The 72,089-nt window shown below is 37.9% G+C and overlaps 2 protein-coding genes across 2 annotated transcripts; both read left to right on the top strand.

The window, feature by feature from the left end:
* Positions 1-28,605: 28,605 nt before the first annotated feature.
* Positions 28,606-28,959, top strand: LOC132357583 (protein S100-A11). The gene has a single exon (XM_059911169.1). The coding sequence runs from the start codon at positions 28,648-28,650 to the stop codon at positions 28,957-28,959; it is 312 nt and encodes a 103-aa protein (XP_059767152.1). The 5' UTR covers positions 28,606-28,647.
* Positions 28,960-33,423: 4,464 nt separating this feature from the next.
* On the top strand, positions 33,424-35,159 carry SPIN3 (spindlin family member 3). Its single transcript, XM_059910562.1, has 2 exons — positions 33,424-33,630; positions 33,986-35,159. The coding sequence occupies exon 2, from the start codon at positions 33,988-33,990 to the stop codon at positions 34,762-34,764; it is 777 nt and encodes a 258-aa protein (XP_059766545.1). The 5' UTR covers positions 33,424-33,630; positions 33,986-33,987; the 3' UTR covers positions 34,765-35,159.
* Positions 35,160-72,089: the final 36,930 nt, after the last annotated feature.

Here is a 72,089-nt window from a genome sequence, read left to right as displayed (position 1 = left end):
TCCCAAATTGAGGAGGTAGACTTTGGGAACAATGATATATTTATATTTTTTCCCTTTTTCTCTTTTTGTGAGTGTGTATGTGTATGCTTCTCTGTGTCATTTTGTCTGCAGAGCTTTGCTTTACCATTTGTCTTAAGGCTCTGTCTCTCCGTTTTTGTTTGTTTGTTTGTTTGTTTTTTAAGTATAGCTTTTAGCACTTGTTATGATTGGTGGATTTGTTTTTTTGGTTTGGTTGTTCTCTTTTTTGTTTCTCTTTTTTATTACTTAAAATAATTTTTAATAATTATGTTTTATTTTAATAGCATTATCTTATTTTATTTTCTTCTTTCTTTCTTTCTTTTTTTCTCCCTTTTATTCTGAACCGTGTGGATGACAGGCTATTGGTGCTCAAGCCAGGCGTCAGGGCTGTGCCTCTGAGGTGGGAGAGCCAAGTTAAGGACATTGGTCCAGAAGAGACATCCCAGCTCCACGTAATATCAAACGGCAAAAATCTCCCAGAGATCTCCATCTTAACGCCAAGACTCAACTCCACTCAATGACTGGACACGCTATGCCAAGCAACTAGCAAGACAGGAACACAACCCCACCCATTAGCAGAGAGGCTGCCTAAAATGATAATGAGGCCACAGACACCCAACAACACACCACCAGACGTTGACCTGCAAAACAGAAAGAAAAGATCCAGCCTCATCCACCAGAACACAGGCACTAGTCCCCTCCACTAGGAAGCCTACACAATTCACTGAATCAACCTTAACCACTGGAGGCAGACAACAAAAACAACGGGAAATACGAACCACCAGCCTGCAAAAAGGAGACACCAAACACAGTATGTTAACAAAATGAGAAGACAGAGAAACACACAGCAGATGAAGGAGCAAGGTAAAAACCCAGCAGACCTAACAAATGAGGAGAAAATAGGAAGTGTACCTGAAAAAGAATTCAGAATAATGATAGTAAAGATGGTCCAAAATCTTGGAAATAGAATGGAGAAAATACAAGAAACATTTAACAAGGACCTAGAAGAACTAAAGGGCAAACAAACAGTGATGAACAACACAATAAATGAAATTAAAAATTCTCTAGAAGGGACCAATAGCAGAATCTTTGAGGCAGAAGAACGGATAAGTGACCTGGAAGATAAAATAGTGGAAATAAGTACTGCAGAGCACAATAAAGAAAAAAATAAGAAAACAATTAAGGACAGTCTCAGAGACCTCTGGGACAACATTAAACACACCAACATTCGCATTATAGGTCCCAGAAGAAGAGAAAAGGAAAGCGACTGAGAAAATATTTGAAGAGATTATAGTTGAAACCTTCCCTAATATGGTAAAGGAAATAGGTAATCAAGTCCAGGAAGCACAGAGAGTACCATACAGGAAAACAAAACAAAAACAAAAATAAAGAAATGGGACCTAATGAAACTTAAAAGCTTTTGCAAAGCAAAGGAAACCATAAACAAGACCAAAAGACAACCCTCAGAATGGGAGAAAACATTTGCAAATGAAGCAACTGACAAAGGATTAATCTCCAAAATTTACAAGCAGCACATGCAGCTCAATAACATAAAAACAAACAATCCAATCCAAAAATGGGCAGAACACCTAAATAGACATTTCTCCAAAGAAGATATACAGATTGCCAAAAAACACATGAAAGAATGCTCAACATCATTAATCATTAGAGAAATGCAAATCAAAACTACAATGAGATATCATCTCACACCGGTCAGAATGGCCATCATCAAAAAATCTAGAAACAGTAAATGCTGGAGAGGGTGTGGAGAAAAGGGAACACTCTTGCACTGTTGGTGGGAATGTAATTTGATACAGCCACTAGGGAGAACAGTATGGAGGTTCCTTAAAAAACTAAAAATAGAATTACCATATGACCCAGCAAACCCACTACTGAGCATATACCCTGAGAAAACCATAATTCAAAAAGAATCATGTACCAAAATGTTCATTGCAGCTCTATTTATAATAGCCAGGACATGGAAACAACCTAAGTGTCCATCCACAGATGAAAGGATAAAGAAGATGTGGTACATATATACAATGGAATATTACTCAGCCATTAAAAAAGAATGAAATAATGCCATTTGCAGCAACATGGATAGACCTAGAGATTGTCATACTGAGTGAAATAAGTCAGACAGGGAAAGACAAATATCATATGATATCGCTTATATGTGGAATCTAAAAAAAGGGTACAAATGAACGTATTTACAAAACAAAAATGGAGTCACAGATGTAGAAAACAAACTTATAGTTACCAGGTGGAAAGCAGGGGGGAGGGGAGGGATAAAATGGAAGATTGGGACTGACATATAAACTACTATATATAAAATAGACAACTAATAAGGACCTACTGTATAGCACAGGGAACTCTTCTCAAGACTCTGTAATGACCTATATGGGAAAAGAATCTTAAAAAGAGTGGATATATGTATACGTATATTGATTCATTTGCTGTATAGCAGAAACGAACACAATATTGTAAATCAACTATACTCCAATAAAAAAAAATTAAAAATAAAAAAAAGATGTGGCACATATATACAATGGAGTATTACTCAGCCATAAAAAGAAAAGAAATGGAGTTATTTGTAGTGAGGTGGATAGACCTAGAATCTGTCATGCAGAGTGAAGTAAGTCAGAAAGAGAAAAACAAATACAGTATGCTAACACATATATATGGAATCTAAGAAAAAAAAAAGGTCATGAAGAACCTAGGGGTAAGAAGGGAATAAAGACACAGACCTACTAGAGCACGGACTTGAGGATATGGGGAGGGTGAAGGGTAAGCTGTGACAAAGTGAGAGAGTGGCATGGACGTATATACACTACCAAACGTAAAAGAGATAGCTATTGGGAAGTAGCCGCATAGCACAGGGAGATCAGCTCGGTGGTTTCTGACCACATAGAGGGGTGGGATAGGGAGGGTAGGAGGGAGATAGACACAAGAGGGAAGAAATATGGGAACATATGTATATGTATAACTGATTCACTTTGTTATAAAGCAGAAACTAGCACATCATTGTAAAGAAATTATACTCCAATAAAGATGTTTAAAAAAATAATAAAAAAATTTAAAAAAGAAGCCCAGATTTAAACCCATGCACATATGGTCACCTTATCTTTGAAAAAGGTGGTAAGAATATACAGTGGAGAAAAGACAGCCTCTTCAATAGGTGGTGCTGGGAAAACTGGACAGGTACATGTAAAAGTATGAAATTAGAACACTCCCTAACACCATATACAAAAATAAACTCAAAATGGCTTAAAGACCTAAATATAAGGCCAGACACAATTAAACTCTTAGCAGAAAATATAGGCAGAACACTCCATGACATAAATCACCGCAAGATCCTTTTTGACTCACCTCCTAAAGAAATGGAAATAAAACAAAAATTTACAAATGGGACCTTATGAGACTTAAAAGCTTTTGCACAAAGGAAAGGAAACCATAAGGAAGACGAAAAGACAACCCTCAGAATTGGAGAGAATATTTGCAAATGAAGCAACTGACAAAGGATTAATCTCAAAAACTTACTAGCAGCTCATGCAGCTCAATATCAAAAAACCAAACAACCCAATCCAAAAATGGGCAGAAGACCTAAACAGACATTTCTCCAATGAAGATATACAGATTGCCAACAGACACATGAAACAATGCTCAACATCATTAATCATTAGAGAAAAGCAAATCAAAAATACAATGAGATATCATCTCACACCATTCAGAATGGCCATCATCAAAAAATCTACAAACAATAAATGCTGGATAGGGTGTGGAGAGAAGGTAACCCTCTTGCACTGTGGGTAAGAATGTAAATTGATACAGCCACTATAGAGAATAGTATGGAAGTTCCTTTAAAAACTAAAAATAGAACTACAATACGACCCAGCAATCCTGCTACTGGGCATATACCGTGAGAAAACCATAATTCAGAAAGAGTCATGTATCAAAATGTTCATTGTAGCACAATTTACAATAGCCAGGACAAGCACACAACCTAAGTGTTCATCAACAGATGAATGGATAAAGAAGATGTGGTACGTATATACAATGGAATATTACTCAGCCATAAAAGAAATGAAATTGAGTTATTTGTAGTGAGGTGGATGGAGGTAGAGTTTGTCATAGAGAGTGAAGTAAGTCAGAAAGAGAAAACAAATTCCGTATGCTAATACATATATATGGAATCTGAAAAAAAAAAAAAAGTCATGAAGATCCTAGGAGCAAGACAGGAATACAGATACAGACCTACTGGAGAATTGAGTTGAGGATACGGGAAGGGGGAAGGGTAAGCTTGGACAAAGTGAGAGAGTGGCATGGACATATATACACTACCAAACGTAAAATAGATAGCTAGTGGGAAGCAGCCGCATAGCACAGGGAGATCAACTCTGTGGTATGTGACCACATAGAGGGGTTGGATAGGGAGGATGTGAGGGAGGGAGATGCAAGAGGGAAGAGATATGGGGTTATATGTGTATGTATAACTGATTCACTTTGTTATAAAGCTGAAACTAACACACCATTGTAAAGCAATTATACTCCAATAAAGATGTTTTTTAAAAAAGAAGAAAAAACAAAGCCCAAAGTCAGCAGAAGAAAGGAAATAATAAAAATCAGAGAGGATGGGCACTGGCTTGAGAAGCAGTGATGAGAGCATCAAGACTAGGGTGGTGCGAAAGCCGTGTGGAGGACAGGTTCTTAGTGCTCCAGCCAGGCATCAGGGCTGTGCCACTGAGGTGGGAGAGCCACCTTCAGGACACTTGTCCACAAGAGACCTCCCAGCTCCACATAATATCAATCGCTGAAAATCTCCCAGAGATCTCCATCTAAACGTCCAGACCAGCTCCACTCAATGACCAGCAAGCTACAGTGCAGGACACCCTATGCCAAACAACTAGCAAGACAGGAACACAACCATATCCATGAGCACAGAGGCTGCCTAAAATAATAATGAGGCCAGAGACACCCCAAAACACACCACCAGATGTGGTCCTGCCCACAAGAAAGACAAGATGCAGCCTCATCCACCAGAACACAGGCACTAGTTCCCTCCACCCGGAAGCCTACACATCCCACTGAACCAAACATAGCCACTGGGAACAGACACCAAAAACAACCAAAACTACAAACCTGCAGCCTGTGAAAAAGAGACCCCAAACACAGTAGAGTTAAGGAAAATAAGAAGACAGAGAAACACACAGCAGATGAAGGAGCAAGGCAAAAACCCACCAGACCTAACAAATGAAGAGGAAATAGGCAGTCTACCTGAAAAAGAATTCAGAATAATGATAGTAAAGATGATCCAAAATCTTGGAAATAGAATGGAGAAAATAAAAGAAACGTTTAACAAGGACCTAGAAGACGTAAGAGCAAACAAACAGAGATGAACAACACAATAAATGAAATTAAAAACTCTCTAGTGAAGAGAGAGGAACCAAGATGGTGGAGTAGAAGGACATGCTGTCACTCCCTCTTGCGAGTACACCAGAATCACAACTAACTGCTGGACAATCATTGACAGGAAGACACTGGAACTTACCAAAAAACATGCCCCACATTCAAAGACAAAGGAGAAGCTACAATGAGATGCTACAAGGGGCACAATCAAAGTAAAATCAAATCCCATAACTGCTGAGTGGGTGACTCACAGACTGGAGAACACTTATACCACAGAAGTCTCCCCACTGGAGTGAAGGTTCTGAGCCTCATGTCAGGCTTCCCAACCTGGGGGCCCAGCAATGGGAGGAGGAATTCCTAGAGAATCAGACTTTGAAGCCTAGTGGGAATTGATTGCAGGACTTTGACAGGACTGGGGGAAACAGAGACTCCACTCTTGGAGGGCACACAGAAAGTAGTGTGTGCATCGGGACCCAGGGGAAGGAGCAGTGATCCCAGGGGAGGCTGAACCAGACCTACCTGCTAGTGTTGGAGGGTCTCCTGCAGAGGCAGGGAGGGCCTGTGGCTCACCATGGGGACAAGGACACTGGCAGCAGAAGTTCTGGGAAGTACTCCTGGGCGTGAGCTCTCCCAGAATCTGTCATTAGCCCCAACAAAGAGCCTAGGTAGGCTCCAGTGTTGTGTTGCCTCAGGCCAAACAACCAACAGGGACAGAACCCAACCCCACCCATCAACAGTCAAGTGGATTAAAGTTTTACTGAGCTCTGCCCACCAGAGCAACAGTCAGCTCTACAAACCACCAGTCCCTCCCATCAAGCCTCTTAGATAGCATCATCCACCAGAGGGCAGACAGCAGACGGAAGAAGAACTACAATCCCGCAGCCTGTGGAACAAAAATCACATTCACAGAAAGATAGACAAGACGAAAAGGCAGAGGGCTATGTACCAGATGAAGGAACAAGATAAAACCCCAGAAAAACAACTAAATGAAGTGGAGATAGGCAACCTTCCAGAAAGAGAATTCAGAATAATGATAGTGAAGATGATCCAGGACCTCGGAAAATGAATGGAGGCAAAGATGAAGAAGATGCAAAAAATGTTTAACAAAGACCTAGAAGAATTAAAGAACAAGCAAACAGAGATGAACAATACAATAAATGAAATGAAAACTACACTAGAAGGAATCAATAGCAGAATAACTGAGCAGAAGAAAGGAGAAGTGACCTGGAAGACAGAATGGAGGAATTCACTGCTGCAGAACAGAATAAAGATAAAAGAATGTAAAGAAATGAAGACAGCCTAAGAGACCTCTGGGACAACATTAAACGCAACAACATTTGCATTATAGGGGTCCCAGAAGGAGAAAAGAGAGAAAAAGTACCTGAGAAAATATTTGAAGAGATTATAGTTGAAAACTTCCCTAACCTGGGAAAGGAAATAGCCACCCAAGTCCAGGAAGCGCAGCGAGTCTCATACAGGATAAACCCAAGGAGAAACACGCCGAGACACAAAGTAATCAAATAGGCAAAAATTAAAGACAAAGAAAAATTACTGAAAGCAGCAAGGGAAAAATGACAAATAACATACAAGGGAACTCCCATAAGGTTAACAGCTGATTTCTCAGCAGAAACTGTACAAGCCAGAAGGGAGTGGCATAATCTACTTAAAGTGATGAAAGGGAAGAACCTACAACGAAGATTACGCTACCCGGCAAGGATCTCATTCAGATTCGATGGGGAAATCAAAAGCTTTACAGACAAGAAAAAGCTAAGAGACTTCAGCACCACCAAAACAGCTCTACAACAAATGATAAAGGAACTTCTATAAGTGGGAAACACAAAAGAAGTAAAGGACCTACAAACACAAACCCAAAACAATTAAGAAAATGGTCACAGGAACATACATATCAATAATTACCTTAAACGTGAATGGATTAAGTGCTCCAATCAAAAGGCACCAGCTTGCTGAATGGATACAAAAACAAGACCCATAAATATGCTGTCTACAAGAGATCCACTTCAGACATAGAGAAACATACAGACTGAAAGTGAGGGGATGGAAAAAGATATTTCATGCAAACGGAAATCAAAAGAAAGCAGGAGTAGCTATACTCATTTCAGATAATATAGAATTTAACATAAAGAATGTTACAAGAGACAAGGAAGGACACTACATAATGATCAAGGGATCAATCCAAGGAGAAGGTATAACAATTATAAATATATATGCACCCTACATAGGAGCACCACAATACATAAGGCAACTGCTAACAGCTATAAAAGAGGAAATCGACAGTAACACAACAATAGTGGAGGACTTTAACACCTCACTTACACCAATGGACAGATCATCCAAAATGAAAATAAATAAGGAAACAGAAGCTTTAAATGACACAATAGACCAGATAGATTTAATTGATATTTATAGGACATTCCATGCAAAAACAGCAGATTACACTTTCTTCTCAAGTGCGCACAGAACATTCTTCAGGATAGATCACATCTTGGGTCACAAATTAAGCCTCAGTAAAGGTAAGAAAATTGAAATGATATCAAGCATCTTTTCTGACCACAACGCTATGAGATTAGAAATGAATTATAGGGGAAAAAAAAGTAAAAAAATGTAAACACATGGAGGCTAAACAATACGTTAATAAATAACCAAGAGATAACTGAAGAAATCAAAGAGGAAATAAAAGAATAACTTGAGACAAATGACAATGAAAACACGATGATCTAAAACCTATGGAATGCAGCAAAAGCAGTGCTAAGAGGGAAGTTTATAGCTATACAAGCCTACCTCAAGAAACAAGAAAAATCTCAAATAAACAATCTAACCTTACACCTAAAGGAACTAGAGAAAGAACAGCAAACAAAACCCAAAGTTAGCAGAAGGAAAGAAATCATAAATATCAGAGCAGAAATAAATGAAATAGAAACAAAGAAAACGATAGCAAAGATCAATAAAACTAAAAGCTGGTTCTTTGAGAAGATAAACAGAACTGATAAACCATTAGCCAGACTCACCAAGAAAAAGAGGGAGAGGACGCAAATCAATAAAATTAGAAATGAAAAAGGAGAAGTTACAACAGACACTGAAGAAATACAATGTATCCTAAGATACTACTACAAACAACTCTATGCCTGTAAAATGGACAACCTGGAAGAAATGGACAAATTCTCAGAAAGGTATAACCTTCCAAGACTGAACCAGGAAGAAACAGAAAATATGAACAGAACAATCACAAGTAATGAAATTGAAACTGTGATTAAAACTCTTCCAACGAGCAAAAGTCCAGGACCAGATGGCTTCACAGGTGAATTCTATCAAACATTTAGAGAAGAGCTAACACCCATCCTTCTCAAACTCTTCCAAAAAATTGCAGAGGAAGGAACACTCCAAAACTCATTCTATGAGGCAGCCATCACCCTGATACCAAAACCAGACAAAGATACTACAAGATAAGAAAATTACAGACCAATATCACTGATGAATATAGATGCAAATATCCTCAACAAAATACTAGCAAACAGAATCCAACAACACATTAAAAGGATCATACACCATAATCAAGTGGGATTTATCCCACGGAAGCAAGGATTATTCGATATACGCAAATCAATCAATGTGATACACCATATTAACAAATTGAAGAAGAAAAAGCATAAGATCATCTCAATAGATGCAGAAAAAGCTTTTGACAAAATTCAACACTCATTTATGATAAAAAAAAAAAAAAACTCTCCAGAAAGTGGACATAGAGGGAACCTACCTCAACATAATAAAGGCAATATACGACAAACCCACAGCAAACATCATTCTCAATGGTGAAAAACGGAAACCATTTCCTCTAAGATTAGGAATGACACAAGGATGTCCACTCTCACCACAATTATTCAACATAGTTTTGGAAGTCCTAGCCACGGCAAACAGAGAAAAAAAAGAAATAAAAGGAATACAAATTAGAAAAGAGGCAGTAAAAGTGTCTCTGTTTGCAGATGACATGATTCTATACATAGAGAATCCTAAAAATGCCACCAGAAAACTACTAGAGGTAATCAATGATTTTGGTAGAGTTGCAGGATACAAAATTAATGCAAAGAATTCTGTTGCATTCCTATACACTAATGATGAAAAATCTGAAGGTGAAGTTATGGAAACACTCCCATTTACCATTGCAACAAAAAGAATAAAATACCTAGGAATAAACCTACCTAGGGAGACAAAAGAACTGTATGCAGAAAACTATATGACACTGATGAAAGAAATTAAAGATAATACCAACAGATAGAGAGATATAGCATGTTCTTGGATTGGAAGAATCAATATTTTGAAAATGATTATACTACCCAAAGCAATCTACAGATTCAATGCAATCCCTATCAAATTACCAATGGCATTTTCTACGGAACTAGAACAAATCATCTTAAAATTTGTATGGAGACAAAAAAGACCCCGAATAGCCAAAGCAGTCTTGAAGGAAAAACACGGAGCTGGAGGAATCAGACTCCCTGATTTCAAACTAAACTACAAAGCTACAGTAATCAAGAAAATATGGTACTGGCACAAAAACAGAAACATAGATCAATGGAACAAGATAGAAAGCCCAGAGATAAACTGACGCACCTATGGTCAACTAATCTATGACAAAGGAGGCAAAGATATTCAATGGAGAAAAGACAGTCTGTTCAATAAGTGGTGCTGAGAAAACTGGAGAGCTACATGTAAAAGAATGAAATTAGAACACTCCCTAACACCATACACAAAAATAAACTCAAAATGGATTCGAGACCTAAATGTAAGACCGGACACTATAAAACTCTTCGAGGAAAACATAGGAAAAGCACTCTTTGACATAAATCACAGCAAGATCTTTTTTGATCCACCTCCTAGAGTAATGGAAATAAAAACAAAAATAAACAAATGGGACCTAATGAAACTTCAAAGCTTTTGTACCACAAAGGAAACCATAAACAAGACGAAAAGACAACCCACAGAATGGGAGAAAGTATTTGCAAACGAATCAATGGACAAAGGATTAATCGCCAAAATATATAACCAGCTCATGCAGCTCAATATTAAAGAAACAAACAACCCAATCCAAAACTGGGCAGAAGACCTAAATAGACATTTCTCCCAAGAAGACATACAGATCGGCAAGAAGCACATGAAAAGCTGCTGAACATCACTAATTATTAGAGAAATGCAAATCAAAGCTACAATGAGGTATCACCTCACACCAGTTAGAATGGGCATCATCAGAAAATCTACAAACAACAGATGCTGGAGAGGGTGTGGAGAAGAGGGAACCCTCTTGCACTGTTGGTGGGAATGTAAATTGATGCATCCACTATTGAGAACAGTATGGAGGTTCCTTAAAAAGCTAAAAATAGAACTACAGTACGACCTGGCAATCCCACTACTGGGCATATACCCAGAGAAAACCATAATTCAAAAAGTCACATGCACCCCAATGTTCACTGCAGCACTATTCACCATAGGCAGGTTATGGAAGCAACCTAAATGCCCACCAACAGACGAATTGATAAAGAAGTTTTGGTACATATATACAATGGAATATTACTCAGCCATAAAAAGGAACGAAATTGAGTCATTTGTTGAGATGTGGGTGGACCTAAATACTGTCATACAGAGTGAAGTAAGTCAGAAAGAGAAAAACAAATATCGTATATTAATGTGTGTATGTGGAACCTATAAAAATGGTACAGATGAACCGTTTTGCAGGGCATAAATTGAGATACAGATGTAGAGAACAAACGAGTGGACACCAAGGGCGGAAACCGCGTTGGGGTGGGGATGGTGGTGTGCTGAATTGGGTGACTGGGATTGACATGTATACACTGATGTGTATGAAATTGATGACAAATAAGATCCTGCAGTATAAACAAACAAACAAACAAACAAAAAACAACTAATACTAAACTTTTTGGGTTATTTGTAGGGACATATGTTAATATAAATATCTCAGACATTACATGAAATTTCTAAAAATCTTATATGTTCTGCTATAATGTTATAAGTCATAATTCTAATTATTACTTTAAAATGTATATCTCAGAAATAACTAAATTTCCTTGTCAATTGCATTTTTGCAAACTTTCATCAAATCTTTAACCATAGTCATTTTTAAGCCTTTTGTCATTTACAGACAGTTCTGGGTGTACTCTGATACTTTTGCAAAAATGTTCCTCTAAAAGGGTTTCATCTTCATGGAATTCATGGAAAAGACTCTGACAAGTACAGGCTTCTGGTACCTGACTATACTGCTGAACTGCATGAATAAGCATTTGTAGCACTCTAATGGAAAACTGATGAATTCATAAAAGTGCTAACAAAGATCAAGATAAAAAAATTAATTACATGGGACTGAGTGAACTGATGAGGATAATTATAATTATTGTAACTTTCTGTTTAAATAAAAAAAAGAAATCCCACAAGGACTCAGAGGCAAAAAGTGTACAAATCAATTTTCACTGCAATGTAAAGGAGCTTAACAGCTTAACAGTGGAGGATTACTGGACTGAATGTCAATATTATGACATAGTATGAGTGTGTTTCATGTTTGGTAATGGCAATCATTGTTGCTTTTGTTGTGGTCAACCATTTCCAATGCTTGGTGTCAGTTTATTTATCTCTTATAAAAATAAAATACAGTGTGTGTGTAAATAAAAGAAAAAAAATGTTAATAAAACAAGAACACTGGGATTTAAAAAAAAATCTTTAGAAGGGATCAGTAGCAGTTAACTGAGGCAGAAGAACTGATAAGTGACCTGGAAGATAAAATAGTGGAAATAACTACTGCAGAGCAGAATAAAGAAAACAAATGAAAAGAATTGAGGACAGGCTCAGAGACTTCTGGGACAACATTAAACGCACCAACATTCGAAGTATAGGGGTCCCAGAAGAAGAAAAGAAAAAGAAAGGCATTGAAAAAATGTTTGAAGAGATTGTAGTTGAAAATTTCCCTAATATGTGAAAGGAAACAGTTAATTAAGTCCAAGAAGCACAGACAGTCGCATACAGGATAAATCCAAAGAGAAACACGCCAAGACACATATTAATCAAACTATCAAAAATTAAATACAAAGAAAATATATTAAAAGCAGCAAGGGTAAAACAACAAATAACACACAATGAATCCCCATAAGGTTAACGGCTAATCTTTCAGCAGAAACTATGCAAGACAGAAGGGAGTGGCGAGACATATTTACAGTGAAGAAAGATAAAAATCTACAACCAACATTACTCTACCCAGCAAGGATTTCATTCAGATTTGACGGAGAAACTAAAAGCTTTACAGGAAAGCAAAAGATAAGAGAATTCAGCACCACCAAACCAGCTTTACAGCAAATACTAAAGGAACTTCTCTAGGCAAGAAACACAAGAGAAGAGAAAGGCCTACAATAATAAACCCAAAATAATTAAGAAAATGGTAATATGAACATACATATCGATAATTACCTAAAATGTAAATGGATTAAATGCTCCAACCAAAAGACATAGATTGGCTAAATGGATACAAAAACAAGACTGGTATATATGCTGCCTACAAGAGACCCACTTCAGACATAGGGACACATACAGACTGAAAGTGACAGGTTGGAAAAAGATATTGAATGCAAGTGGAAATCAAAACAAAGCTGGAGTAGCAATTCTAATATCAGACAAAACAGACTGTAAAACAAAGACTATTACAAGAGACAAAGAAGGACACTACCTAATGATCAAGGCATCAATCCAAGAAGAAGACACAACAATTGTAAATATTTATGCACCCAATATAGGAGCACCTCAATACATAAGGCAAATACTATCAGCCATAATAGGGGAAATGGAGAGTAACTCAATCATAGTAGGGGACTTTAACAACCCACTTTCACCAATGGACAGATCATCCAAAATGAAAATAAATAAGGAAACACAAGCTTTAAATGATACATTAAACAAGATCGACTTAATTGATATTTACAGAACATTCCACTCAAAAATTACAGAATAGATATTTTCCTCAAGTGCTCATGCAAGCTTCTCCAGGATACATCACATCTTGGGTCACAAAAGAAGCCTTGGTAAATTTCAGAGCATTGAAATCGTATCAAGTATCTTTTCCAACCACAACGGTATGAGACTAGATATCAATTACAGGAAAACACCGGTAAAAAATACAAACACATGGAGGCTAAAGAATACACTACTTAATAACCAAGTGATCACAGAAGAAATCAAAGGGGAAATCAAAAAATACCTAGAAACAAATGACAATGGAGACACGACGACCCAAAACCTATGGGATGCAGCAAAAGCAGTTCTAAGAGGGAAGTTTAAAGCAATAGAATCCCACCTTAAGAAACAGGAAACATCTCAAATAAACAACCAAACCTGGCACCTAAAGCAATTAGAGAAATAAGAACAAAAAAACCCCAAAGTTAGCAGAAGGAAAGAAATCATAAAGATCAGATCAGAAATAAATGAAAATGAAATGAATGAAACGAAACCAAAGATCAATAAAACTAAAAGCAGGTTCTTTGAGAAGATAAACAAAATTGATAAATCATTAGCCAAACTTATCAAGAAAAAAAGGGAGAAGACTCAAATCAATAGAATTAGAAATGAAAAAGGAGAAGTAACCACTGACACTGCAGAAATACAAACGACCATGAGAGATTACTACAAGCAACTCTATGCCAATAAAATGGACAACCTGGAAGAAATGGACAAATTCTTAAAAATGCACAACCTACCAAGAATGAACCAAGAAGAAATAGAAAATATGAATAGACCAATCACAAGCACTGAAATTGAAACTGTGATTAAAAATCTTCCAAAAAACAAAAGCCTAGGACCAGATGGCTTCACAGGCGAATCCTCTCCAACACTTAGAAAAGAGCTAGCACCTATACTTCTCAAACTCTTCCAAAATATTGGAGAGGTAGGAACACTCCCCAACTCATTCTACGACGCCACCATCGCCCTGATACCAAAACCAGACAAAGATGTCACAAAGAAAGAAAACTACAGGCCAATATCAATGATGAACATATATGCAAAACTCCTCAACAAAATACTAGCAAACAAAATCCAACAGCACATTACAAGGATCATACACCATAATCAAGTGGGGTTTATTCCAGGAATGCAAGGATTCTTCAATATATGCAAATCAATCAACATGATACACCATTTTAACAAATTGAAGGAGAAAAATCACATGATAATCTCAGTAGATGCAGACAAAGTTTTCAACAAAATTCAACACCCATTTGTGATAAAAACCCTGCAGAATGTAGGCATAGAGGAAAGTTTCATCAACATAATAAAGGCCATATATGACAAACCCTAAGCCAACATCGTCCTCAATGGTGAAAAACTGAAACCATTTCCACTAAGATCAAGAACAAGACAAGGTTGCCCACTCTCATCACTATTATTCAGCATAGATTTGTTAGTTTTACCCACAGCAATTACAGAAGAAAAAGAAATAAAAGGAATCCATATCGGAAAAGAAAAAATATAGCTGTCACTGTTTGGAGTGACATGATACTATATATAGAGAATCCTAAAGATGCTACCAGAAAACTACTAGAGCTAATCAATGAATTTGGTAAAGTAGCAGGTTACAAAATTAATGCACAAAAATCTCTTGCATTCCTATACACTAATGATGAAAAATCTGAAAGTGAAATTAAGAAAACACTCCCATTTACCATTGCAACAAAAAGAATAAAACATGTAGGAATAAACCTACCTAAGGAGACAAAAGACCTGTATGCAGAAAATTATAATACACTGATGAAAGAAATTAAAGCTGATACACAAAGATGGACAGATATACCGTGTTCTTGGATTGGAAGAATCAACATTGTGAAAATGACTCTACTACCCAAAGCAATCTACAGATTCAATGCAATCCCTATCAAACTACCACTGGCATGTTTCACAGAACTAGAACAAAAAATTTCACAATTTGTATGGAAACAAAAAAGACCCCGAATAGCCTAAGCAATCTTGAGAAAGAAAAACAGAGCTGGATGAATCAGGCTCTGTGACTTCAGACTATACTACAAAGCTACAGTAATCAAGATAGTATGGTACTGGTACAAAAACAGAAATATAGATCAATGGAACAAGATAGAAGGCCCAGAGATAAACCCACGCACATATGGTCACCTTATCTTTGATAAAGGAGGCAAGAATATACAGTGGAGAAAAGACAGCTTCTTCAATAAGTGGTGCTGGGAAAACTGGACAGGTACATGCAAAAGCATGAAATTAGAACACTCTTTAACACCATACACAGAAATAAACATAAAATGGATTAAAAACCTAAATGTAAGGCCAGATACTCTCAAATTCTTAGAGGAAAACATAGGCAGAACACTATATGACATAAATCACAGGAAGATCCTTTTTGACCCTCCTCCTAGAGAAATGGAAATAAAAACAATAATAAACAAATGAGACCTAATGAAACTTAAAAGCTCTTGCACAGCAAACGAAACCATAAACAAGACCAAAAGACAACCTGCAGAATGGGAGATAATATTTGCAAAGACAGGAACTGACAAAGGATTAATCTCCAAAATTTACATGCAGCACATACAGCTCAAAAACAAAAAAACAAACAACCCAATCCAAAAATGGGCAGAAGACCTAAATAGACATTTCTCCAAAGAAGATATACAGATTGCCAACAAACACATGAAAGTATGCCCAACATCATTAATCATTAGAGAAATGCAAATCAAAACTACAACGAGGTATCATCTCACACTGTTCATAATGGCCATCATCAAAAAATCTAGAAACAATAAATGCTGGAGAGGGTGTGGAGGAAAGGGAACCCTCTTGCACTGTTGGTCAGAATGTAAATTGATACAGCCACTATGGAGAACAGTATGGAGGTTCCTTAAAATCTAAAAATAGAACTACCATACGACCCAGCAATCCCACTACTGTGCAAATAACCTGAGAAAACTATAATTCAAAAAGAGTCATGTACCAAAATGTTCATTGCAGCTCTATTTACAATAGCCAGGACATGGAAGCAACCTAAGTGTCCATCATTGGATGAATGGATAAAGAAGATGTGGCACATATATACCATGGAATATTACTCAGCCATAAAAGGAAACGAAATGGAGGTATTTGCAGTGAGGTGGATGGAGTTAGAGTCTGTCATACAGAGTGAAGTAAGTTAGAAAGAGAAAAACAAATAGAGTATGCTAACACATATATATGGAATCTAAGGGGAAAAAAAGGTCATGAAGAAACTACTGGAAAGAAGGGAATAAAGAAACAGACCTACTAGAGAATGGACTTCAGGATATGGGGAGGGGAAAGGGTAAACTGTGACAAAGGGAGAGAGTGGCATGGACATATATACACTACCAAACGTAAAATAGATAGCTAGTGGGAAGCAACCACATAGCACAGGGAGATAAGCTTGGTGTTTTGTGACCGCCTAGAAGGGTGGGATATGGAGGGTGGGAAGGACGGAGATGCAAGAGTGTAGGCATATAGGAACATATGTACACGTATAACTGATTTACTTTTTTTATAAAGCAGAAACTAACACACCATTGTAAAGCAATTATACTCCAATTAAGACGTTAAAAAAAAAAAGAAAATTGAAATCGTATCAAGTAACTGTTCCTAGCACAATGCTATGAGACAAGATATTAATTACAGGAAAAAGTCTGTAAGAAACACAAAAACACGGAGGCTAAACAACACACTACTTAACAACCAAGAGATCACTAAAGAAATCAAAGAGGAAATCAAAGAATACCTAGACACAAATGACAATGAAAACACAGCGACCCAAAACCTATGGGATGCAGCAGAAGCAGTTCTAAGAGGGAAGATTAAAACTATACAAGCCTAGCTTAAGAAACAAGAAACATCTCAAATAAAAAACCTAACCTTGAGGCTTCCCTTGTGGCGCAGTGGTTGAGAAACTGCCTGCCAATGCAGGGGGCACGGGTTCGAGCCGTGGTCTGGGAAGATCCCAAATGCCATGGAGCGACTAGGCCCAGGAGCCACAATTGCTGAGCCTGCGCGTCTGGAGCTTGTGCTCCACAACAAGAGAAGCCGCGATAGTGAGAGGCCCGTGCACCACGATGAAGAGTGGCCCCCACTTGCCACAACTAGAGAAAGCCCTCACAAAGAAATGAAGACCCCACACAGCCAAAAATAAATAAGTAAATAAATAAGTAAATAAATAAAAATTTTTTAAAAATCAAAAGAGAGTTTTAAAGAAAAAAAAAACTAACCGTACAACCACAACTATTAGAGGAAGAAGAACAAAAGTACCCCCAAGTTAATAGAATGAAGAAATCATACATATCAGATGAGAAATAAATGAAAAAGAAATGAAGGAAGTGATACCAAACATCAATAAAACTAAAAGCTGGTTCTTTGAGAACATAGACAAAATTGATAAACCATTAGCCACACTTAGCAAGAAAGAAAGAGAGAAGATTCAAATCTATAAAATTAGAAATGAAAAAGGAGAAGTAACAACTGACACTGCATAAATACAAACGATCATGAGAGATTACTACAAGCAACTCTATGCCAATAAAATGGACAACTTGGAAAAAATGGACAAATTCTTAAAAATGCACAACCTTCTGAGACTGATACAGGAAGAAATAGAAAATATGAACAGGCCAATCAAAAACATTGAAATTGAAACTGTGATTAAAAATCTTCCAACAATCAAAAGCCCAGGACCATATGGCTTCACAGGCGAATTTTCTCCAACATCTAGAGAAGAGCTAACACCTATCCTTCTCAAACTCTTCCAAAATATTGGAGAGGTAGGAACACTCCCCAACTAATTCTACAAGGCCATCATCACCCTGATACCAAAACCAGACAAAGATGTCACAAAGAAAGAAAACTACAGGCCAATATCACTGATGAACATACATGCAAGACTCCTCAAAAAGTACTAGCAAACAGAATCCAACAGCATATTACAAAGATCATACACCATGAACAAGTGGGGTTTATCCCAGGAATGCAAGGATTCTTCAATAAACGCAAATCAATCAACGTGATACACCATTTTAACCAATTGAAGGAGAAAAACCACATGATCATCTCAGTAGATGCAGAGAAAGCGTTCAACTAAATTCAACACCCATTTATGATAAAACCCTCCAGAAAGTAAGCATAGAGGGAACTTTCCTCAACATACTAAAGGCCATATATGACAAACCCACAGCCAACATCGTCCTCAATGGTGTAAAACTGAAACCATTTCCACTAAGATCAGGAACAAGACAAGGTTGCCCACTTTCACCACTATTATTCAACATAGTTTTGGAAGTTTTAGCCACAGCAAACAGAGAAGAAAAAGAAATAAAAGTAATCCGTATTGGAAAAGAAGAAATAAAGCTGTCACTGTTTGGAGTGACATGATACAATACATAGAGAATCCTGAAGATGCTACCAGAAAACTACCAGAGCTAATCAATGAATTTGGTAAAGTAGCAGGATACAAAATTAATGCACAGAAATCTCTTGCATTCCTATACACTGATGATGAAAAATCTGAAAGTGAAATTAAGAAAAAGCTCCCATTTACCATTGCAACAAAAAGAATAAAATATCTAGGAATAAACCTACCTAAGGAGACAAAAGACCTGTATGCAGAAAATTATAAGACACTGATGAAAGAAATTAAACCTGATACAAATAGACGGACAGATATACCGAGTTCTTGGAATGGAAGAATCAATATTGTGAAAATGAATCTACTACACAAAGCAGTCTACAGATTCAATGCAATCCCTATCAAACTACCACTGGCATGTTTCACAGAACTAGAACAAAAAATTTCACAATTTGTATGGAAACAGAAAAGACCCCGAATAGCTAAAGCAATCTTGAGAAAGAAAAACGGAGCTGGATGAATCAGGCTCCGTGACTTCAGACTATACTACAAAGCTACAGTAATCAAGACAGTATGGTACTGGCACAAAAACAGAAATATAGATCAATGGAACAGGATAGAAAGCCCAGAGATAAACCCATGCACATATGGTCACCTTCTCTTTAATAAAGGAGGCAAGAATATACAGTGGAGAAAAGACAGCTTCTTCAATAAGTGGTGCTGGGAAAACTGGACAGGTACATGTAAAAGTATGAAATTAGAACACTCCTTAACACCATACACAAAAATAAACATAAAATGGATTAAAAACCTAAATGTAAGGCAAGATACTCTCAAATTCTTAGAGGAAAACATAGGCGGAACACTATATGACATAAATCAGAGCAAAATCCTTTTTGACCCACCTCCTAGAGAAATGGAAATAAAAACAATAATAAACAAATGGGACCTAATGAAACTTAAAAGCTCTTGCACAGCAAACGAAACCATAAACAAGACCAAAAGACAACCTGCAGAATGGGAGATAATATTTGCAAAGACAGGAACTGACAAAGGATTAATCTCCAAAATTTACAAGCAGCACATGCAGCTCAAAAACAAAAAAACAAACAACACAATCCAAAAATGGGCAGAACACCTAAATAGACATTTCTCGAAAGAAGATATACAGATTGCCAACAAACACATGAAAGTATGCTCAACATCATTAATCATTAGAGAAATGCAAATCAAAACTACAATGAGGTATCATCACACACCGGTCAGAATGGCCATCATCAAAAAATCTAGAAACAATAAATGCTGGAAAGGGTGTGGAGAAAAGGGAACACTCTTGCACTGTTGGTGGGAATGTAATTTGAGACAGCCACTATGGAGAACAGTATGGAGGTTCCTTAAAAAACTAAACATAGAACTACCATAAGACCCAGCAATGCCACTACTCGGCATATACCCTGAGAAAACCATAATTCAAAAAGAGTCATATACCAAAATGTTTATTGCAGCTCCATTTACAATAGCCAGGACATAGAAGCAACCTAAGTGTCCATCATTGGATGAATGGATAAAGAAGATGTGGCACATATATACAATGGAATATTACTCAGCCATAAAAGGAAACAAAATGGAGTTATTTGTAGTGAGGTGGATGGAGTTAGAGTCTGTCATACAGAGTGAAGTAAGTCAGAAAGAGAAAAACAAATACAGTATGCTAACACATATATATGGATTCTAAAGAAAAAAAAAGGTCATGAAGTACTTAGTGGCAAGATGGGAATAAAGACACAGACCTACTAGAGAATGGACTTGAGAATATGTGGAGGGTGAGGGGTAAGATGTGACAGGGTGAGAGAGTGGCATGGACATATATACATATACACTACCAAATGTAAAATAGATAGCTAGTGGGAAGCAGCCGCATAGCACAGGGAGATCAGCTCGGTGCTTTTTGAACACCTACAGGGGTGGGATAGGGAGGGTGGGATGGAGGGAGACGCAAGAGCGAAGAGATATGGGAACATATGTATATGTATAACTGATTCACTTTGTTATAAAGCAGAAACTAACACACCATTGTAAAGGAATTATACCCCAATAAGGAGGTTAAAAAAACTATAGAAACAATAAATGCTGGAGAGGGTGTGGAGTAACGGGAACCCTCTTGCACTTTTGGTCAGAATGTAAATTGATACAGCCACTATGGAGAACAGTATGGAGGTTCCTTTAAACACTAAAAGTAGAACTACCATACGACCCAGCAATCTCACTACTGGGCATATACCCTGAGAAAACCGTAATTCAAAAAGAGTCATGTACCAAAATGTTCATTGCAGCTCTATTTACAATAGCCAGGACATGGAAGCAACCTAAGTGTCCATCATTGGATGAATGGATAAAGAAGATGTGGCACATAGATACCATGGAATATTACTCAGCCATAAAAGGAAACAAAATGGAGTTATTTGTAGTGAGGTGGATGGAGTTAGAGTCTGTCATACAGAGTGAAGTAAGTCAGAAAGAGAAAAACAAATAGAGTATGCTAACACATATATATGGAATCTAAGGGGAAAAAAAGGTCATGAAGAAACTAGTGGTAAGAAGGGAATAAAGACACAGACCTACTAGAGAATGGACTTGAGGATATGGGGAGGGGAAAGGGTAAGCTGTGACAAAGTGAGAGAGTGGCATGGACATATATACACTACCAAACATAAAATAGATAGCTGGCGGGAAGCAACCGCATAGCACAGGGAGATCAGCTCGGTGCTTTGTGACCGCCTAGAGGGGTGGGATAGGGAGGGTGGGAGGGAGGGAGATGCAAGAGTGTAGACATATAGGAACATATGTACACGTATAACTGATTTACTTGTTTTATAAAGCAGAAACTAACACACCATTGTAAAGCAACTATACTCCAATTAAATGTTTAAAAAAATTGAAATTGTATCAAGTAACTTTTCTGAGCACAATGCTATGAGATAAGATTTTAATTACAGGGAAAATGTCTGTAAGAAACACAAAAACATGTAGGCTAAACAACACACTACTTAATAACCAAGAGATCACTGAAGAAATCAAAGAGGAAATCAAAGAATACCTAGACACAAATGACAATGAAAACACAGTGACCCAAAACCTATGGGATGCAGCAGAAGCAGTTCTAAGAGGGAAGATTAAAACTATACAAGCCTAGCTTAAGAAACAAGAAACATCTCAAATAAAAAACCTAACCTTGAGGCTTCCCTTGTGGCGCAGTGGTTGAGAAACTGCCTGCCAATGCAGGGGACACGGGTTCGAGCCGTGGTCTGGGATGATCCCAAATGCCGTGGAGCGACTAGGCCCGTGGGCCACAATTGCTGAGCCTGCGCGTCTGCAGCTTGTGCTCCACAACAAGAAAGGCCGCGATTGTGAGAGGCCCGCGCACCACGATGAAGAGTGGCCCCCACTTACCGCAACTAGAGAAAGCCCTCGCAAAGAAATGAAGACCCAACACAGCCCTCACAAAGAAATGAAGACCCAACACAATAAATAAGTAAATAAATAAATAAAATTTTTAAAAAAATCAAAAGTGGGTTAAAAAAATAAAAACCTAACGTTACACCCACCTAAAGCAATTAGAGAAAGAAGAACAAAAGAGCCCCAAAGTTAGTAGAAGGAAAGAAATCATAAATATCAGATGAGAAATAAATGAAAAAGAAATGAAGGAAATGATACCAAACATCAATAAAACTAAAAGCTGGTTCTTTGAGAAGATGAACAAATTGATAAACCATTAGCCAGTCTTATCAAGAAAGAAAGGGAGAAGACTCAAATCTATAAAATTAGAAATGAAAAAGGAGAAGTAAAAATTGACACTGCAGAAATACAAACGGTCATGAGAGATTACTACAAGCAACTATATGCCAATAAAATGGACAACTTGGAAGAAATGGACAAATTCTTAAAAATGCACAGCCTTCTGAGACTGATACAGGAAGAAATAGAAAATATGAACAGGCTAATCACAAGCACTGAAACTGAAACTGTGATTAAAAATCTTCCAACAAACAAAAGCCCAGGACCAGATGGCTTTACAGCCGAATTCTATGAAACATTAAGAGAAGAGCTAACACTTACCCTTCTCAGACTCTTCCAAACTATAGCAGAGGGAGGAACACTCCCAAACTCATTCTACGATGCCACCATCACTCTGATACCAAAACCAGACAAAGATGTCACAAAGAAAGAAAACTACAGGACAATATCACTGATGAACATAAATGCAAAAATCCTCAACAAAATACTAGGAAACGGAATCCAACACCCCATTAAAAGGATTATACACTATGATCAAGTGGGGTTTATCTCAGGTATGCAAGGATTCTTCAATATACACAAATCAATCAACGTGATACTCCATATTAACCAATTGAAGGAGAAAATCCACATGATCATCTCAGTAGATGCAGAGAAAGCTTTCAACAAAATTCAACACCCATTTATGACAAAAACCCTCTGGAAAGTAGGCATAGAGGGAAGTTTCCTCAACATAATAATGGCCATATATGACAAACCCACAGCCAATATTGTCCTCAATGGTGAAAAACTGAAACCATTTCCACTAAGATCAGGAACAAGACAAGGTTGCCCTCTCTCATCACTATTATTCAACATAGTTTTGTTAGTTTTAGCCACACCAATCAGAGAAGAAAAAGAAATAAAAAGAATCCATATCGGAAAAGAAGAAATATAGCTGTCACTGTTTGTCGTGACATGACACTCTACATAGAGAATCTTAAAGATGCTACCAGAAAACTACTAGAGCTAATCAATGAATTTGGTAAAGTAGCAGGATACAAAATTAATGCACAGAAATCTCTTGCTTTCCTATACACTAATGACGAAAAATCTGAAAGTGAAATTGAGAAAACACTCCCGTTTACCACTGCAACAAAAAGAATAAAATATCTAGTAATTAACCTACCTGAGGAGACAAAAACCTGTATGCAGAAAATTATAAGACACTGATGAAAGAAATTGAAGATGATACAAATAGATGGACAGATATACCGTGTCCTTGGATTGGAAGAATCAACATTGTGAAAATGACTCTACTACCCAAAGCAATCTACAGGTTCAACACAATCCCTATGAAACTACCACTGGCATTTTTCACAGAAGTAGAACAATAAATTTCACAATTTGTATGGAAACACAAAAGACTCCGAATAGCAAATGCAATTTTGTGAAAAAAAACCGGAGCTGGATGAATCAGGGTCCCTGACTTCAGACTATACTTCAAAGATACAGTAATCAAGACAGTATGGTACTGGCACAAAAACAGAAATATAGATCAATGGAACAGGATAGAAAGCCCAGACATATACCCATGCACATATGGTCACCTTATCTTTGATAAAGGAAGCAAGAATATACAGTGGAGAAAAGACAGCTTCTTCAATAAGTGGTGCTGGTAAAACTGGACAGGTACATGTAAAAGTATGAAGTTAGAACACACCCTAACACCGTACACAAAAACAAACTCAAAATCGATTAAAAACCTCAATGTAAGACCAGACACTATAAAACTCTTAGAGTAAAACATAGGCAGAACACTATATGACATAAATCACAGCAAGATACTTTTTGACCCACCTCCTAGAGAAATGGAAGTAAAAACAATAATAAACAAATGGGACTGAATGAAACTTAAAAGCTCTTGCACAGCAAACGAAACCATAAACAAGACCAAAAGACAACCTGCAGAATGGGAGATAATATTTGCAAAGACAGGAACTGACAAAGGATTAATCTCCAAAATTTACAAGCAGCTCACGCAGCTCAATAAAAAAAAAAAAACAACCCTCTCCAAAAATGGGCAGAAGACCTAAATAGACATTTCTCGAAAGAAGATATACAGATTGCCAACAAACACATGAAAGAATGCTCAACATCATTAATCATTAGAGAAATGCAAATCAAAACTACAATCAGATCTCATTTCACACCGGTCAGAATGGCCATCATCAAAAAATCTAGAAACAATAAATGCTGGAGAGGGTGTGGAGTAACGGGAACCCTCTTGCACTGTTGGTGGGAATGTAAATTGATACAGCCACTATGGAGAACAGTACGGAGTTTCCTTTAAAAACTAAAAATAGAACTAGCATACGACCCAGCAATCCCACTACTGGGCATATAACCTGAGAAAGCCATAATTCAAAAAGAGTCAGGTACCAAAATGTTCATTGCAGCTCTATTTACAATAGCCAGGACATGGAAGCAACCTAAGTGTCCATCATCGGATGAATGGATAAAGAAGATGTGGCACATATATACAGTGGAATATTACTCAGCCATAAAAAGAATCGAAATAGAATTATTTGTCATGAGATGGATGTAGTTAGAGTCTACCATACAGAGTGAAGTAAGTCAGGAAGAGAAAAACAAATACAGTACGCTAACACATATATATGGAATCTAAGGAAAAAAAAATGTCATGTAGGACCTAGTGGTAAGACAGGAATAAATACATAGACCTACTAGAGAATGGACTTGAGGATATGGAGAGGGGAAAGAGTAAACTGGGACAAAGTTAGAGAGTGGCATGGACATATATACACTACCAAACGTAAAATAGATAGCTAGTGGGAAGCAACCTCATAGCACATGGAGATCAGTTCGGTGGTTTTTGATCGCCTAGAGGGGTGGGATAGGGAGGGTGAGAGGGAGGGAGATGCAAGAGGGAAGAGATATGGGAACATATGTATATGTATAACTGATTCAGTTTGTTATAAAGCAGAAACTAACAAACCATTGTAAAGCAATTATACTCCAATAAAGATGTTTTTAAAAATGTTAAAAAATAATAATAAAAAAATAAAAGTAGTTATATGTAGGTAGTATGGTTATGGCCCATTTGATTTAAAATATTGCATATTTTTACATTAATTCGCATGATGAACAGATTCCTATGTAAATAAAATTATAAATAGGTATAAAAAAATCAGAGAGGAAATAAACAATATAGATATCAAAAAACAATAGAAAAATCAGTGAAACGAAGAGTTTTTTTTTAATTGGAGTATAGCTGATTTACAATATTGTTTAATGGTGTAAAGCAAAATGATTCTGTTATGTATATATATTCTTTTGAGAGTCTTTTCCCTTAAAGGTTGTTACAAAACATGAAATAGTTACCTGTGCTGTAGAGTACGTCCTTGTTGGTTATATATTTTATATATAGTAGTGTGTAATCACAAACTCCTAATTTATCCCTCCCCCCTTTCCCTTTGGTAACCATAAGTTTGTTTTGTATGTCTCTGTGTCTATTTCTGCTTTATATGTTTGTATCAATTTTTTTAGATTCCACATATAAGTGATATGATTATGATATTTGTCTTTCTCTGTCTGGCTTACTTCACTTAAGTATGGTAATCTCTAGGCCCATCCATGTTACTGAAAATGGCATTATTTCAATTTTTTTGTGGCTGAGTAACATCCATAGTATATTTATATATACCACACCTTCTTTATCCATTCATCTGTTGATGGACATTTATGTTGTTTCCATGCCTTGGCTATTGTAAATAGTGTTGCAATGAATATTGGGATGCCTGTATTTTTTTAGTTATTAGCCAAGCTCTTTAGGAAAAAAAAGAGAGAGCCTAAATAAACAGAATAGAAATAAAAGAGGAGAAGTAAGAACTGATATCACAGAGATATAAAAAATCATAGGAGAATAGTACAGTTATGTACCAACAGACAGGACCATCTAGAAGAAATGGATAAATGCCTAGAAAGATACAACCTTCTAAGACTGAATCAGGAAGAAATAGATAATCTAAAGAGACAAATAACTAGTAGTGAAATTGAATTTGTAATTTTTAAAAACTCCCAACAAACAAAACCCAGGACCAGTCCATTTCACAGGGAAGGTCTAGCAAATATATACAGAAAACCTAATATGTATCCTTCTCAAAATATTCCAAAAAGTTGAAGAGGATTGAACACTCCCAACTTCATTCTATGAGGCCAACATTACCCTCATACCAAAACCGGAAAGAAAGGTACTACAAAAAAAGAAACTTACAGTGCAATATCTCTGATGGATATAGATGCAAAACTCCTTGACGAAATATTAGCAAACCGAATTCAACAATATAGAAAACGGGTCATACACCATGATCAAGTGGGATTTAGTCCAGGAATGTAAAGATGGTTCAATAGCCACAAATCAATCAGTGAGAAACAACACATTAAAAAAAGAAGGACAAAAATAACATGATCAACTCAATCAATGCAAAAAAGGCATTTGACAAAATTGAACATCTATTCATCATAAAAATGCTCATGAAGTTTGGTGTACAGGGAACATTCCTCAACATAATAAAGACCATTTATGACTAACCCACAGCTAACATCATACTCAAGAGTGAAGAGATGGAAGACTTTCCTATAAAATCAGCAATAAGAGAAGGATGCCCTCTCTCACCATTTACATTTAACATTACAGTGGAAGGCCTAGCCACAGCAATCAAAGAAGTAAAAGGAAGAAAAGCATCCAAATTGTAAGGGAAAAAGTAAAACTCACTATTTGCACATCACATGATACTATATATGGAAAAAGTCTCCACATACAAACAGAACTAATAAATGAATTCCCTAAAGTGGAAAGATACAGGATTAATATACATATATCTGTTGCTTTTCTATACACTAATAATGAACTATCACAAAGAGAAAGAAAGCAAGAAAAAAGTCCCTTTTAAAATAACATTGATAAACTTAGGATTAAGCACACCCAAGAGGGTGAAAGACTTATACTGTGAAAACTTTAAAACATTGATGAAGGAAATTGAAGCTGACACAAAGAAATGGAGAGATATCCCTTAGTCATGGATATGAGGAAATGATATTGTTAAGATATCCGTAATACATAGGGTAATCTGCAGACTTAATGCAATCCCTTTCAAAATACTTATGTCACTTTTTAGAGAAGTAGAACAAATAATCCTAAAATTTATATGGAATCACAATAGACCCTGAATTATCAAAGCAATCTTGAGAAAAAAGAACAAAGCTAGAAATATTCACCCTTGCTGACTTCAGACTATACTACAAAGCTACAATAATCAAAATAACATGAGATCACTGGTAAAGACATGATGGCAGAGTAGAAGGACATGGGCTCAACCCTTCTTAAAGAAACACCACAATCACAACTAACTACTGAACTACCACCTACAGAAAAATGCTAGACCCTACCAAAAAAGATACCCTACATCCAAAATCTCAAATGAACAACCCAACCTTACACCTAAAGCAACTAGAGAAAGAACAACAACAAAAAAAACCCCACAAAGTTAGTAGAAGGAAAGAAATCATAAAGATCACAGCAGAAATAAACAAAATAGAGATGAAGAAAACAATAGCAAAGATCAATGAAACTAAAAGATGGTTCTTTGAAAAGATAAATAAAACTGACAAAGCTTTAGTCAGATTCATCAAGAAAAAAAGGGAGAGGGCTCAAATCAATAAAATTAGAAATGAAAAAGGAGAACTTACAAGGGACACCACAAAAATACAAAGGATTGTAAGAGACTGCTACAAGCAAATATAGGCCAATAAAATGGACAACCTAGATAAACAGACAAATTCTTAGAAAGGTACAATCTCCCAAGACTAAACCAGGAAAAAAATAAAAAATAAAAACAGACCAATCACAAGCACTAAAATTGAAACTGGGATTTCAAGCTTCCAAAAGAGTGATTGCCTCGCCGCTCCTCACTCGCAGCCCCGTGCTTCGCTCCTCTCCGAACATGGCAAAAATATCCAGCCCTACAGAGACTGAACGGTGCATCGAGTCTCTGATTGCTGTTTTCCAAAAGCATGCTGGAAGGGACGGTAACAACAGCAAACTCTCCAAGGCTGAGTTCCTTATCTTCATGAATACAGAGCTGGGTGCCTTCACAAAGAACCAGAAGGACCCTGGTGTCCTTGACCGCATGATGAAGAAGCTGGACCTCGACTCTGATGGACAGCTAGATTTCCAAGAATTTCTTAATCCTATTGGCGGCCTGGCCCTAGCTTGCCATGACTCCTTTATTAAGTCTACCTCTTCCCAGAAGTAAATCAGAGGAGCCTTTGGGCCTGGCCTCCAGCCCCACTCCCTTTCCTTCAGCTTCCCAATTATCATCTACCCCTCACAGCCCACACATACCCTGAGCCCAGTGCACCCACCACCCCATGCAGGCCACTCCTGCTGGTAGTAATAAAACAATATTGTTTTCTAAAGCACACACTGGAGAGTCAGTAAATTTGTGCAAGGGAGGGAGATGACTGGGAGGAATATAAATTAGATTGATGGAAACAGTTACCAGAAGTTGCAAAGTAAATAGTAAAAATGCATCGTGGGTGTATACATAATCATGACTAATGATACCAACATAATCATCTAAATTACTCAGACTGATGGAGAGACGTCACTTATTGTTCACTCATTAAACGTCTATACACCCCTACTATAGGCACTGTCATAGGCTTTGAAAATACAGTCAGCAAGACAGACAAGGTCCTGCCTTCACTGATGTTACCTTCTAGTGGGGGGGGGGACAATAAATGAATAAACAAACAAATAAAGGACTATGAGTGCAATAAATACATAAATAAATAAATAAATAAATAAAAATTTTAAAAAAATTAAAACTTCCAAAAAACAAAAGCCCAGGACCTGATGGCTTCACAGGTGAATTCTATCAAACATTGAGAGATGAGTTAACAACTATCCTTCTGAAACTAGTCCAAACATATTGCAGAGGAAGGAACACATCTTATTCTATGAGGCCACAATTACCCTGATACCAAAACCAGAAAAAGATACCACAAAAAAAGAAAATTACATGCCAATATAACAGGTGACCATACATGCAGGATCTTCAACAGAATACTAGCAAATCGAATCTATCATTACAATCAAAGGATCATACACCATGATCAAGTGGGATTTATCCCACTGATACAAGGATTTTTCAATATCTGCAACTCAATCCGTGTGATACACCGCATCAACAAATTGAAGAATAAAAACCATATGATCATCTCAATAGATGCAGAAAAAAGCTTTTGACAGATTTCAACAACCCATTTATGATAACAACTCTCCAGAAAGTGGGCATAGAGGGAACATAACTCAACAGAATAAAGGTCATATATGACAAGCCAACAGCTAGCATCATACTCAATAGTGAAAAGCTGGAAGCATTTCCTCTAAGATCAGGAAAAAGACAAGGATGTCCACTCTCGCCAGTTTTATTCAACATAGTTTTGGAAACCCTAGCCACAGGAATCAGAGAAGAAAAAGGAATAAAGGCAATCCAAATTGGAAAAGAAGTAAAGCTCTCACTGTTTGCAGATGACATGATACTATACATAGAAAATCCTAAAGATGCTACCAGAAAAATACTAGAGCTCATCAATGAATTTGGTAAAGTTGCAGGATACAAAATTAATATACAGAAACCTATGCATTTCTATACACTAACAACAAAAGATCAGAAAGAGAAATTAAAGAAACCCTCCCGTTTACCACTGGATCAAAAAGAATAAAATACCTAGAAATAAACCTACCTAAGGAGGCAAAAGACCTGTTCTCCAAAAACTATAAGATACTGATGAAAGAAATTGAAGACGACACAAAGAGATGGAAAGATATACCATGTTCTTGGATTGGAAGAATCAATATTGTCAAAATGACAATACTACCCAAGGCAATCTACAGATTCAATGCAAATCCTATCAAATTATCAATGGCAGTTTTCACAGAAAACAGAAATCTTAAAATTTGTATGGAGATACAAGACACCCCAAATAGCCAAAGCAATCTTAAGAAAGAAAAATGGAGCTGGAGGAATCAGACTATTCTACAAAGCTACATTAATCAAGACAATATGGTACTGGCACAAAAACAGAAATATAGATCAATGGAACAGAATAGAAAGCCCAGAGATAAAGGCACACACCTATGGTCACACCTATGGTCACCTTATCTTTGACAAAGGAGGCAAGTATATGCAATGCAGAAAAGACAGTCTCTTCAATAAGTGGTGCTGGAAAAACTTTACAGCTACATGTAAAAAAAGTGAAATTAAAACATTATTTAACACCATACACAAAACTAACTCAAATGGATTAAAGACCTAAATGTAAGGCCAGATGTTATAAAACTCTTAGAGGAAAATATAGGCAGAACACTCTTTGACATAAACCACAGCAATATCTTTTTTGATCCATCTCCTAGAGTAATGGAAATAAAAACAAAATAAACAAATGGGACCTAATTAACCTTAAAAGCTTTTGCACAGCAAAGAAAACCATAAACAAAATGAAAAGACAATCCACAGAATGGGAGAAAATATTTGAAAATGATGCGACCCACAAGAGATTAATCTCCAAAATTTACAAACAGCTCATGCAGCTTAATATCCAAAAACCAAATACCCCAATCAAAAAATGGGCAGAAGACCTAAATGGGCATTTCTCCAAAGAAGACATACAGATGGCCAAGAGGCACATGAAAAGATGCTCTACGTCGCTAATTATTAGACAAATGCAAATTAAAACTACAATGATATATCACCTTACACCAATCAGAATGGCCATCATGAAAAAGTCTACAAATGATAACTGTTGGAGAGGGTGTGGAGAAAAGGGAACCCTTCTGCACCATTGGTTGGAATGTAAATTGGTACAGCCTCTATGGAGAACAGTAGGAGTTTCCTTAAGAAACTAAAAATAGAGCTAACATATGATCCAGCAATCCTATTCCTGGGCATATATACAGAGAAAAACATGGTTCGAAAAGACACATGCACCCCAATATTCATTGCAGCACTGTTTCCAATAGTCAAGACATGGAAGCAACCTAATGTCCACTGACAGATGAATGAGTAAAGAAGATGTGGTACATATATACAATAGAATATTACTCAGCCATTAAAAAAATGAAATAATGCCATTTGCAGCAACATGCATGGACCTAGAGATTATCACACTAAGTAAAGTAAACCAGACAAAGATAGCATATGATATCACTTATATGTGGAATCTAAAATAATTATGCAAATGAACTTATTTGCAAAACAGAAATAGACCCACAGACATGGAAAACGAACTTATGGTTACCAAGGGGGAGGGGGAAGGGATAAATTAGGAGTCTGGGATTAAAATATATGCAATACTGTATATAAAACAGATAAACAACAAGGACCTACTGTATAGCACAGGGAACTATACTCAATGTCTCATGGTAACCTGTAATGGAGGAAAATGTGAAAAAAGAGTATACATATTTATTCATGTGTGTGTGTGACTGGGTCACCTTGCTGTGAACTTGAAACTAGCACAGTATTGTGAATTAACTGTATTTCAATAAAAAATTGTTAAAAATAAAAATTAAAAGTAACCACATCTAACCATAAAAAAAGATGTGGAAATTAAAACCGCAATGAGATACTACTTCACACCCACTACGATGGCTGTAATGAAAACAAAACTGAATCTCTTCTAAAATAAGTCTTTCTCCATAGATTTATGATCTCGCAGTGTTGAAATACTAAATTCTTATAATTGTAATAATTGTTTTGATTATAAGTTTACATCTAAATTATTCTGTTCAAAAGAACAGATTAATCATTCGTATGCAAGCATCATTTTATAAGTATTTTTTTTTTAAACTAAACATGTGAAGGTGGGAGGGAATGGGTAAACTGTGAAAATATCCTTATGCTGATTTTAGTGAAGCCACTACAAAACATGTTTCAGACAATATCTAATAACCTGATTAAACACTTATTCTATATGGAAAAGGGCATGCCATGAAAATGCATATGCAAAATTATCCCAGCTTTGTAAGAGCGTATTAATAAGGCAATGGAAAGTGTTAATATTTGGCTATGAGCCCTGCAGAATGGGAGGTGGGTTTATAGTTGATTATTTTCTTCTTCATGTCAATTTGCTAAACTTTACACCGTGCACACATTGCTCATACAATTCCTCTGCAATCAGTGAAAAAGAAAAAAAAAATTATCCTCAACAAGTCCGGGAGTACAAGTCAGTAAAAATTACCGAGAGATTGGGTCAAGATGGCAGACTGAGCACTAGTGCATTTCTCTCCTACCTCAAATTCCCTTAAATGACAGAAAAAGGCAGGTTTCTGTATATAAAGAATAACTCCAGAATGACAGGGGGAAAGGAAAGGGCAAATTCCTGGAGGATGAAAAGCAGATGGGTCAGGGGTACTGAGGTAAGGATAAGGGTGGGGGTGGGGAGACTGGGGGCCCAGAACTGAAGAGGGGGCGCAAGGCGGTTGGGGAGGGGATTTGTTGGCCAGGCGGCTCCAGATTTTGGGAAAGGGGCGGGGCAAGGAACCAAAGAGCGTCTCCCAGGCCCAGGGCAGGGGCGGACAAGAGAGTTGGCGGGCGAGGTGCGGGGGGTGCTTTTCTGGGCAGGAAGGGGAGGCCTCTCTCCTGGCCGGAAGCTGTGCTCTACGGAAAAGAGGGAGGAGACTGCGGCGACTGCAGCGGCTGGTGGGAACCTGATGTGGCAGAGGGGCCGCTGCTGCCAACAGGGAGCGGAGGGCCCGCGAGCCGAGTGCTGGAGACACTGCCGCCATCCTGTTTGCCTGTCCTGCAGCCCACTTGACACGCTCCTCTCCTAAGGATCCTCCCTCCCAGCTCTAGCAAGCACCTGGCTCGTCGTCTGCTGGTCCTCCTTTGACACAGGCTCACCGCGGAGGCAGCAGCGAGGTGCCCGATTTGGGCACGCGAGGCCCGCTATCCCCGGCCTGGGGGAGTCTGTGCCCCCTGGCCTGGACAGTGTTGGACGCAGGGCGGGAGGAATAGGAGGGTGCACCCTATTTCTTTGACTGCAACCGCAACTCCTTCGCGCTAGCATAGCCTGAACTAGCTGGGGAGAAAGGTTACTGCAGGCACGCAGCCAGAATGCCTTGATTTCCAGCCTTTCTGCATAGCTTTCGGGAAAAACTTAGGCGTGGGTGCATAGAATGCACTAATTAGGAGAAAAAGTTCACCGTGTCATGCATTGAATTTATTTTTTCTTGATTTCATTTCTTGGTCCTCCTTGCTACTGTACTCCGCGCAGGCATGAAGACCCCGCTCGGAAAAGCAGCTGCAGGGCAGCGGTCCAGGACAGGCGCAGGACATGCCAGTGTGTCTGTGACCGTGATGAAGAGAAAGACTGCACACAAGAAGCATAGGAGCAGACCCACCTCCCAGCATCGGAGGAACATCGTAGGCTGCAGAATTCGGCACGGATGGAAAGACGGAGATGAACCTCTAACACAGTGGAAGGGAACCGTTCTGGATCAGGTACCTGTAAATCCCTCTCTGTATCTTATCAAATATGATGGATTTGACTGTGTTTATGGATTGGAACTTCACAGAGATGAAAGAGTGTCATCACTTGAAATCCTTCCTAATAGAGTTGCATCATCTAGAATCAGTGATACACACTTAACAGAAATTATGATTGGCAAAGCAGTGGAACATATTTTTGAGACAGAGGAAGGTTCCAAAAATGAATGGAGGGGGATGGTCTTAGCTCAGGCACCTGTCATGAACACATGGTTTTACATTACCTATGAGAAAGATCCTGTATTATATATGTACCAGCTCTTAGATGATTATAAAGACGGTGACCTACACATCCTTCCAGATTCCAATGATTCCCCTCTCGCAGAGAGGGAGCCAGGAGAAGTCATAGACAGCCTAGTAGGCAAACAGGTGGAATATGCCAAGGAGGATGGCTCCAAGAGAACTGGCATGGTCATTCATCAGGTGGAAGCAAAACCCTCTGTGTACTTCATCAAATTTGATGATGATTTCCATATCTATGTCTATGATTTGGTAAAAACATCTTAGAGGTCATTTTGAAATTTGCCAAATATGTGAGACTGTTTGTAAAATCTGAACACACAAAAAGTCTTGATTGCTTTACAGTTTGTAAGAACCATCTTCTCCCAATTTTTCACACTTTTGCCTGGCAAAAAATTGGAACTTCCACCCTCTCAGACATTTTTTGAAGAAACCTTTTGCCTTTATCTCCAACCTTTTTACTGGTTCCTCCCCACAGAAGAATGATTGACTTATCTAATTAGTGAGAAGGGTAAAGTCTGACATCCATTGCCCCATATTTTTATCTTGGGTGGTGTTAATAGGCTAAAGGTAGCTGAACACCTCTTGCTTCATTCTTTTGGGCATTTGGACAATCTGCACTCACTGAAGTGTGAAGCTTCCTGAGATATTCAATATGGCTGTCTGGGTAAATTTCTTTGCAATTCAACCCTCCCCTTAGGGCTGGCTGGGTAAGTGTCTTTGCAATTCAACCCCTCCTCTTCAAAAGTCTAATATGGGGAGGAATGGGAAGCTTATTTTGGTCTTCTGTCTAAGTTGCATTTTAAATTCTAACTGTACTGAAAGTAAGGTTAATATTTTGTTCCCTCTCTGATTCTTGTACCTATTACTAAACTTGGTTCGGAAATCAAGAGGGTGATTATTTTACATTTTAGTACATAAGCATAGGCTGAGAAACCTTACAAAATTGTTAAGAGGGCAAGCATTTGGGAACCAAACCGCAAGTGGAGAAATCATGGTTGGTCATAAATGGCATTAGGATTTCTGTTGTCTACAATAGCTCTGGCTGGTACCTGCAGACAAGGAGTGGGTTTTTACAGACACAGGCTGTGCAGGCAGACTTTAGCACAATTGGGCTTTGCCAGCCCAATAGAGCATTAGGCCGGGCTCTAGCCCTAGTCCTCAGTCACAGGGTAAAGGCTAGGTTTGGCAAGGGTTGGCAGATCTGTCTAGGACCTCAATATAAAGGAGCAAGAATCTGGAATCAGGCTGAGATACAGATTTCTTTCCTATACCAAGAAGGACACTTTGAAAAATTTTAAATTAGGTTTTCATTTGATTCTTAGAAGACTTCTGAGTCCCAGCATATGAAGTGGGCAATGCACTTGCTAGAACTAAGAAAAGCTGAAAATAGGCTTTGCTTCCTTGTAGGAACTGGTGAGTTCATTTATTCTGGTGTCCTCACAGGACTGAGGAACACAGAGATTAGAATCAGTGCTAGATGATCAATACACTTAATGATGTTCTAAGTGCTTAATGATGTTTTAAATGCTGGCATTGGTAGATAGAAATCTAATAGATATCTGTTAGTGTTTTGTTTTTCAACTTTATCCTGTTTCTTGGCTGGACCTAAGAAACTCATGTGCAGATAAGGGTGAGCCCTACTTCAGCAGAAAAATAAGTAATGAAGTGGGCCTTGTACCTTCCATTATTGAAGGCATTAGTGAAGGTTAACCTTGGAATGTTAACTAGGAAAGAAAAGGTTGAAAAATAAGCAGGGTTTTGGAGAGAAGCACCCGGCCAAAGCCAATGCATTCTCATTGGGTTTCTGATAGAAGCTCCATTAGCAGTAACACACAGGCCATGGACTTCTGCAAATTTGAGGCTGGGACTCATGACGGTACAATCAACCACTTGGGAAATATCTTCCAAATTAGTTTAAGTTCACAGGTCATGGAGTCCAGACTACTGGCACAGACAGACTGGCATCCTGCTGAGGATGAAAGCAAGAAAGTATTCTCTTCTTCCATGTTTTCTCTGTCTGTGTTTCTTCCTTTTGATGCCACTAAGTCTCTGCTCAGATATTTGACTGATGACAGCAATGTGGGTCTGTATTACCCTATTTACTAAGTCCTGGGGACATAAATTTGCTTGAGATATCTGTTTTAGAGGCTGAGGATTAGTGTGCTTGCTAATTTTTTGGATGTGAGGCTGGCACTGTGATAATCTTATGTCCTGTTGACCCTGTGGACTCTTAATGTATGACATATATGTATGACATGCAATTGTGGGGTTAGATTAATTCAACTCCTGAAGTTCTGAAGGAACTACACCAAATCAAGAGGAAGACAGCCCAGGCTACAGCTGCTGAAGGAACCCCATATCTGTCCAGACATCTTTGTGAGATCTGTATGGCTGACATCAGAAAAACCAAGAATTTGGGGAAGGCAGAATTTTGGACTTTAATTCCTTTGGACTTTAAAATAGAAATTTAATTGGAGGTATTCATTTTTCCCTTGGAGTTTAATAGTTGGTGTGATTTTCATACAGTTCAAATTAAGGCATTTTCATTATGTTGTTGATATTGTATTATTTGTAGTATTTTAATGCTATCTTTAGGGCTTATTGTATAATCTTTGTAAGCTATGTCAGATAATGTGGCTGGACATAATTATAAATTGGGGATAAAATAGTGAGTGAATTTTCAACCTGGGGTGTAACGTAGCCTTAGAGTTAATTTAATTACTGTTTTAGTTTGACTTATTTCAGAGCCTTCTGGGGCAAAAGCAGAACTGCTCACCAGTCTTACACAAGTGGCAGCAGGACATTCCTAAGATACTGCTGGTCTTCCCCAAAGGGGACAGCCAAACCTTGTTTGTCTTGGGTGTTGGCAATCTGGACAGAAATGTCCAAAAGTATGATAGGATCTATCCTCTGCCTCTCTCCATGTTCCTGGCCAAGAAACTAAAGGACTTGTGCCTCTCAAAAATATTTGGAAGAAAATTTCTACCCGTCTCCCAAATGAGAGGAGAAATAACTTGGTGAACTTGAGAAAAGGGTTATTATGGATATGCAACTTAGGGCCCTCTTGGCTCTTGAGCTCATTTCTCACAGAAAGATATGGAAAAGACTACAGTCCTTCACTACATGGCTGGGTAAACATCTAATCTGTAGGCCTCTCTCATCCTCTGGGGTGGGGGATCCATTGTCTTTACACTTGGGGTAAAAGTTCATTTCAGGCTTAGGTCCAAAACATGTTCTCCAGTCCAGACCTGTCAGCAATAAAGCTGGTATCTATTTTTATTCTTTAAAAATTTTTAACATATAAATCATTTTTGGACAAAAACACACACCTCTGGTAAAAATCAAACAGTACAGAAGGATATACAGTATAAAGTAAGTCTCCTTCCTTTTCTCCCACCCCTGACCTCAGTCCCAATTTCCAAAGATAACCACTCTTACCAGTTACTATGTATTTTTCCGGAGATAATCCATGTATTTACAAGCATATTATATATGTGTATATCAGATTTTTATACAATTGTGGCATACTATACATGCTATTATGAATTTTGCTTTTTCATTTAACAATATATTAAAGCTGGTATTTTAATCCCTCTTTGATTCCTGTGTATATTTTTTAGTTGGTTCAGAATCTGGAAGGGAAGGAGGTATGATTAATTCAGACTTCCATACCCCAACCTAGTTTAATGAAAACTTACATGTCCCTGCAAACCAACAATTTCTGCCAGGTAAATTTTTCTGACTAGTAGAATGTGAAATGTATGTAAACATGATCGATTTTGTGGAAGGAACTCCTTGAGGCCAGTATATTTTTATTGAGGGAAGTTAAAGGGGAAATCAACTATAAATTGAAGCTGTGGAAAAAGTTAAGGTACTATAATCAGTTATTCAAAATTGAAATGAACAATCATTTTTTTATTCCAACTTACACTGACATCTACTGTCATATGCAAATTTGTTTGCCTTTTATGACAGAATGCTTTTCTGCATATAACAAGAAGCCCCTGTTAAACATGTTTAAACAGTTACCAAGCATTATTGATTCATGTAACTAAAATAATCCAGAAGTTAGATGGGCTTCAGGCACAGTTTGATTGGGGCTCAGGCTCAGTGTCTGTGATTCATTACGAGTTTCCCTCTTCAGTATGTCAGTTCCATTCTCAGGCTGCCTTTCCTCATGGTAGCAAAATTAGACCAGCAGTTCCAGGCCACAGCAGTTCCAGTCTAGAGAAAGTTAAATAACCTATGTCCTGTGCTGCATTCTGAACTGGCTTAGGTCACATAACTAGAGCACTGAAGTCCCATGGATGAAATGCACTGATTGGCTTAGCCAGGGCATGTGTTCCATCCCTAAACCCTAAAATATATCTCCCTAGAACCAAATGGATTCCTAGTGAAATCAAGGGCATGAGGAGTGAATGCCATGAACCAATCACAAATGTCTAGTATAGCTTCTTCCTTTGGGTAGTGAGCATCCATGAACACCTTTCTTCCCACATATCCACTTTCAGAAATGTTCACACCTACATGTAGTAAATTTATGTCTTCAAAGGGGAAAAACCTAAAGTCTTATCCAGTTACTACATTTAACATTAGGATCTCTAGTTGATATGCAGACATCTTCAGATCCATCATCCTAGCAGTCTTGTCACCTGTAGTTAAATTACAAACTAACCTACACTCCAACATACCCCATATACAATTGTGAAGAAATAACCAGAGAAGTATAATAAAAACTACCATTTGAAAGAAAGGAGGAAACAGGAAGCAATACACGGTAGTTTCTGGTTCAAAGCATATTTCATAATCTGTTAGACAAGGTCTCTGCCCTGGTAGTAGAATGAGTCCTCTGGTCAGCCAGCCTCTTTTTTGTTCTCTAAGAGGGTCTCCCTTGGAGACATATCTTGGGTGGATGCACTTTCTTGGGGATGAACAGCTTTAACTGTCTGCTTCATCTTATGCCATTTCTTGTGTCTAGGAGTTGTTCTGGGTTTAAATAATGAGTTTTTGCCATTGCTGGCCAGGATTGGAGTCCCTTTAATATAGTAGTTCTCAAACTTTAGCACATGTTAGAATCACCTGAAGAGATTGTTAAACTACAGATTGCTGGGGCCCACCAACAGAAATTCTGATTCAGTAAGTCTAGTGTGGGGTCCAAGGATTTATGTATTCTAACAAGTTCACACAGGAGACTGATACTTCTGGTCCTGGGATCCCATATTAAGAATCACTGACTTGTAGGTGTCAAACGAGTGAGGCCAGAATCGTTATTTCCTTAAATTACCTGATAATAAATTTACATAAGCTGCTTGCTAAAATATAAGTTCCTGAACCTCACCTTAGTTTTAATAAATCAAAATCTCTTGGCAGGGGAGTAGGGGGACCTGGAAAACCTCGACCAGACATTCCAAGTGATTCTTATCATCATCATCAATACTGATTGGGAAACACTGGTCTAGGAAATTAGGCTTTTCTTGACCCCAATCTTATTTCCTGGTAAGTCTATCTCCTTGCCCTTGCTCTCACAAAGCTTAGTTTGAGGTAAGGTATTTGGCTTTTCTGATCCTACAAGCTTCCAAATTCTCAGATCTCTTTCAACTAGGATTTCAGACAACCAATAACTAAGCTAAGAAAGCTCCATTTTCTTTCCTCGCTGTTTTCAGATAGGCCAGTTTCCACTATGGATATAGTACGCTTGAACTTTGCCTAAGAAGCCTAGATCTGAGTGATCCAAAAGAGTATAGAGTAGGAGAAACAATGAGATCAATAGAATGGGCATAATTCCAGGCTCCACTAGCTCTGTGATTCGGCTCTAGTGACTTAATCTTTTTAAGCCTACTATTGCAGGTAATAATCCTTACCTTACTCGGTTCTATTGAGAACTAAATGAGAAGCTATATCCTTAGCATATAATAGTGCAGTGCAGGTACTTAATAAAAATGAATTCCATCTAGTTTCCAAGAGGCTACAGCCCACATTCTTTTAGTAAACATTTATATTTAACAATGTCCAGTGACATTTAACTAGTGAATATAGTCCAGAAATTCTATTACTGAAATGTGACTTTAAATAATTCTTTAGATGTGTATAGCTCCTTCCTTTCCTACTAAGAACTTTCCCATAGAGCTGATAAATCTTCATAGCATTCCTTGATGGTTAGGAAGGCAGGGAGTTATTCTATTTTGTAGATTCAATCACTCATTTATTCAAATGCTTTTTGTTGGATTTGGCTAATAGTGAAGAAGGAGATAGATAAGGTCCATACTTTTAGGGAACTTAGATTCTCATAGTGGGAGAAAGACAACAAAGATGTAGACAGATAACCTATATAATTTCTGGGAGTGATAAGTTGTATGACGATAATAAAGCAAAACAATGGGATAGAAAGTAACTGAAATAAGGGAGTTATTTCAGCTAGGGCTTGTCAGAAAAAGGCCTGAGTGGATATTTGAACAGATAACTGAATGATGAGAAGCTAGCCCATGCAACAGTTTGAAGGAGGAGTGATCTAGAGAGAGAAACAAGTTGAAAGGCTAGGATAGCTGAAATCATTTGTTCATGGTTATTAATGCAGTCATGTGTTTAATACTGAGACCTATGGCTCATGATTTTTCTCTACTGTTCTATACAGCTGACTAACTATGTTACTGTTGTTTTCTGGTATTTTTGTCTCTCTGTGGAGGTCAAAGAACATTACAGACAGCATGTCTGTGTATTATTTCAATTGTTACCCTGATCCTGGAGATGAAGTAAAGGGGCAAAAAAGTCAATGAATAAATGGAAACGGGGCGGATTTCTTCCCCAACCCCAAATTTATGATGCAGATCCACAGCACAGAGTTAAAGTTGAAGCCCATACATAATGTAGTGAATGTGTACATCTATTTTTGTGGTTACAGTTTCAAATACACACTACATTTCAGCCACTTAGTTTATATCATTCATCTTTGGAGGGTGGTGGAATGGCAAAAAACATTTATTGAACACCTAGTATGTGCCAGGCATATCTTAATCTTCACAGCATACTGGGAACTAAGTGTTACTATTTCCATTTGACAGATTAGGAAATCAAGCTTAGAGAGAAAAAAGATACAAGGGTCATAGATGTAAACTAGATAGCTAGTGGGAAGCAGCTGCATAGCACAGGGAGATCAGGTCGCTGCTTTGTGACCACCTAGAGGGTTGGGATAGGGAGGGTGAGAGGGAGGCACGAGAGGGAGGTGTTATGGGGATATATGTATACATATAGCTGATTCACTTTGTTATACAGCAAAAACTAACACAATATTGTAAAGCAATTATACTACAATAAAGATGTTAAAATAAATAAATAAATAAATAAATAATAAGTAAGTAAATAAATAAATACAGATGCAAGGGTCACACAGCTAGTAACAATACTGGACATGAACCTAGGTCTCCTGATTCCAAGTGCTGTTCTATCAATAATTATTATTTTTGCTAACATTTGCCTAAAGAAATGGGAAAAAAGCAAGAGCACCAAGGGAGAAATCAAAGTTATTTACAACTGTGGTCTTCCTATTCTTTCATCTCTATCACCTTCTCTCAACACATACTTTGTTCCTACTCTTAAATCTACTTCATTCATTAAACAAAATTATTTAGTATCTATTTTTTTCCAGGCACTGTAACTAGGAAGTTGGAATATTTCAGTAAATAAAACAGTCAATGATCTCTGTTCTCATGGAGCTTACATGCAAACAAGAGGAAGCTGGCAATAAACAATAAAAATAATAAGTAAATAAATTATATGGGATGTCAGAAAGTGGCATTGTGAACAATTTGTTCTGTTTGAACAAAAAGAAAATTAGAAAAGGGTAAGAGGTGAGAGGAGTGGTGGGATGCAATTTTAAATAGGGAGATTAGGATAGATTTCATGGGGAAGGTGATACTTGAGCAAAGTAATGATGTGAAGGAGTTAGCCAAGCATGTAGCTAGAGAGAGTATTCATGGTAAAAGGAACTGTTAGAGGAAAGGCCCTAAGGTAGGTGTGTTATTGGCGTGTTCAGAGACCAAGGAGGCTACTTTGTCTATAGCTACAAAAGTGAGGGTGAGCGACATAGGTGAAGTCAGAGAGGTAATAAGGGACTAAATCATATAAGGCCCTGTAATGCATTGTAGGAACTCTGTATGAAGTGAGGAGCCTGTCACAGGTTGAGTTCCCCAGGAAGCAGATGTAAAACAAAGTTAATACTTCAGAAAATTTATTAAGCAATGCCTTTGGGATCAATATCTATGGAGGAAATGAGGAAGAAGCAGAAGCAACAAGGGAGAAGTCAAGCTCTGATACTCAATGACAGTGTCAGCCACAAACACATACGCTGATCAATCACTGAATATAGGCTACCCTGGGAAAGGACATGACCTTGGACAAGGCTGCTCTCTGCAGCTAATGCAATCCTTAAACAGGGATCACAGCTGAAGCTGGGGTAATAACTGTGTCAATGCAAAGGAACCTGGGTGTTGCATGTTCATGTCCACAGAGCCATTGCAGATTTTGAGCAGATAGTTGACCTGACATGCATTTTTAAAGTATCTCTCTGATTTTTTGAGCGCAGACTATAGAGGGAAAAGTGTGGAAACAGCGAAACTAGTTAGGGTATTGTGGGAACCCAGATGTGAGCTGACAATATCTGAAAGGTAATGGAGGTGGTAAGAATTTGAATCTTGGATATATTTTGAAGGAAAAGCCCCAGGATTTTCTCACCAATTGGAAGTGGAATGTGAGAGAAATAGAGGAGTCATGGATGGCTCCAATATTCTTGGACTAAGCAACTGGAAGAATGGAGTAGCCATCAACAGAGATGAAGAAGGCTATGGTTTGGATGGCTGTAGAGGGAAGATTAGAAATTCAGTTTTGGAAAAATTGAGTTTGAGGTGTTTTTAGGACATCTAAATGGAGATGTTGAGCAGTTATTGAATATATGTCTGCAGTTCAGAGGAGAGGTCTCACTGAGCTGAATACATAAATTTGGGAGGTTCTGGGTATAAATGGTATTTAAAGACATGGGAGTATACAAGATCATCGTAGGGAATGAGTGTACATAGAGAAGAGCATATGATCATGGGCAGAGCCCTGGGCTACAAAGAGGTTTGGGAGATGAGGAGACACAAGTTAAAGGGACTACGAGGTAGGAGTTAAATGAAAAGTGTGGTATCATGGAAGTCCTTCCTTCTTAGCCACCTACCTACACACTAAATCTCTTTCTGACAAATTATTCACATTCCATCTCAAATGTCATCTCCAAGATGATTTTTTTTTTTTTTTTGCTTCTCAGCTCCTTTGAATAAAACTGCACACCACCATGACATTCTTTTCATTGTATCAAAGTAATGTGTCTACCAGTTTGAGCATCCTCAACTCCTTCCTTTCTAAGATACCTCCAAAGCTAGAAAGGTTTTGAGGGACAATGTGGTTTCCTGACACCCACACCAATGTTATGAATGAGACCAGCAGACTAACAGCAAACAACTAGAAGGAGAAAGGTTTATTTTTAAAATCTCTTTTTATCCTACAGTACAGCAGAAAACAAATGGAGTAGATGGGGTAAGTGTCACAGAAGAGAGTGCTTTAGTCAAAGGGAGATAAAGGAGGTAGGCAGCCAAAGCCTAGCTCAAAGCTCAGTTAACTAAGCACAAAGAAGGAAGTTAGGGCCACTGAAAGAGAGCCCTTGTTCATCTGAGACTATATTATGCTACATACACACAGCCAAACCCAGACGCTATAATTCAGCGATTTGGGTGTTTCTACCAGTATTTAGTATGGGACACAGAACATTTCTGATGGACATGGGCTCAGCAGGGTTCTCAGTAGTCACGCCCCTCACTGGCATAGTAATGCCCTTGCAGAGCCCTCACCCATCCCACCCACCCAGGTCTACTCAAGCTACTGATTTCCATGGATATTTGTTGATTCTCTTGGATATATTCCTTGGCTATAAGATCTCCCTTGCTTAAACACTGAAGAAGACAAATCATTGTGCACACACTGTCAGACTCAATCATTCATATAATAATTCATATTATTCTTGGCCCACTCCTTTCTAAAACCTCATATACTTGGGATTGCATCAGTTCCCCTGAGTGAGATTGTGACTACTTCTGATGAGATTTCATTCTACATATGAAGAGAAGGAGGAATTGAAGGATTGCAGGATAGCTGAAGGAAGAATTGAGAGCCTCACAATCTTCCAATCCTCATATCTCTTTTCTCTTGCCCTCCTTCTTCTCTTTATTCACTAAAATGTGAATGTGCTGCACACATGAGTACCATCAGCTGTGGGGTGGGAAAAGAACAGGTATCCCAAGGTTGACTATTTTGAAAATTATCACCCTGGACAAGGAAAGGCAGGTATTGGAATGAATTTTACTGGATCAGTATTTCATCTGAAATTGATAATGCCTCAATGTAAATGGCTTCACAGAATGAAAGAAATGCAATTTATAATTTTCATGACAAATGGGGCCACTGAATTGCATGACAATATTACATAATTCACCTGGAATGAAGAATTTCAGCTTTGCATCCAAGTCCCTTCATGACCTGACTCCTTTATCCCTTTCCAACTTGACTATTTACTACTCCTGCATTATTGAATACTATTTCCTGCTCCTTATGCTGCAGACCATTTCCCTCAACGTTCCAAGTTGTTTCAAGTCTCTTGACTTGACTTGCTGTTCCTCCTGCCTGGAATGCACCTCCTCTGCTGGGTGAAAATATGCTCAATTATTCAGGACTTACTTAAACACCTAAAGTCTTTCCTTAATGCCCCAGCATAGTACGTTACTCCCTCCTTTATACTCAAATAACCTCCATCCTTCTGTTACAGTATTTACCACAACCTCTTGTCACCCCAGAATGATATCTTCTCTGTGAGCTTTTCAGGAGCAATAACTCTGTGGTCTGATTCCTCTTCATATCGTAGATATTGACCAGCACAGCCAAAGTTCCTTCTGGAACATCAGGACATGTTTTTGGACTAACTGGTTAGCTAAGGGAGGTGGTACTGGCTCTGAGTATTTTCCTCTGAAAACAAGAAGAAAGAAAATTGCCCTGATGGTCTACAGAAGCACTGGAGAGGGAGAGAGCTGAGGGGACAATAATGATCTTATGACCATTGTTTCAGATGATACTGCCGGCACCTCTGTGAAACCAGAAGTTTGCCTCCCTTTTTCTACGAGAATAAAATTAGAAGGGAAGTGGCAAGGCTCCTAGATCCCATAGCCAGTCAGCTGTGGAGTTGGAACTCAGACTCTGGGCTCTTGACGTCCCCCTAAACCTCTTGCTCCAGTCTCCCTAAAGGTTTATCAGTTTTGCTTATCTTTTTGAAAAACCAGCTTAGTTTCTTTGATCTTTTACCTTGTTTTTCTGGTCTCTATTTCATTTATATCTTCCCTGATCTTCATTAATTTCCTTCCTTCTGCTAACTTTGGTCATAGCTTGTTCTTCTTTTCCTAGTTCCTTATTATTTAAAGTTGTTTATTCGAGATTTATTTCCTTAATATATGAATTTATCACTATAAACCTTCCTCTAAAACCTGCTTTTTCAGCATTTCTTACAACTGGTGTTTTGTGTTTTCATTTTATTTGTATCAAGATTCTTTTAAAATTTAACTGTTGATTTTCTCATTGACCCATTGGTTGCTCAACGAGTTGCTTAATTTCCACATATTCGTATATTTTCCAGCTTTTCTCTTGTGTTGATTTCTAGTTTCACATCACTGTGGTCAGAAAAGATAGTTGGTATGACTTCATCTTATTAAATTTGCTAAGACTTGTTTTGTATCCAATCAAATAGCCTATCCTGGAAAATGTTCCATGTGCACTAGAGAATGTGTATTCTTGGATAGAATGTTCTATAAATGTCTTTCAGGTCCATTTGGTCTAATGTATGATTCAAGTAAATTGTTTCCTTGTTGGTTTTCAATCTGGATCATCTAGCCATTGATGAAAGTAGGGTATTGAAGTCCCTTACTATTATTATGTTGATGTCTATTTCTCCCTTCACATTAAATTAGTATCTGCTTAATATATTCAAGTGCTCTAAAGCTGTGTGTATATATATTGATGATTTTTATATCTTCTTAATAAATGAACCCTTTTTCATTATATAATAACATGCTTTGTCTCTTGTTACCATTTTTGGCTTAAACACTATTTTGTCTGATATAAGTATAGCTATTTCTGCTTTCTTTTGGTTTCCACTTACATGGTAATAACTTTTTTTTAACATTTTTATTGGACTATAATTGCATAACAATGTTGTGTTAGTTTCTGCTGTATAACAAAGTGAATCAGCTATATGTATACATATATCCCCATATACCTTCTCTCTTGCGCCTCCCTCCCACCCTCCCTATCCCACCCCTCAAAGTGGTCACAAAGCACCGGCTGATCTCCCTGTGCTTTGCAGCTGATTCCCACTAGCTTTCTATTTTACATTTGGTAGTGTAGATATGTCAATTCTACTCTTTCACTTCGTCCCAGCTTTCCCTTCTCCCTCCCTGTGTCCTCCAGTCATTTTCTACCTCTGCGTCTTTATTCCTATCCTGCACCAAGCTTCATCAAAACCATTTTTTTAAAGATTCCGTATGATTTTGTTAGCGTACAATATTTGTTTCTTCTTTTTTTTTTAACATCTTTATTGGAGGATAATTGTTTTACAATGTTGTGTTAGTTTCTGCTGTATAAGAAAGTGAATCAGCTATATATATACATATATCCCCATATACCCTCTCTCTTGCGCCTCCCTCCCACCCGCCCTATCCCACCTCTCTAGGTGGTCACAAAGCACCGAGCTGATTTCCCTGTGCTATGCGGCTGCTTCTAACTAGCTATCTATTTTACATTTGGCAGTATATATGAGTACATGCCACTCTCACACTTCGTCCCAGCTTACACTTCCCCTTTCCGGTGTCCTCAAGTCCATTCTCCACGTCAAAATATTTATTCCTGTCCTGCCCCTAGGTTATTCAGAATCATTTTTTTTTTTAGATTCCATATATATGTGTTAGCATACGGTATTTGTTTTTCCCTTTCTGACTTACTTCACTCTGTATGACAGACTCTAAGTCCAGCCACCTCACTACAAATAACTCAATTTCATTTATTTTTATGGTGGAGCAATATTCCATTGTATATATGTTCCACATCTTCTTTATCCATTGATCTGTCAGTGGGCACTTACGTTGCTTTGATGTCTTGGCTATTGGAAATAGAGCTGCAATGAACATTGTGGTACATGACTCTTTTTGAATTATGGGTTTTTCGGGGAATATGCCCACTAGTGGGATTACTGGGTCGTACGGTAGTTTTATTTTTAGCTTTTTAAGGAACCTCCATACTGTTCTCTATAGTGGCTGTATCAATTTACATTCCCACCAACAGTGCAAGAGGGATCCATTTTCTCCACACCCTCTCGAGCATTTATTGTTTGTAGGCTTTTTGATGATGGCCATTCTGCCTGCTGTGAGGTGATACCTAATTGGAGTTTTGATTTGCATTTCTCTAATTAGTGATGTGGAGCACCCTTACATGTATTTGTTGGCAATCTGTATATCTTCTTTACAGAAATGTCTATTTAGGTCTTCTGCCCATTATTAGATTGGGTTGTTTGGGTTTTTTTGATATTGAGCTGCATGAGCTACTTGTATATTTTGGAGATTAATCCTTTATCAGTTGCTTTGTTTGCAAATATATTCTCCCATTCTGAGAGTTGTCTTTTCCTCTTGCTTATGGTTTCTTTTCCTGTGCAAAAGCTTTTAAGTTTCATTAGGTCCCATTTGGTAATTTTTGTTTTTATTTCCATTTCTATAGGAGGTGGATCAAAAAAGATCTTGCTGTGATTTATGTCATAGAGTGTTCTTCCTATGTTTTCCTCTAAAAGTTTGATAGGGTCTGGACTTACATTAACTCTTTAAACAATTTTGAGTTTACTTTTCTGTATCGTGTTAGGAAGTGTTCTACTTTCATTCTTTCACATGTAGCTGTCCAGTTTTCCCACCACCATTTATTGAAGAGGCTGTCTTTTCTGCATTGTATATTCTTGGCTCCTTTATCAAAGATAAGATGACCAGGAGCTTCTGTGTTAGTGAACATGTGAAGACTTGGGGAGAGTCATGCGCTTGGAGAGAGAGGGCATGGAAGCTCGGAGGCCCTTTCCCATACCCTGCCCTATGCACCTCTTCCATCTGGCTGTTATCTAATAAATACCCAGAAGTGGAACTGCTGGATAATAAGCTGTGTGGATGAAAGGCTCTTGGTGCTCCAGCCAGGCATCAGGGCTGTGCCTCTGAGGTGGGAGAGCCAACTTCAGGACACTGGTCCACAAGAGACCTACCACCTCCACGTAATACCAAACTGCAAAAATCTCTCAGAGATCTCCATCTCAACATCAAGACCCAGCTTCACTCAACGACCAGCAAGCTACAGTGCTGGACACCCTATGCCAAACAACTAGCAAGACAGGAACACAGCCCCATCCATTAGCAGGGAGGATGCCTAAAATCATAAGGCCACAGACACCCCAAAACACACCACCAGACGTGGACGTGCCCACCAGAAAGACAAAATTCAACCTCATCCACCAGAACACAGGCAATAGTCCCCTCCACCAGGAAGCCTACACAACCCACTGAACCAAACTTAGCCACTGGGGACAGATACCAAAAACAACGGGAACTACGAACCTGCAGCCTGTGAAAAGGAGACCCCAAACACAGTAAGATAAGCAAAATGAGACAACAGAAAAACACACAGCAGATGAAGGAGCAGGGTCAAAACACACCAGACCTAACAAATGAAGAGGAAATAGGTAGTCTACCTGAAAAAGAATTCAGAATAATGATAGTAAGGATGATCCAAAATCTTGGAAATAAAATAGACAAAATGCAAGAAACACTTAACAAGGACGTAGAAGAACTAAAGAGGAACCAAGCAACGATGAAAAACACAATAAATGAAATTTAAAATACTCTAGATGGGATCAATAGCAGAATAACTGAGGCAGAAGAAAGGATAAGTGACATGGAAGATAAAATGGTGGAAATAAATACTGCAAACCAGGATAAAGAAAAAAGAATGAAAAGAACTGAGGACAGTCTCAGAGACCTCTGGGACAACATTAAACGCACCAACATTCGAATTATAGGGGTCCCAGAAGAAGAAGAGAAAAAGAAAGGGACTCAGAAAATATTTGAAGAGATTATAGTTGAAAACTTCCCTAATATGGGAAAGGAAATAGTTAATCAAGTCCAGGAAGCACAGAGAGTCCCATACAGGAAAAACCCAAGGAGAAACACGCCAAGACACATATTAATCAAACTGTCAAAAATAAAATATATAGAAAACATATTAAAAGCAGCAAGGGAAAAACAACAAATAACACACAAGAGAATCCCCATAAGGTTAACATCTGATCTTTCAGCAGAAACTCTGCAAGCCAGAAGGGAGTGGCAGGATATACTTAAAGTGATGAAGGAGAAAAACCTACAACCAAGATTACTCTGCCCAGCAAGGATTTCATTCACATTTGACGGAGAAATTTAAACCTTTACAGACAAGCAAAAGCTGAGAGAGTTCAGCACTACCAAACCAGCTTTAAAACAAATGCTAAAGGAAATTCTCTAGGCAGGAAACACAAGAGAAGGAAAACACCTACAATAACAAACACAAAACATTTAAGAAAATGGGAATAGGAACATACATATCGATAATTACCTTGAATGTAAATGGATTAAATGCTCCCACCAAAAGACACAGACTGGCTGAATGGATACAAAAACAAGACCCATATATATGCTGTCTACAAGAGACCCACTTCAGACCTAGAGACACATACAGACTGAAAGTGAGGGGATGGAAAAATATATTCCATGGAAATGGAAATCAAAAGAAAGCTGGAGTAGCAATTCTCATATCAGACAAAATAGACTTTAAAATAAAGACTATTACAAGAGACACAGAAGGACACTATATAATGATCAAGGGATCGATCCAAGAGGAAGGTATAACAATTGTAAATATTTATGCACCCAACATAGGAGCACCTCAATACATAAGGCAAATCCTAACAGCCATAAAAGGGGAAATCGACAGCAACACAATCATAGTAGGGGACTTTAACACCCCACTTTCACCAATGGACAGATCATCCAAAATGAAAATAAATAAGGAAACACAAGCTTTAAATGATACATTAAACAAGATGGACTAAATTGATATTTATAGGACATTCTACCCAAAAACAACAGAATACACATTTTTCTCAAGTGCGCATGCAACATTCTCCAGGACAGATCATATCTTGGGTCACAAATCAAGCCTTGGTAAATTTAAGAAAATTGAAACCGTATCAAGTATCTTTTCCGACCACAACACTATGAGACTAGATATCAATTACAGGAAAAGATGTGTAAAAAATACAAACACATGGAGGCTACACAATACACTACTTAATAACGAAGTGATCACTGAAGAAATCAAAGGGGAAATCAAAAAATACCCAGAAACAAATGACAATGGAGATACGACGACCCAAAACCTATGGGATGCAGCAAAAGCAGTGCTAAGAGGGAAGATTATAGCAATACAAGCCTACCTCAAGAAACAGGAAACATCTCGAATGAACAACCTAACCTTGCACCTGAAGCAATTAGAGAAAGAAGAACAAAAAAACCCCAAAGCTAGCAGAAGGAAAGAAATCATAAAGATCAGGTCAGAAATAAATGAAAAAGAAATGAAGGAAACAATAGCAAAAATCAATAAAACTAAAAGCTGGTTCTTTGAGAAGATAAACAAAATTGATAAACCATTAGCCAGACTCATCAAGAGAAAAAGGGAGAAGACTCAAATCAATAGAATTAGAAATGAAAAAGAAGAAGTAACCACTGACACTGCAGAAATACAAAAGATCATGAGAGATTACTACAAGCAACTCTACGTCAATAAAATGGACAACCTGGAAGAAATGGACAGATTCTTAGAAATGCACAAACTGCTGAGACTGAACCAGGAAGAAATAGAAAATATGAACAGACCAATCACAAGCACTGAAATTGAAACTGTGATTTAAAACCTTCCAACAAACAAAAGCCCAGGACCAGATGGCTTCACAGGTGAATTCTATCAAACATTTAGAGAAGAGCTAACGCCTATCCTTCTCAAACTCTTCCAAAATATTGCAGAGGGAGGAACACTCCCAAACTCATTCTACGAGGCCACCATCACCCTGATACCAAAACCAGACAAAGATGTCACAAAGAAAGAAAACTACAGGCCAATATCACTGATGAACATAGATGCAAAAATCCTCAACAAAATACTAGCAAACAGAATCCAACAGCACATTAAAAGGATCATACACCATGATCAAGTGTGGTCTATCCCAGGAAAGCAAGAATTCTTCAATATACGTAAATCAATCAATGTGATACACCATATTAACAAATTGAAGGAGAAAAACCATATGATCATCTCAATAGATGCAGAGAAAGCTTTCGACAAAATTCAACACCCATTTATGATAAAAACCCTGCAGAAAGTAGGCATAGAGGGAACTTTCCTCAACATAATAAAGGCCATATATGACAAACCCACAGCCAACATTGTCCTCAATGGTGAAAAACTGAAACCATTTCCACTAAGATCAGGAACAAGACAAGGTTGCCCACTCTCACCACTATTATTCAACATAGTTTTGGAAGTGTTAGCCACAGAAATCAGAGAAGACAAAGAAATAAAAGGAATCCAAATCGGAAAAGAAGTAAAGCTGTCACTGTTTGCAGATGACATGATACTATACATAGAGAATCCTAAAGATGCTACCAGAAAACTTCTAGAGCTAATCAATGAATTTGGGAAAGTAGCAGGATACAAAATTAATGCAGAGAAATCTCTTGCATTTCTATACACTAATGACGAAAAATCTGAAAGTGAAATTAAGAAAACACTCCCGTTTACCATTGCAACAAAAAGAATAAAATATCTAGGAATAAACCTACCTAAGGAGACAAAAGACCTCTATGCAGAAAATTATAAGACACTGATGAAAGAAATTAAAGATGATACAAATAGATGGAGAGATATACCATGTTCCTGGATTGGAAGAATCAACATTGTGAAAATGACTCTACTACCCAAAGCAATCTACAGATTCAATGCGATCCCTACCAAACTACCACTGGCATTTTTCACAGAACTAGAAAAAAAAATTTCACAATTTGTATGGAAACACAAAAGACCCCGAATAGCCAAAGCAATCTTGAGAACGAAAAATGGAGCTTGGGGAATCAGGCTCCCTGACTTCAGACTATATTACAAAGCTACAGTAATCAAGACAGTTTGGTACTGGCACAAAAACAGAAATATAGATCAATGGAACAGGAAAGAAAGCCCAGAGATAAACCCACACACATATGGTCACCTTATCTTTGATAAAGGAGGCAAGCATATACAGTGGAGAAAAGACAGCCTCTTCAATAAGTGGTGCTGGGAAAATTGGACAGCTACATGTAAAAGTATGAAATTAGAACACTCCCTGACACCATGCACAAAAATAAACTCAAAATGGATTAAAGACCTAAGTGTAAGACCAGACACTATCAAACTCTTAGAGGAAAACATAGGCAGAACACTCTATGACATACATCACAGCAAGATTCTTTTTGACCCAGCTCCCAGAGAAATGGAAATAAGAAGACAAATAAACAAATGGGACCTAATGAAACTTAAAAGCTTTTGCACAGCAAAGGAAACCATAAACAAGACCAAAAGACAACCCTCAGAATGGGAGAAAATATTTGCAAATGAAGCAACTGACAAAGGATTAATCTCCAAGATTTACAAGCAGCTCATGCAGCTCAATAACAAAAAAACGAACAACCCAATCCAAAAATGGGCAGAAGACCTAAATAGACATTTCTCCATAGAAGATATACAGATGGCCTACAGACACATGAAAGAATGCTCAACATCATTAATCATTAGAGAAATGCAAATCAAAACTACAATGAGATATCATCTCACACCGGTCAGAATGGCCATCATCAAAAAATCTAGAAACAATAAATGCTGGAGAGGGTGTGGAGGAAAGGGAACTCTCTTGCACTGTTGGTGGGAATGTAAATTGATACAGCCACTATGGAGAACAGTTTGGAGGTTCCTTAAAAAACTACAAATAGAACTACCATACGACCCAGCAATCCCACTACTGGGCATATACCCTGAGAAAACCATAGTTCAAAAAGAGTCATTTACCAAAATGTTCATTGCAGCTCTATTTACAATAGCCAGGACATGGAAGCAACCTAAATGTCCATCGACAGATGAATGGATAAAGAAGATGTGGCACATATATACAATGGAATATTACTCAGCCATAAAAAGAAATGAAATGGAGGTATTTGTAATGAGGTGGATAGAGTTAGAGTCTGTCATACAGAGTGAAGTAAGTCAGAAAGAGAAAAACAAATACAGTATGCTAACACATATATACGGAATCTAAGGGGAAAAAAAAGGCCATGAAGAACCTAGTGGCAAGATGGGAATAAAGACACAGACCTACTAGAGAATGGACTTGAGGATATGGGGAGGGGGTGGGGTGAGATGTGACAGGGTGAGAGCATGTCATGGACATATATACACTACCAAATGTAAAATAGATAGCTAGTGGGAAGCAGCCGCATAGCACAGGGAGATCAGCTCGGTGCTTTGTGACCACCTAGAGGGGTGGGATGGGGAGGGTGGGAGGGAGGGAGATGCAAGAGGGAAGAGAAATGGGAACATATTGTATATGTATAACTGATTAACTTTGTTATAAAGCAGAAGCTAACACACCATTGTAAGGCAAGTATACTTCAATAAAGATGTTAAAAAAAAAAATAAGATGACCAAATGTGCTTGGGTTTATATCTGGGCTTTCTATCCTGTTCCATTGATCTATATTTTTATTTCTGTGCCAGTACCATACTGTGTTCATTACTGTAGCTTGGTAGTACAGTCTAAAGTCCAGGAACCTGATTCCTCCTAGCTCTGTTTTTCTTTCTCAAGATTGCTTTGTCTATTCGGGATCTTTTGTGTTTCCATACAAATTGTGAAATGTTTTTTTCTAGTTCTGTGAAAAACGCAATTGGTAGTTTCATAGAGATTGCATTCAATTTGTAGATTGCTTTGGGTAGTATAGTCATTTTCAGAATGTTGATTCTTCCAGTCCTAAAAAAACATGGTATATCTTTCCATCTGTTTGTATCATTATTAATTTCTTTCATCAGTGTCTTATAGTTATCTGCATAGCTGTCTTTTGTCTCCTTAGGTAGGTTTATTCCTAGATATTTTATTCTTTTTGTTGCAATGGTAAATGGGAGTGTTTTCTTAATTTCACTTTCAGATTTTTCACCATTAGTGTATAGGAATGCCAGAGATTTCTGTGCATTAATTTTGTATCCTGCTACTTTACCAAATTCATTGATTAGCTCTAGTAGTTTTCTGGTAGCATCTTTAGGCTTCTTTATGTATAGTATCATGTCATCTGCAAACAGTGACAGATTTACTTCTTCTTTCCCGATTTGGGTTCCTTTTATTTCTTTTTCTTCTCTGATTGCTGTGGCTAAAACTTCCAAAACTATGTTGAGTAATAGTGGTGAGAGTGCGCAACCTTATCTTGTTCCTGATCTTAGTGGAAACGGTTTCAGTTTTTCACCATTGAGGACGATGTTGGCTGTGAGTTTGTCATTTATGGCCTTTAGTATGTTGAGGAAAGTTCCCTCTATGCCTACTTTCTGCAGGGTTTTTATCATAAATGCGTGTTGAATTTTGTCGAAAACTTTCTCTGCATCGATTGAGATGATCATATGGTTTTTCTCCTTCAATTTGTTAATATGGTGTATCACATTGATTGATTTGCATATATTGAAGGATCCTTGCATTCCTGGGATAGACCACACTTGATCATGGTGTATGATCCTTTTAATGTGCTGTTGGATTCTGTTTGCGAGTATTTTGTTGAGGATTTTTGCATCTATGTTCATCAGTGATATTGGCCTGTAGTTTTCTTTCTTTGTGACATCTCTGTCTGGTTTTGGTATCAGGGTGATGGTGGCCTCGTAGAATGAGTTTGGGAGTGTTCCTCCCTCTGCTATATTTTGGAAGAGTTTGAGAAGGATAGGTGTTAGCTCTTCTCTAAATGTTTGATAGAATTCGCCTGTGAAGCCATCTGGTCCTGGGTTTTCGTTTGTTGGAAGATTTTTAATCACAGTTTCAATTTCAGTGCTTGTGATTGGTCTGTTCATATTTTCTATTTCTTCCTGGTCAGTCTCGGAAGGTTGTGCATTTCTAAGAATCTGTCCATTTCTTCAAGGTTGTCCATTTTACTGGGATATAGTTGCTTGTAGTAACCACTCATGATCCTTTGTATTTCCGTCGTGTCAGTTGTTATTTCTCCTTTTTCATTGTTAATTCTGCGGATTTGCGTCTTCTCCGTTTTTTTCTTTATGAGTCTGTCTAATGGTTTATGATTTTTTTTATCTTCTCAAAAAACCAGCTTTTAGTTTTATTGATCTTTCCTATCCTTTCCTTCATTTCTTTTACATTTATTTCTGATCTGATCTTTATGATTTCTTTCCTTATGCTAATTTTGGGGGTTTTTTGTTCTTCTTCTTGTAATTGCTATTGGTGTAACATTAGGTTGTTTATTTCAGATTTTTCTTGTTTCTTGAGGTAGGATTGTATTGCTATAAACGTCCCTCTTAGAACTGCTTTTGCTGCATTGCATAGGTTTTGGATCATCGTGTTTTCATTGTCATTTTTCTCTAGGTATTTTTTGATTTCCTCTTTGATTTCTTCAATGATGTCTTGGTTACTTAGTAGAGTATTGTTTAGCCTCCATGTGTCTGTATTTTTTACAGATTTTTTTCCTTTAACTGGTATCTTGTCTCATAGCGTTGTGGTCAGAAAGATACTTTATATGATTTCAATTTTCTTAAATTTACCAAAGGTTGATTTGTGACCCAAAATATAATCTATCATCGAGTATGTTCCATGAGCATTTGAGAAGAAAGTGTATTCTGTTATTTTGCATGGAATATCCTATAAATATAAATTAAGTCCATCTTGTTTAATGTGTCATTTAAAGCTTGTGTTTCCTTATTTATTTTCATTTCGGTTGGTCTGTCCATTGTTGAAAGTGGGGTGTTAAAGTCCCCTACTATGATTGTGTTACTTTCGATTTCCCCTTTTGTGGCTGTTAGTGTTTGCCTTATGTATTGCGGTGCTCCTATGTTGGGTGCATAAAGATTTACAATCGTTATATGTTCTTCGTGGTCGGATCCCTTGATCATTATGTAGTGTCCTTCTTTGTCTCTTGTAATAGTCTTTGTTCTAAAGCCTATTGTGTCTGATATGAGAATAGCTGCTCCAGCTTTCCTTTGATTTCCATTTGCATAGAATATCTTTTTACATCCCCTCACTTTCAGTCCTCATGTGTCCCTTAGTTTGAAGTGGGTGTCTTGTAGATAGCATATATATGAGTCTTGTTTATGTATCCATTCAATCAGTCTTTATCTGTTGGGTGGAACATTTAATCCATTTACATTTAAGGTAGTTATCAATATTTATGTTCCTATTACCATTTTTTAAATTGTTTTGGGTTTGTTACTGTAGGTCTTTTCCTTCTGTTGTGTTTCCTGCCTAGAGAATTCCCTTTAGCATTTCTTGTAAAACTGGTTTGGTGGTGCTGAATTCTCTTAACTTTTGCTTCTCTGTAAACATTTTAATTTCTCCGTCAAATCTGAATGAGATCCTTCTTGGGTAGAATAATCTTTGTTGTATTCGTTTCCCTTTCATCAGTTTAAATATGTCCTGCTACTCCCTTCTGGCTTGCAGAGTTTCTGCTGAAAGATCAGCTGTTAACCTTATGGGGTTTCCCTTGTGTGTTATTTGTTGTGCTTCCCTTGGTGCTTTAATATTTTTTCTTTGATTTTAATTTTTGATAATTTGATTAATATGTGTCTTGGCATGTTTCTCCTTGTATTTATCCTGCGTGGGACTCTCTTCGCTTCCTGGACTTGATTGACTATATCCTTTCCCATGTTAGGGAAATTTTCAACTATAATCTCTTCAAATATTTTCTCTGTTTCATTTTGTCTTCTTCTTCTGGGACCCCTATAATTTGAATGATGGTGCATTTAATGTTGTCCCAGAAGTCTCTGAAACTGACCTCAATTCTTTTCATTCTTTTTTCTTTATTCAGCTCTGTGATAGTTATTTCCAATACTGTATCTTCCAGGTCACTTATCCGTTCTTCTGCCCCAGTTATTCTGCTATTGATTCCTTCTAGAGTTTTTTTAATTTCATTTATTGTGTTGTTCATCATTGTTTGTTTGCTTTTTAGTTATTCTAGGTCCTTTTTATACGTTTCTTGTATTTTCTCCATTCTATTTCTGAGATTTTAGAGCATCTTTACTATCATTACTCTGAATTCTTTTTTGGTAGATTGCCGATTTCCTCTTTCTTTGTTTGGTCTGGTGGGTTTTTACCTTGCTCCTTCATGGGCTGCATATTTCTCTCTTTTCTCATTTTGATTAACTTACTGTGTTTGGGTTCTCCCTTTTGCAGGCTGCAGGTTCACAGTTCCTCTTATTTTTGGTGTCTGCCCCCAGTGGGTGTGGTTGGTTCAGTGGCTTGTGTAGGCTTCCTGGTGGAGGGGACTGGTGCTTGTGTTCTGGTGGGTGTGGCTGTATCTTGTCCTTCTGGTGGGCAGGGCTACATCCGGTGGTTAGTTTTCGAGTGTCTGTGAACTTAGTATGACTTTAGGCTCCCTCTCTGCTAATGTGTGGAGTTATGTTCCTGTTTTGCTAGTTGCTTGGCATGGGGCATGCAGCACTGGTACTTGCTGGCTGTTGGGTGGATCTGGGTTTAGTGTTGAGACATAGATCTCTGGGAGAGCTCTTGCTGATGGATATTACATGGGACTGGGAGGGTTCTGGTGATCTAATATCCTGGAGTTGGCCCTCCCACCTTGGGGGCTTAGGCCCAACACCTGGCTGGAACACCAAGACCTTGTCTGCTACAACACTCAGAAGAAAAGAAAGAGAGAAACAAAAACAAGAACAAAATAACGGACAGACAGAACTGTATGACAAATGGTAAAATAAACCTATACAAAATCACACAAAGAAGCATACATGTACACACTCACAAAAAGAGAAAAAGATAAATGTATATATATATATATTTTTTTTTAAAGAAGAGAGCAACCAAACCAATAAACAAATATACCAGTGATAATAAGCACTAAATACTATACTAAGATAATCATAAAACCAGAAACAAATTAGATGCAGAAGGCAAACCCCAAGTCTACAGATGCTCCCAAAGTCCACTGCCTCAATTTTGGGAATATTCGTTGTCCATTCTGGTATTCTTCAGATGCAGAGTTTATCAAGATGATTGTGTGGATTTAATCTGGTGCTCCTGAGGCTGCACGGAGAAATTTCCCTTTCTCTTATTTTTTCGCACAGCTCCTGGTGTTCAGCTTTGGTTTTGGTCCCACTTCTGCATGTAGGCTGCCCTCAGGAGTCTCTTCCCCACCCAGACAGGAGGGGGTTAAACAGTGGCTGATTAAGTCTCTCTTGCTCACTCAGGCCAGGGATAGGGAGAGGTACAGTAGTCATAATTGGAATGCGGTGCAAGCCTGAGGTGGCAGAGGCTGGCATGATGTTGGAACAGCCTGAGGCACACCATGTGTTCTTCCAGGGAAATTGCCCCTGGATCTCAGGACCCTGGAAGTGGTGTGTTGCACAGCTCCCAGGGTGGTGTAGGTAGTGACCTGCACTTGCACATAGGATTTTTGGTGGCAGCGGCAGCAGCCTTAGTATTTCATGCCTGTCTCTGGGGTCCAAGCTAATAGCCTTGGCTCTCGCCCATCTCTGGATCTCGTTCAGACAGTGGTCTGCCTTCTGTGGGCACACTGGGAAGTAATCTCTCTCCTCATGCACCCTGAAACAAAGGTATCTTTCCTCTCTGGCAGGTCCAGACTTTTTCCCGGACTCCCTCCCAGCTAGCTGTGGAACACTAGCTCCTTTCAGGCTTTGTTCAGGCAGCCAATCCCAGTCCTCTCCCTGGTATCTGACCTCCAAAGCCTAAGCCTCACCTCCCAGCCCCCACCCGCCTCAGTGGGTGAGCAGACAAGCCTCTCAGGCTGATGAGTGCTGATCAGCACCAATCCTTTGTGCAAGAATCTCTCTGCTTTGCCCTCTGCACCCCTGTTGCTGTGTTCTCCTTTGTGGTTCTGAAGCTTCCCCCTTGTCCACTCCCTGTCCACACCAGTGAGGGGGCTCCCTGGTATGTGGAAACTTTTCCTCCTTCACAGCTCCCTCCCAGAATTATGGGTCCCATCCCTATTCTTTTGTCTCTGTTTTTTCTTTTTTCTTTTGCCCTACCCAGGTACGTGGGGATTTTCTTGCCTTTTGGGAAGTCTGCAATCTTCTGCCAGCTTTCAGTAGGTGTTCTGTAGGAGTTGTTCCACATGTAGATGTAGTTTTGATGTATTTATGGGGAGGAAGGTGATCTCCACTTCTTACTCTTCTGCCATGTTTAAGGTCTCTCCTGGGGAATGTCTTCTTACATCCCTCCGTTTAAGCCTATGTATGTCTTTAAAGTTGGATGAAGTCAACGATGGGCAGCATGTAGTTGAGTCTTGTTTTATAAACCATAAAGACTTTTAATTGATGAATTCAAGCCATTTACATTCAGAGTTATTATTGAAATGTGATACTAATGCTATATTATTAATTTTTTTCTATTTCTATTGTTTCATTTTTCTTTGTAAATTGGTGACTTTCTGTGGTAGTAGACTCTGCTTTCCCTTTCTTTATCTATTGTGCAAATGTTCTAGGTTTTTATTGTCATTGCCATAAGACTTGCATAAGATATCTCATAGATAAAACAGTCCATTTTAAGCTGATAGTAACTTAATGTCAATTACTATTAAAAGTTTCACCATTTTAGTATATATCTGAAAAAAAAAGAAAACACTAATTCAAAAAGATACATGCATCACAATTTTCATAGCAGCATTACTTACAAGAGCCAAGATATGGATATATATATATATATATACATATATATATATATATATATATATATATATATATATATATATATATACACACACACACATACACCCAGAATGAAAAAGAATGAAACTTTGCTATTTGCAACAACAGTGATCGATTTTGAGGGTATTACGCTAAGTGAAATAAGTTAGACAGAGAAAAACAATTATTGTATGATATCATTTATATGTGGAATCTAAAAAATATAACAAACTAGTGAAAATAACAAAAATGAAAACAGAGTCACAGATATAGAGAACAATCCCATGGTTACCAGTGGAGAGAGGGAAGGAAGAGGGGCAAGATAGGGCTAGCAGATTAAGAAGTACAAACTATTATGTATAAAATAAATAGGCTACAAGGATATATTGTGCAACATAGGGAATATAGCTAATATTTTATAATTTGTATAAATGGAGTAAAACCTTTAAAAATTGTGGATCATTATGTTGTACACCTGTAACAGGTAATATTGTACATCAACTGTATCTCAATTTAAAATATTTCACCCTATTATTCCCCCCATTTTATATTTTTGATGTCATTTTCAACTCTTTTTATATTGTGTATTTGTGTTAATACCTATAATTAATTTTTTCTTTAAATTAATAAACTTTATTTTTTAGAACAGTTGTAGACTTGCAGAAAAACTGAGCAGATGGTTACAGAGATTGCTCATACAACCCAAACCCCAACAGTTTCCCCGATTATAGTAACTATAATAATTTGAATACACTTTTCCTTTGACCTTTATACTATAGTTAGCACATCATCCTATTACAGATTTAGAGTTTTCTAACCTTGTTTTATACTTTCACCTGTTTTCATTGTGCTGATCAACACCTTTTCATTTCAGCTTGAAGAATTACTTTCAGCATTTCTTACAAGGCAGGTTTACTGGTAATGGACAACAAACTTTTGTTTGTCTGTGGAAGTCTATCTTTCTCCTCCATATATGAAGGAAAACTTTTCCAAATAGAGTATTTTTGGATGGCAAAGTTTTTCTTTTAAAACTTTGAATATGTCATTCTACTCTGTCCTGACTTCAGAGTTTCTGCTGAGAAATTTATTAATAGCCTAATGGGGATTTCTTTGTCAGTTACCATCTTTTTTCCCCAACTGCTTTTAGAAATCTGCCTTTATCCTTTATTTTTGAAAGGATCATTATATGTCTTGGAGAAGGTCATTTTTTATTGAGATAATAGGGTGACCTATAAGCTGTGTGAACTTGGTCATCTTCAGTGATTCATTGCTTTTTGTAGTAGCATATTGCTTAGCCTCCATGTGTTTGTGTTTTTTTCAGTTTCCTTCTTATATTTGATTTCTAATCTCATAGCGTTGTGGTCGGAAAAGATGCTTGGTGTGATTTCTTAAATTTATCAATGCTTGTTTTGTGGCCTAGCATGTGATATAACTTGGAAAATATTCCATGTGCAATTGTAAAGAATGTGTATCCTGCTGCTTCTGCACAGAATGTTCAATATATATCTATTATATCCATCTGGCCTAATGTGTCATTTAAGACCAATGTTTCCTTATTGATTTTCTATCTGGATGATCTATCCATTGAGGTAAGTGAGGTGTTAAAGTCCCCTATTATTTTTGTGTTAAGGTCAATTTGTCCCTTTATATCTGTTAATATTTGCTTTATATATTTAGGTGCTCCTATATTGAGAGCATATGTATTTACAATTGTTATATCTTCTTCTTGGATTGATCCCTTGATCCTTATGTAATGTCCTTCTTTGTCTCTTGTAACAGTCTTTGTCTTAAAGTCTATTTTGTCTTATATAAGTATTGCTGCCCCAGCTTTCTTTTGATTTCAGTTTTATGGAATACCATTTTCCATCCCCTCAACGTCAGTCAGTGTGTGTCTTTGGATCTAAAGTGATACTCTTGTAGGCAGTGTATATACTGGTCTTGTTTTTGTATACATTCAGTGACTCTATCTTTTTGGATTGAAGCATTTAGTCCATTTCATTGAAAGTAATTACTGTTATGTAAGTTCTCATTACCATTTTCTTATAGTTTCCAGCTTGATTTCCTCAGGAGTATTTTATTCCTTTCTTCTTCTTTTGTTCCCTTCTCTTGTGATTTGATGACTATCTTGTTGTTATGTTTGGATTTCTGTTTCTTTTTTTAATTTTTATTTTATATTGGAGTATACTTGATTAACGATGTTGTGTTAGCTTCAGGTGCACAGCAAAGTGATACAATTATACATATACAAGTATCTGTTCTTTTTCAATTCTTTTCACATTTAGGTTATAAAACAATATTGAGCAGACTTCCCTGTGCTATACAGAGGGTATTGTTGGTTATCAATTTTAAATATAGCAGCGTGTACATCTCAATCCCAAACTCCCAATCTATCCCTCCTCTCCAACCTTCCGACCTGGTAACCATAAGTTTATTCTCTAAATCTGTGGGTCTCTTTCTGTTTTGTAAATAAGTTTGTTTCTGTCATTTTTTTAGATTCCTCATATAACTGATATCATACAGTATTTGTCTTTCTCTGTCTGACATTTCACTTGGTATGATAATCTTGAGGTCCATCCATGTTGCTGCAAATGGCATTATTTCATTCTTTTTAATGGCTGAAATAGTATTCCACTGTATATATGTACCACATCTCCTTTACCCATTCATATGTTGATGGACATTTAGGTTGCTTCCATGTTTTGGCTATTGTAACAGTGCTGCAATAAACATTGGGGGTGCATGAATCCTTTTGAACCATGTATTTCTCCAGAGATATGCCCAGGAGTGGGAATGCTGGATCATATGGTAGCTCTATTTTTAGTTTCTTAAGGAACTTCCATATTGTTCTCCATAGTGACTGTACCAATTTACAATCCCACAAGCAGTGTAGGAGGGTTCCCTTTTCTCCACACCCTCTCCAGCATTTATTGTTTGTAGAATTTTTGATGATGGCCATCCTGACTGATGTGAGGTGATATTTCATTGTAGTTTTCATTTGCATTTATCTAATAATTAGCAACTTTGAGCATCTTTTCATGTGCCTCCTGGCCATCTGTATGTCTTCTTTGGAGAAATGTCCCTTTAGCTTTTCTACCTATTTTTTGATTGAGTTATTTGTTTTTTGAATATTGAGCCACATGAGCTGTTTGTAAATTTTGGAGATTAATACCCTGTCAGTCGCATCATTTGCAAATATTTTCTCCCATTCTGTGGGTTGTCTTTTTGTTTTGTTTATGGTTACCTTCACTGTGCAAAAGCTTTTGAGTTTAAATAGATAGCATTTGTTTATTTTTGTTTTTGTTTCCAGTACTCTAGGAGGTAGACTGAAAAAGAACTTACTGTGTTTTATGTCAAAGAGTGTTCTGCCTATGTTTTCCTCTTAATGTTTTATAGTAACTGTTCTTACATTTAGGTCATTAATCCATTTTGAGTTTATTTTTGTGTGCAGTACTAAAGAATGTTCTAATTTCATTTTTTTTCCTGTGGCAGTCCAGTTTTCCAAGTACCATTTATTGAAGAAGCTGTCTTTTCTCAATTGTATAGTCTTAGCTCCTTTGTCATAGATTACTTGACCATTGGTGTGTGGGTTTATTTCTGGGCTTTCTATCCTGTTCCATTGACCTATATTACTGTTTTTGTGCCAGTACCATACTCTTTTGATGACTGTAGCTTTGTAGTATAGTCTGAATTCAGGGAGACTGATTCCTCCAGATCCGTTTTTCTTTCTCATGTATGCTTTGGATATTCGGGGGCGTTGGTGTCTCCATACAAATTTTAAGGTTTTTTGTTCTAGTTCTGTGGAAAATGCTATTTGTAATTTGATAGGGATTACATTGAATCTGTAGATTGCCTTGGGTATAGTCATTTTCACAATATTGAGTCTTCCAATCCAAGAACATGGTATATCTTTCCATCTGCTTGTGGCATTTTCGATTTCTTTCATCAATGTCTTATAGTTTTTGGTGTACAAGAGTTTTGCCTTCTTAGGTAGGATAATTTGTAGGTAATGTATTCATTTCCATGCAATGGTAAATGGGATTGTTTAATTTCTCTTTCTGATCTTTCCTTCTTATAGTATAGGAATGCAACAGGTTTCTGTGTATTAATTTTGTATCCTGCAACTTTACCAAAATCATTGATGAGCTCAGTAGTTTTCAGGTAACATTTATAGAATTTTCTATGTATAGTATAAAGTCATCTGCAAACAGTGACAGTTTTACTTCTTCTTTTCCAATTTGGATTCCTTTTATTTCTTTTTCTTCTCTGATTGCCACGACTAGGACTTCCAAAACTATGTGGAATAAAATTGTCAAGAGTGGACATCCTGGTCTTCTTCCTGATCTTAGTGGAAAAGGTTTCAGTTTTTCACCATTGAGAACGATGTTGTCTGTGGGTTTGTCATATATGTCCTTTATTATGTTGAGGTTTGTTCTCTCCATACACACTTTCTGGAGAGTTTTTATCATAAATAGGTGTTGAATTTTGTCGAAAGCTTTTTCTGCATCTATTGAGATGATCATATGGTTTTTATTATTCAATTTGTTGATGTGCTGTATCACACTGATTGAATTGTGGATATTGAAAAATGCTTGCATTTCTGGGATAAATCCTACTTGATCATGGTGTATGATCCTTTTAATGTATTGTTGGATTCGGATTGTTAATATTTTGTTGAGGATTTTTGCGGGTAGGTTCATCAGTTATATTGGACTGGAGTTTTCTTTTTTTTTTTTGATATCTTTGTGTGGTTTTGGTATCAGGATGATGGTGGCCTCATAGAATGAAATTGGGAGTGTTCCTTCCTCTACAATTTTTTGGAATAGTTTCAGAAGGATGGGCGTTAACTGTTCTTTAAATATTTGATAGAATTCTCCTGTCAAGCCATCTGATCCTAGACTTTTGCTTCTTGGGTGATTTTTAGTCCCAGTTTCAATTTTAGTACTTGTGATTTGTTTGTCCCTATTATCTCTTTCTTCTTGGTTCAGCCTTGGAAGGTTGTACCTTTCTAAGAATTTGTCCATTTCTTCTATGTTGTCCATTTTGTTGGCATATAGTTGATTGCAGTAGTCTCTTATGATCTTTTGTATTTCTGTGCTGTCCATTGTAACTTCTCCTTTTCATTTCTAATTTTATTGATTTGAGCCCTCTCCCTTTTTTTCTTGATGTGTCTGGCTAAGGTTTATCAATTTTGTTTATCTTTTCAAACAACCAGCTTTTAGTTTCATCGATCTTTTATATTGTTTTTTTCATCTGTATTTCATTTACTTTGCTCTCATGTGTATGATTTGTTCTACTAACTTTGGGTTTTGTTTGTTCTTCTTTATGGTTGCTTTGTATGTAAGGGTAGGTTGTTTATTTGAGACTTCTTTTGTTTGCTAGGGTAAGATTGTATTGCTATCATCTTCCATCTTAGAACTGCTTTTGCTATGTGCCATAAGTTTTGGATCTTTGTGCTTTCGTTTTTAGTTCTCAGTAAGTATTTTTGATTTCCTCTTTGATTTCTTCAGTGATCCATTGGTTGTTTCGTAGTATATTGTTTAGCCTCCACATGCTTCTGTTTTTAATAGTTTTTTTCCTTGTTGTTGATTTCTAAGCTCACAGTGTTTTGGTCAGAAATGATACTTGATATGATTTCAATTTTCTGAAATTGACCAACACTCACTTTGTGGCTCAGCATGTGATTAATCCTGGAGAATGTTCCATATGCACTTGAAAAGAATGTGTATTCTGCTGCTTTTGGATGGAATGCTCTATAGATATCAATTAAGTCCATCTGGTCTAATGTGTCATTTAAGGCCTGTGTTTCCTTATTGATTTTCTGTCTGGATGGTCTGTCCATTGATAAAAGTGGAGTGTTGAAGTCCCCCACTGTTATTTTGTTACTGTCAATTTCTCCTTTTATGGCTCTTAGCATTTGCCTTATACATTGAGGTGCTCCTATGTTGGGTGCATATATATTTACAATTGTTATATCTTCTTCTTGGATTGATACCTTGATCATTATGTAGCATCCTTCTTCGTCTATTGTAACAGCCTTTATTTTAAAGTCTATTTTGTCTGATATGAGTATTGCTACTCCCACTTTTTTGGTTTCCATTTGCATAGAATACCTTTTTCCATTCCCTCACTTTCAGTCTCTGTGTGTCCCTAGGTCTGAAGTCAGTCTCTTGTAGACAGCATATATATGGGTCTTGTTCCTGTATCCATTCAACCAGTCTATGTCTTTTGGCTGGAGCATTTAATCCGTTTATATTTAAGGTAATTATCTATATGCATTTTCTTAATGACATTTTGTTAATTGTTTTGGATTTGTTTTGGTAGGTCTTTTTTCTTCCATTCCTCTTTTGTTCTCTTCTTATTTGATGGCTGACCTTAGTGTTGTCTTTGGAATCATTTTGTGTGTGTGTGTGTGTGTGTGTGTGTGTGTGTGTGTGTGTGTCTATTGTAGATTTTTGGTTGACATTTACCATGAGGTTTTGATATAGTAGTTTATATATAAACAAGATTGTTTTCAGTTGCTGGTCTTTTAATTTCAAATGCCTTTCCAATATCCTGTACTTGTGCTCTCCTCTTCTCACAGTTGCCGGTTTTGATATCATATTTGTGTGTGAATGATTTCCTACATTTACTTTATCTTTGCCTTTACCTGAGAACTTTTCCATTTGTAATCTTCATTTCTAGTTGTGGCCTTTTCTTTTCAGCCTAGAGAAGTTCCTTTAGCATTTGTTGCAAAGCTGGTCTGGGGGTGGTGAGTTCTCTTAGCTTTTGCTTGTCTGTAAATCTTTTGATTTCTCCATCAAATCTGAATGGATACCCTTGCTGGGTAGAGTATTCTTGGCTGTAGATTCTTCCCTTTCATCACTTTAAATATATCATGCCACTCCCTTCTGGCCTGCAGAATTTCTGCTGAAAAATCAGCTGATTACTTTATGGGAGTTTCATTGTACGTTTTTTGTCGCCTTTCCCTTGTTGCTTTTAATATTTTTTCTTCGTCTTTAATTTTTGTCAGTTTGATTACTATTCATCTCAGCATGTTCCACCTTGGATTTATCCTGTCTGGGACTCTGTACTTCCTGGTCTTGAGTAACTGTTTCCTTTCCCATGTTAAGGAAGTTTTCAGGTATTATATCTTCAAATATTTTCTCAGGTATTTTCTCTCTTTCGTCTCCCTCTGGGACCCCTATAATGAAAATGTTCATGCATTTAATGTTGTCCCAGAGGTCTCTTAGACTGTCCTCATTTCTTATCAATCTTTTTTCTTTATTCTGTTCCAAAGCAATGATTTCCACCATTCTGTCTTCCAGGTCACTAATACGTTCTTCTGCCTCTGTTATTCTGCCATTGATTCCTTCTAGTGTATTTTTCATTTCAGTTATTATATTGTTCACCTCGCTTTGTTTGTACTTTTGATTTTCTAGGTCTTTGTTAAACATTTCTTGTATCTTCTCAATCTGTGCCTCCATACTTTTTCTGATATCAAGGATCATCTTTACTATCATTACTCTGAATTCCATTTTGGGAAGGTTGCCTTTTTCCACTTCACTTAGCTGTTCTTCTGGGTTTTTATCTTGTTCCTTCATCTGGGACATATTCCTGTCATCTCATTTTGTCTTACTTTCTGTGATTGCATTTTCCATAGTGCAAGCTGCAGGGCTGTAATTTTCTTCTTTGTGTTGTCTGTCCCCTGGTGGATGAGACTGTCTAAGCAGCTTTTGCAGGCTTCCTGGTATGAGGGACTGGTTCCTGCCCACTGGTGGGTGGAGCTGCTTCTAGTCCCTCTGGTGGGCAGGGCCATTCCCAGAGACATGTCAAGAGGGCTGTGTGTTCAGGAAGTCTTTAAGCAGCCTGTCCACTGATGGGTTGTGCTGTGTTCCTGCCCTGTTGGTTGTTTGGCCTCAGGCATCCCAGTACTGGAGCCTGCAGGCTGTTGTGTGGTTCTAGGTCTTTGTAAGCGGATGCCAGCCTCCAGGAGGGCTCATGTCAATGAGTAATTTCCAGACCTGCCACTGCCAGTGTCTTTGTCCCCACAATGAAGCCACAGCTCCCCCGTCTCTGCAGAAGACCCTCCAATACTAGCATGTAGGTCTGGCCCAGACTCTTATGAGGTCACTGCTTTTTTCCTTGGGTCCTTGTACATATGAGACATTGTGTGCACCCTCCAAGAGTGGACTTTCTGTTTCTCCCAGTCCTGTGGAATTCCTGCAATCAAACCCCACTGGCCTTCAAAGCCAGATTCTCTCGGGACTCCTCTTCCCATTGCCAGACCTCCAGGTTGGGAAGCCTGATGTGAGGCTCAGGACTTTCACTCCATCTTGTTGTGGCTTTTTCTTTGTCTTTGGATTTAGGGTAACTTTTTTGGTAAGTTCCAGGGTTTTTTTTGTTGATGGTTGTTCAGCAGTTAGTTGTGGTTGTGGTGTTTTAGTAAGCAAGGGTGAGCACACATCATTCTACTCTGTCATCTTGTCTCTGTCCTCCTTCTTTTTCTTTTTGTATGTTTTCTATTATAGAATTCTGTTGTGTGGTTACCTTGAGGTTTATATATAACAATCTTTGTATATCATGATTGTTTTAAGTTGCTGCTCTCTTAATTTCAAGCACATTTTAACAACTCTGCATTTTACTCTCCTCTCCTTATAATTACTGGTTTTGACATCACATTTTACATGTCATGTTTTGTGTACCCCTTACCTGCTTATTGTGGATGTAGATGATCTTACTACTTGTATCTTTTAACATTCCTACCAGCTTTCTGTGATTGAAAATCTACCTTTACTGTATATTTGCCTTTACTGATGAGTATTTTTCCTTTCATAATTTTCTTGTTTCTAGTTGTGGCCTTTTCTTTCTTGCTTAAGGAAATTCCTTTATCACTTTTAAAAAAATGGTTTGGTGGTGCTGAACTCTTTTACCTTTTGCATGTCTGTAAAATTTTTGATCTTTTCATCAAAAATGAATGAGAGCCTTGCCAGGATTGAGTATTCTTGGTCTTAGGTTTTTCATTCTCATCACTTTAAAAATATGGTGCCACTCCCTTCTGGCCTGCAGAGTTTCTGCTGAAAACTCGGCTGATAGCCTTGTTCCTTTGTATGTAACTTGTTGCTTTTCCCTTGCTGCTTTTAATATTGTATTTTTATCTGTAATTTTTTTCCATTTTGATTACAATATGTCATTGTATGTTCCTCTTTGGGTTGATCCTATTTGAGACTCTCTATGCTTCCCAGATTTGTATGTCTGTTTCTTTTCCCAGGTTAGGGAAGTTTCCAGCTATTATGTCTTCAAATATGTTCTCTGTTTTTTTCTCTCTCTCTTCTCCTTCTAGGACTCCTATAATGCAAATGTTTGTTAGTACACCTGATGTTGTCCCAGAGGTCTCTTAAACTCTCCTTATTTCTTTTAATTCTTCTTTTATTTTCAGCTCAGTGCTTTCCACTACTCTGTCCTCCAGCTCACTGATCCTTTCTTCTGTATCATTTAATCTACTCTTAATACCTTCTTGTGTATTTTACATTTCAGTTACTGTATTCTTCATATCTGTTTATTCTTTATGTTTCCCAGCTCTCTGTTATAAACTTCTAACTTTTTGCTCTGTACATCCATTCTTCTCCCGAGTTCTTTGATCATCTTTAAGATCATTACCCTGAACTCTTTCTCAGGTAGATTGCCTATCTCCACTTAACTTACTTCTTCTGGTATCTCATTCCTTCATTTGGAACATGTTCCTCTGTCGTCTCATTTTGCCTAAGTTGCTGTATTCATTTCTATGTATCTGGTATGTTGGGTACGTTTCCTGACCTTGAAGAAGTGCCCTTTTGTATGAGACAACCTATGCATTTCAGTAGCACTCTCCCCTCTCTTCACCAGAGCTATATGCTCTAGGGGTGCTCCCTATGTGGACCCTGCATGGGTCCTTCTGTTTATCGTGGGCTGACTATTGTGTGTGGTCTGGTAAGCTTAGTTGGGTCCTGGTCAGTTGGTTGCTAGGCCCCGCGTTTTTTATAGGTTGCCAGCCACTGGTTGTCAGGGCCATGACCCAATGAAGCTGGCTGTGGAAGCTGGGTGGTTCCAGGGCTAGTGCTCACTCACTGGTGGGTGGAGTCAGGTTCCAGGAGATTCCAGCGCTGGTGCCTGTCCACCAGTAGGTGAAGACAGGTCCTAGGGCTAGTCCTGACCCACTGGTGACAGACCAGTGTCCTGGTGTCTGGCTGTAGAGCTCAAAGTTTCAGAGATTCTATCGGACTGCAGGTGGGTTGGGCCGAATCCTGACATAGCTGGCTGCAATGTCCAGGATGCCCTGAAACTTGTGTTGGCCTACTGGAGGGTGGGTCCATGGCCTGTCCAGTTCCAGGACTTGTGCTTGCCTGATGGTGGGTGGTTTGATCTGCAGGCTGCATGGTTGTGGCTGTTCTCTGGCTGGTGTCTGTCTGCTTGTGGGTGGATCTGGTCTCAAGGCTAGAGCACACTCACTAGTGTGTGGGGCCAGGAATTCTGAGACTGGTGCCTGCCCACTGTTTGATGGAGCTGTGTCCCAGAGTCTCTGGCTGCAGGTCCCCAGGAATCCCAAGTACAGAGCTTATGTACTGGTGTGTGGGACTGAGTCTTGGTCCTCTGATGGGCAGGGCCATGTCCAGGGGAGGTTGTGGGTTCAGGGGTTATCTCTGCTGGTGGATAAGGCTATGTCCCCACCAAACTAGTTGTTTGTCCTGAGGCATCCCAGTACTGGTGCCTACAGGGCGTTGGATGAGGGGGTGGGTCCTGAAGCTAATAAGCTAGAGAGAGGATTCCAATATGCCACTTGCCAGCAATGGTGTCCACAGCTTGCCAGAACAAGCTCCCACAAATGGCATCTGCCTTTGTCTGTGTGCCCAGGGTGTGCTCCAGTTGCCTCCTGCCTCTCCTAGAGGCTCTCCAAGATCAGCAGGTATGTCTAACCCAGGCTCCTTTCAAATTACTGCTTCTACCCTGGGTCCCAGAGCATGTATGATTTTGTGTGCACCCTTTAAAAGTGGAGTCTTTACTACACAATGGTGGAAAGACAGTCTCTTCAACAAACGGTGCTGAGAAAACTGGACAGCTACATGAAAAAAATTAAATTAGATCATTTGTTAACATGATACACAAAAATAAGCTCAAAGTGGATTAAAGACCTAAATGTGAGACTGGACACTATAAAACTCCTATAGGAAAACATAAGCAGAACACTCTCTGACATAAATCACAGCAATATCTTTTTTGATCCGTCTCCAACAGTAATGGAAATAAAAACAAAAATAAACAAATGGGACCTAATTAAACTCAAAGGCTTTTGCACAGCAAAGGAAACCATAAACAAAATGAAAAGACAGCACACAGACTGGGAGAAAGTATTTGCAAATGACGTGACCAACAGCGGATTAGTCTCCAAAATTTACAAACAGCTCATGAGGCTTAATATCATCAAAACAAACAACCCAATCAAAAAATAGGCAGAAGACATAAATA

The sequence above is a fragment of the Balaenoptera ricei genome, chromosome X (genome assembly GCF_028023285.1).
Source record: "Balaenoptera ricei isolate mBalRic1 chromosome X, mBalRic1.hap2, whole genome shotgun sequence".
NCBI lineage: Eukaryota > Metazoa > Chordata > Mammalia > Artiodactyla > Balaenopteridae > Balaenoptera > Balaenoptera ricei.
This window is presented reverse-complemented; position numbering and strand designations above follow the sequence as displayed.

Coding starts and splice junctions, on each gene's coding strand:
- LOC132357583 (XM_059911169.1), top strand. CDS start 28,648: ATGGCAAAAATATCCAGCCCTACAGAGACTGAACGGTGCATCGAGTCT.
- SPIN3 (XM_059910562.1), top strand. CDS start 33,988: ATGAAGACCCCGCTCGGAAAAGCAGCTGCAGGGCAGCGGTCCAGGACA.